The following is a 72,089-nucleotide window of genomic DNA, read 5'->3' as shown; positions in this document are numbered from 1 at the left end:
CTGAACCGCCTGTGACAGAGGTTCTACTGGACTGGCATGCATCAGGCTGTCAATGAGTGGTGTTGGGCCTGTGATGTGTGTTGTGCCAATAAGGGACCCAAGAAACGTGGTTGTGCCCCTCTTCAGCTGTCCCAAGTGGTTGCACCAATGGATAGAGTCACAGTGGACATTGCTGGACATCTGCCATTCACTGAAAGGGGAAACAGGAATATATCCCTTGAATACATATGTGCAAAAATTGTCACACAAATGCATATTGTGGGTGTGTGAAACCCATTTTTTTTAAAATAAAACACTGAACTTGAAATTAAAATATAATACAATGAAAAATATACATACAAAATATAAGCCTTGTACTTGCATTTCCACATAGGGTGAAGGGGTAACATAGGAAAAAAACAAAAATGAGGAAAATGTGCAATGCAACTTTAAAAAAAATCTGAGGTAGGCTTATCACTGCAGCTGCGGACTTCTCCACTTGCACATACACACTCCTGGGTCATGGGCACTGCAGCTCATGGCGCCAAAACTTTTAGTGATTCACATTTGGCTGTAGTGGAGGTCGAGTAAAAAAATGACGTACGAAAAATAGCGATTTATCATGCAATCATATACCCCTGAAATTGAACACTACATGGCATTTGGACCTCCCTGGGGCTAAGCCCAATGATTTATAACCCCATCCTCCTCGTGTTTTTTTTTTTTTTTTTTTTTTTTTTTTTTTGCTGAGGGGTGCGGTAACTATAGTAAAACATATGTTCACCTGTAAATGGACATTAATAATTATATGCTTGAGGTGTGTGCAGTGTTATTATACTACTGATACGACCTGATTGCTAAAAACATTGGTTTTTAACCCAAAATTGTTGTTGTTTGTCACTTCTGTTACATTTTTTGCATGAGGGAAATAATGACTAAGAATTCTATGACATATGACTTGATTGGGGTGGACATGCACCTTTGTTTAGGCTTGTAAGAATGCTCGTCACTGTCAGTGGAATTTTCCTCAGTAGATGAGAATGCGTAGTTTTTACCAGTGTCACTATCATCGGTCCCTACAGTTCACCACTGTCACATTTCTTCATCATCATTAGCCTCTGTTCGTGATCACTTTCACCACCACCAACTACATCAGAAAGGCCTGTGGTATTCATCATATGGTCTAGTTCTTTGTTACTCACAAAATGGTGGGCCATTTTTAAAATTTGTGCACTAAATTGAACCTGTTATAACAAATATTCACTTCCTACAAGGAAAAACACATTACTAAATAAACTATTAATACTTATGGTGTGTGTGACAAACCCATTGTCAAAGATGTACAGCAGTGCATACATCGGGTGTGAGACGCCCAGACCCGTCACTTTGGAAATTTGCTATGGAGAGATCAGCCCAACAGTACCTCTCCCTGCTACAGCAACTCATGGAATGAGGGTATATGGGGCACACAGCAGCCTGGGACAATGACCTACTCATAGGTCTCGTAAACACAAGATTACATAGGGCGTGACATACCCACATATGCACTCTAGGGTTAAGTGTTGCCATGGACTACTTTAAAAAGTGGCCAGAAACCTATGCTATCCCCAATTAAGAGGCTGCGACTGTTGCTCATGTGTTGGTTGACCATTTTTTTCTGTCGTTTTGGGATGCCACAGGAGCTATGTACAGTCAGACCAGGGTAGAAACTTCAAGTCTGCTGTATTCCGTGAATGCTGCAAGTTACTGGGGATAAAGAAGACCAGGACAACCCCACTAATGCCACAGTCAGACGGGACGGTGGAGAAACTCAACTGGATCCTGGGACAAGAAGTGGCCAAGCACTGCATTGTTGGACAAACAGAATGGGACCAGAAATTACCTGCTTTGCTGATGGCATATCGGTCAGCATCCCATGAATCTGCTGGCTACACCCCTGCAAAATTGACGTTGGGCCACGAGTTACGTTTACCCATTGACTTATTAATGGGAAGTCCACCTGGTGAAGAGCTGCCTACAGACACCACCGGCTATGCGAAGCACCTGGAAAGTTTGGCTGATCTACATCATCAAGTGCAAAGAGCCTTAAGCTTCCAGGAGAAGTGATGAAATGCAAGTATGATGCCAAGGCAAGTGAGGTGAGTTTCTTGGATGGTGACCAAGTTGGTTATACAATCTGCAGCGGAAGGAGGGATAGTCATCGATGCTGCAGAGCCCATGGGACGGGCCTAACTCTGTGTTGGGCCACCTACCAGACGTAACACATCGAATTCAGGGAGCAATCAAGTCTCACCTGAAGGTGGTACACGTGAATTGACTGTGGCAGTACCATGGGCCAGGACAGTACAGCTGCAACATCTCCGAGGAATCGTGCTCTCTCACAGCTGAGGATGTTGAGGAGGACAACGGAGCTGAAGTACAAGAGGATGGTGACAGTTTCCCAAGGGAAGAAGTTTATCAGGAAGAGGACCAAGACCTTCCAAGAGGAGTGGACAGTGTGAAGGAGAAAGGACGTCGTCAGAAGTGATATAGAAGAAAACCTGATAAGTTCAATGATTATCTTGTGTATAGTTCGATGTTTCATTAGGATTAAGGTTTATGATTGTATATATTGTGTAGTTTTATCGGGACAACAAAGGACTAGGGGAAGGGGTAGTGTTAAGAAGCAGGATTTGCCAGTTAGGTAGTCCAAAAGTTTCTCACTGATTCTCGATGTTTACCGTGGTTCCGGTACGAGTCAGAGTTGCCAGTTAGCCTGCTATTGTGAGCGTAGACATTGTGTAAGCTGTACATTAATTTTTTATGCACTTTCTCTTTATAATGTTTTGTTTGTGTGATTGCTTGTTAAATTATGGCATTTCATTTAAGTTTGTGTGCTAATTTTCAGTGTTATGTAGTGTGAGAAAGCTCTGGCACGTTTTGGATGTCTTCGAGTTAATGCTGTCTCTCTGGAAAACACTAGAACTGTTGTTCCCGTAGAATGAAGATAATTCTAGAACAATGCGAGCTTATATAAGGATGGGGATGAGGCCACAGGAATTTCAGCCAGTTTTCAGTTCAGTTTGAGTGTAGTTCAGTGTCAGTGCAATGCAGTATATTTTCAGTACTTGTGAAAATAATGAAGTGTTGTTGGCAAACAGTGAACTGTTATTGAAGTTTGTATATTTTTGGTACTTGTGAAAATAGTGAAGTGTTGCTGGCAAACAGTTAAGTGTAACTGCAGTTAATAAAGTTTCTATAGCTCAAGTGCTTGGTTGGAAAGCAGTAATTGTAATTACTTGGAAAATAAAGACAGTGAACTTACGAAGCCAGTGTTTATTATCTCCTGGGCTGATCTTGTTGCACACCGAAAGGCTGCCTCTAGGAAGAACAACTCACTGGGCAACGTCTTCTTATACTGAACTACTGCTCTTGGAACCTGAGCCAGTGTGGGATCGGGACGTAACAATAGATAGACTGACAGGGCATTGTCGGACAGGAGATAAATACAGTATTTTATGGCAGCTCTGCCAGCATTTTGGACGCATAAAGTTTTTCATCATCATCTTCATCACCATCACTATAAGCAACATCTAAATCTCTTTTTCTATGTATATATATATATATATATATATATATATATATATATATATATATATATATATATATATATATATATATATATATATATATATATATATAGAGAGAGAGAGAGAGAGAGAGAGAGAGATAAGTAACATCTAAATCTCTTTTCATATATATATATATATATATATATATATATATATATATATATATATATATATATATATATATATATATATATATATATATATATATATATATATATATATATATATATATATATATATATATATATATATATATATATATATATTCATATATATATTCATATATATATATATATATATATATATATATATATATATGTGTGTGTGTGTGTGTGTGTAATATATTGATGTATGTATAATTGGAAAAAAAATGTCTGCTCAGTTGAAATAGCCTCATTCTCATTCACTCATCATTCAAAATCGCGGAATCCTGACTCCACCTCACAGATATTAACATCCACACTTACGTGCTCTTCCATACGTCCCTCTTCAACCAAGACACAGGCCGCCCCTGATGGCTCAAAAATTTCGAAGTTCGCCAGTTCGTATGGGTCGTCCTCCTAGACTGGCTCCCTTTAACTACAGGCAGCAGTGTAAGTACCATGATACACATCGATAGGTTGTAATCTCATCGTTTAATGTAAATTTGCCATCTAGCCCACTAATTTTTTCACATAGAGGTTCATCATCATATTTTGGAATATGACTCTGGCACTTGGTCCACCAGCTCTTATTTCAGTCAATCAAGCAATCAATTTATTCTTAACATAACTCTGTCAGCTCTTTAGTGCCTGAATGTGCTGGACTTAGTGTTTTGGAGGGATGGTTCTTAGCCTACCATCCTTCGCGTACTGGCTTATAGTCGATAAGGTCATGTCTGCAAACGTGAGTGATCTGCATGTTACTAAGTGACCCTCAAAGAAAGACTTATTTCTTCTTCAGCATTATAGAGTTAACATTAAGATCAATATAACAGCGCCACGTTGACACACGTCTTGATATTAACGGTTTCTGACGTAAGTTATTGTTGCCCCGAGTTCATCTGGTTGGGAACCGGGTGAACTGCAGCCTGAAACTGCATTTCACATGAAGTCCACAATCCTCATTTCGAATGATAGTGAGAAAGCTGGGGATGTTTGTGTAACCTGACAGTGGAGTCACTCAGTCATACAGGTGCCACCGCGCCAAGGCGTCCCTGTGCAGAACCTCAGTATAAATGGAAGAAACTGGACACGTCATTCCTTAGTAATGTATGATATTTTCTAAAAGACTGGATATTATTTCTCCTGTTTTCCTCGAGGATCTGAGGCCAGACTTAAGATGAAAGCTGAATATTTGTTCTCATTGCACAGATCTGTTTTTGCAGGAAAAAATACAGAAATGGGGAGGTTGTGTACCAATATTTTCTTGTCCTTCAGCAAAGAGTAGTTAACAATGGTATTGTTACCCCGTTATTATTCCAGTATATATGCATAGTACATGAATTACCTTTAATTTAGGTTAACGTAAGATGGGGTAGCTAGTTCACTGGTGGGATAATGAACGTGAGTATTAAAATAAGATAATCTGCAAAACCATATTTAAATGAATATATGCTTATATCATACTGTATATTGTATTAGCTGCAACCCCATGCTCATGTGAATGTAAACCTGGTGGACTGTAGGCTAATGTTGTTCTACTGTAGTCTAGCATCTTCCATTTGTAGGACTGAGAGGGAGATGATTGACATTTTTACCGTGTGTGTGTGTGTGTGTGTGTGTGTGTGTGTGTGTGTGTGTGTGTGTGTGTGTGTGTGTGTGTGTTTTCGAATCTCCCACAGGAACCACTTTGTCACGGTGGAGGGGCATCAGTACCCTTAATTTTAGTGGGCTGTACCAATAAGGGGAGATCCCCCCAGCCTCAGCAGGATGGCAGGGTTATCTATGTGGGAGGGGCCATCAGTTATGAGTCAAACTATGTGTTACCAGACACCCTTGGATGGGTCAAGTCTTTGGGAGTAAACTCTGAAAGAAAAATCCATGAGCGAAGTCCTACTGAAGACACCACTTGACAGACAGAGCTCCCAACAGACTCCTGCAACCCTGATCAGTAAATGGTTGTCCTAATTTTTCATGTAACCATCACAGGCTAAGAAGGGTCAAGTAATGTGGTGGTAAGGACTGCACACCCTCACCACCACACCAAATCTATTCATTGTGCAAGCCCACAGCTATATTGGACTTCAATTTCATTTCTCATCAAAACCAAATGACCAATGACAACAGGATAGGGTGACAGTGATAGGTCAAGGATGTGGGTGGAAGTCACTAGTTCGAGTCCTGTACAGTACATTGGTGGCAATTACCCGGTGTTGGCTCGCATGATGGCATTGCAGCAGGTCATGCCTTCAGCAGCATAGAGTTTTTTTTTTTATGTGGGGAAGAAGGAACCAAGGGCCACGAGCCCACAAAATTGCTCCTTCCAAGAGAAAAACAAAATACAAGAGAGAGCCAAATTCAAGATCCGATCATTTCGAGATGCCTGGACACACTGCGTTTGAAAGACGAGATCATAGGAAGCAGGAAATACAGACAGAGGGAGACAGTTCCAGACTTGACCTGTTACATAAATGAAGGACTGGGAGTAACGGTTAACTCTTGCTTTAGAGAGTTGGACAGAAAAGGGATGAGAGGTTGCTGGTAGACGGGTGCTATGCGTCCGTCGTAGAGGTGGAGAAATACATGCCGACAGTTCAGAGGAGAAGTGACCATTGACGTAGCGACAGAAAAGAGATAAAGATGCAACAGTGCGGCGAAGAGACAGAGGTTGAAGGGAGTCGGTAAGAGGAGGTGAGTTAATGAGACAGAAAGCCTTTGACTCCACCCTATTGAGAAGAGCCGTATGTGGGGAGCCTCCCCACACGTGAGAGTTGTACTTAACACAGGGGCGGATAAAACCCCTGTAAAGAGTCAACAATTGTGCATGGGTAAAGAAGGAATGGAGTTGGCTTAGCACACCTAATCACTTGGAAGCAGATTTTACAAATGATGAAATATGATCTTTCCAAGATAAGTCCCGAGTAAATGAAACCCGAAGAATGTTCAAGGATGATGCTGGATTAAGCTGAATATTATTAATCATTAGTGGGTATACCTGTGGAAGATTTTGTCGGGTTGATAGGTGTAAAAACTGAGTCTTTGATGCATTAAAAACAACCACATTATTTTTACCCCAGTCAGAGATACGAGCCGAGACAGACATTAGGTGTGCCAAAGCCTATAGAACGACCAGAAAAGAAGCTAGAGATGAAGGCACAGATAGGATACAAACCATAAGAGGGCAGTTTGGAAATTAAAGATTTATGCCAGACACGATCGAACGCCTTTGAGATGTCAAGTGCAATGGCAAAGCTTTCGCCAAAGTCCCGAAAGGAGGATGACCAGGAGTCTGAAAGGTAGGTGAGAAGATCGCCAGTGGATCGTCCCTGACAGAACCCATACTGACGATCAGAAAGAAAGTTGTGATAGGAAAAATGCTTTAAAATTTTTCTGTTAGGAATTGACTCAAAAACTTTTCAGATACAGGATGTTAAAGCAATTGTACGATAGTTAGAGGCTTGGGAATGGTCACCCTTCTTTGGGACTGACTGAATGAAAGCAAACTTCCAGCAAGAAGGAAAGGTACAAGTTGATAGACAAAAGCGAAAAAGTTTGTCTAGACAGGGTGTAAGCACAGAAGCACAGTTCGTTAGGACAACAGGAGGGACTCCATCAGGCCCATATGCCTTATTAGCAATGAGGCCTGTGATAGCAGAAAATACATCAGCTGAAGACATTTCAATGTCAGCCATGAGGAAGTCAGAGGGGGGATGTGATCGAGGAACAGCACCAGAATCGTCTAAGGTGGAATTGGAGGAGCAAGTCTGAGCGAAGAAATCTGCTTTATCAGTAGAAGAAATTGCTACAGAGCCATCAGAGTAAAAAAGAGGAGGGAAGGATGATGAGGTAAAGTTATTAGAAAGGTTTTTGGCAAGGTGCCAGGAGGAGCGGTAAGAATTCGAGTTAGAGAGTTGAAAGCATTTCGTATGGATGAAATTATTTTTAGCAGAGCGAAGAACAGACTTAGCACGATTCCGGGCATTAACGTACAAAAGATGTGATTCAGAGGAGGGTTGGCTTCGGTACCTTTTATAGGCTCTCTCCTTGTTGTGGACAGCATTAGAACAAGTGTGATTAAACGAAGGCTTTCTTGCATTAGTCAAAGGATATGAGAAAGGAATGTATGCTTCCATACCTGAGAGAATAAGCTCCATAATTCGCAAGGCACACCCAAATGGCTCCCGGCCATGGAAGCAATAATCATTCCAGGGAAAATCAAATAAGTATTGCCTGAGGGCCTTCCAATCCGCAGCTCCAAGTGCCACGAACGACGTTTTTTTGGAGGGTCCGCAGGCCGTACTAGAGCAATAGGACAGGTTAAGGCAATAAGGTTGTGATCAGAGGAGCCCAACAGAGAGTTAAGATTAACAGTGTAAGCAGAAGGATTAGTTGTAAGGAAGAGGTCAAGTATGTTGGAGCTCTCTCCAAGGTGGTCAGGGATACGGGTAGGGTGCTGTACAAGCTGCTCTAGGTCATTAAGGAAAGAAAAGGTGTACAGTAGGCTTGTTCACCAGATGGATCAGTGAAAGGAGAGGAGAGCCAAAGGTGGTGGTGAACATTGAAATTTCCTGGAATGGAGATTTCAGAGATAGGATAAATGGATAGAATGTGTTCCACTGTAGAAGTAAGATAGTCAAAAAAATTTTGATAATCAGTAGAATCAGGAGATAAGTAAACAGCGCAGATATATTTAGTCAGAGAATGACAGGAAAGCTGAAACCAGAGTGTAGAGAATTCAGAAGAATCGAGTTCAGGAACACGAGAGCAAGAAGTTGTTGCGAGTATATACAAAACAGCCACTTTTGGCTTTGAAATGAGTATAGAGAAAGTAGGAGGATACAGAAAAAGGATCTGCTGTCAGCTGCCTCAGAAAGCTGAGTCTCAGTTAGCAAAAGAAGGTGAGGTTTAGAGAAGGAGAGGTGGTGCTCAACAGAGAGCAAATTAGAGGAAAGGCCACAAATGTTGCAGAAATGAAGAAGAAGAGAGTCAGACAGTGGTTCCAGGCACCTCAAGTCATCACCGGGAGAGGGGCGGAAGGTGTGGGCATTTATGGTGCCCCCCCTGGGGACTCCGAGGCCATGTGTTTTGCTGCCATAATTTTTTTTAGTTTTGGAAAAGGAAGTGTGGTGTGTACTGTGCATGTAGTTTGGTGCTGATAGTTAGAGAAACTTGTATTGGAGAGTATGCTGGCCTACTCTCTGTGTTACTGAGACACTGAAAAAGTTCAGCAAAGGGGGATGGTCGGGACCTAGTCCCGAGGGCTGATGAAACGGGAGCTCCAGCTCTCCCTGTCATCAGCTTTCCATCCACCTTGGGAGTACTGCCCTGCTCGACTGGTGCTACAGTCTACTCCTACTAATCAGCTAGAAATGGACACTGAGCTGCTTACTCTGAAGGGGAAGAGTTTTGAAGATAATATAAATATTATGTAAACATTTGCTGCATCACACCTGGGCTGATAACTGTGTCTGTCAAGGTATTCCACAATGTAGTTGAAGAACCTAAAGAATCCTTCTGACTCTTGCTAACTGGAATATATTGTATGAACCTTGCTTAACTCTTCTCAGGTAGATGTTGATCCGTGTTGCATAGCAGGTAGACATGGGTCTCTCAGAGCCCCATATTTAAAATTTGGGGAAAATTTTTATGTTTCCTTTATTCTAATACCGAAAACGGCGTAACATAATTAATGTTTCGGCAACACAAGCATGGAAAAAAATGAACTGTTCTTTTCTTTTTATATTTTATCAAATTTTTGAAAAAAAAAATGTGGAAAAACAGTAAATATATTTTGGCTTTCTATAAGGAAATAAAAAAAATCTGAATGGTTGCTTGAGTGGTCCCAAAGCTTGATATGGAATGGTGCTTCATTATGTGATGAAGGGCTGCCAGACACTGCATTAATATCTGCAATCAGGCAGAATATCTCACACACCTCAGGTAGACGTGGGTCTCACATCCCCATGTTATATTCACATACACTTATACTGCGGAAATGGAGAGAGAGCTTGAAGTAACTCCCTCATCCCTTGCCCGGATACACAAAGTTAGGAAGCTAATGAGAAGAACAGAACTCCTGGGTATTTAGAAGTTAATGAACTAGAGAATGGGATGGGGAGGTGGGTCTCTCAGACCCACCTCTACCAGAGTAGGGTTAATAGCGACCAAGACACACGACCACGTTATAGAACTGCTCTCATTGTCCGTGAGTGGAAAAGATAAACTGACACTGCTGCCTTATCTGAGACTTGCCTCTCACAAGCAGGCAATCTAATAGAAGCAGGAGAAGGATATAAATATCCATGGAGGGGATACCTAGACACCCTACTATAAAAGATCCAGGAATCGCCTGTGGGTGTATCAGAGGTGCTGATGCCCTGGCACATACGTCTCTTAAAAGCCCAATACGCAACACTTATCAGTACTTATGCCCCAGTATTTAATTCTCAGGACACCATAAAAGTTTACTATGATGACTCTCTGGATGTTACCATTTGCCCAATACCACATAATGGCAAACTCATCCTGCCTGGAGATTTAACTGCCATAGTAGGAAAAGATAATCACCTCTGGCAAGGCATTATAGGTTGCAATGGTGTTGCTAACATGAACAACAATGGCCTTAGACGGTTTCCTTATGCACGCAACACAGTCTGGTCAAGAACACCATTTTTCAACTTGGGAGTTAATACATGACCCATGGATGCACCCATAATCTAGACATTGGCACCTAATTGATTGTGTCATTATAAGGCAGTGATATCGAAAACAAGTTCTTATAACCCAAGCCATGAGAGTTGCTGAGCACTGAACAGACTTCAGTCTTATACTCACCAAACTGCAACTAGTCATACGCCCAGATATGCACTGTAGACCATCCTCCAAGAAACATAACTGTAGTATTTTGAAGGATGTAGCAACGTTTAACACCATCCACATGACTATTATAAACTACCTCTCTCAGTGCCCACCACATCACAGACAAGAATGCAACAAGTCTACATGCAGAGTAGCTGAATATTAACCCCTACATGCCGGGGGTTTTCCGATGTTGCTCCTCCCTACAGGGGATATCTGTGACAGAAAAAAAATACCCTTATATTATCACTAATATCTGCCAAACTATAGCAGCTAGAGAAAAAATTGAAGATACATAAGAATCACGATCTCTTCCTCTTTCAAATGAAAGTATCCCCACGTCTCCAGGTGGTCCCCTCGATGAGTAAGGATAAGCTAAAGTTCAAAGGGTGGCGGGAAGACACTTGCAGCTATACACATCAACCAGCATTGCTCCGCGCCCAAAATCGTGACTGCTATACACGTCAGCCGGTGGTTAGCAGTTAAGATACTGCTTCAAAGCACTGCAGAAGAAACATTAGGTTTCTCGACTCTCCGCCATAAAGAGTGGTTTGATGAAAATTCTAAGGGCACACATTACCTTCTTGCAATGAAGAATAGAGCACATAAACAACTGGTTGGCTCAACCTAGCTCCTTATCCTTAAAAACTGAATTCCAGAATCTCAGGAATGAAAACCAGAGGAAACTGCCTGACATGGAGAACAAATGGTGGACTGCCCAAGCAAAAGAGCAGCAAAGATTAGCTGATATTTATAACCAACATGGATTCTACAAGTCAATAAGAACTATCTGTGGGCAAATCAAACACAACATCGCCCATATAAGATCAGCCAAAAGAGAGCTCCTGAAAGACAAGCAAGCAATCTTAGAGAGAAGGACACAACACTTTAAAAACTTACTGAATCAAAGAAACCTGGGGAAGCACAACATCCCTGATAACATCCCAAACGTTTAAGCAGCAGATCTCAATGTCCCACCTAAATTTGCAGAAACTGTTCAGGCCATCTAATCTCTAAAAACGAAAAAGAAAGACCAGGCCCTGACGGCATACCATTTGAACTATTCAAAGAGGGTGGCCAGTTATGCCACCAGTGCCTAGATAATATTGTACTGATTATGTGGACTCAAGAACGAATTCCATCTGAATGGCTTACTTCTGATACTGTAACCATCTAAACCATCCAAAAGAAAGAAGAGGACTGATCAGATTGTGACAACACCAGAGGTGTATTTCTCCTAGTAAATGCTAACAAAGTACAAACCAAGATAAGGTTATCCAGGCTGACAATACATCTCACAGTCAACACTTCCTGAAACATGATGCAGATTTAGGAAAGAAAGAAATACCTGTGATATGATCATAGGATGTTTGTTGCCAGGAAGACACAAGAGAAATGCCAAGAGCAAAACCATGAACAATATATTGCATTAAGTGATCTTGCAAAAGCATTTGACACTGTCAGCTGAGAAATTTTGTGGAATGCTCTTTCAAAATATGGAGTTCCAAAAACAATGTTTACCATCCTAAATAGTCTGTACGACAACATGAATGCTGTGTATCCATAGGTGAGAGCAAATCCAAACCATTCAGCATGGATGTGATGGTAGAGTAGGTATGTGTCCTGGCTCCTGTCATTGTCAACAGCAATCTCAGTGCAGCCACACCATGAAGTCACCAACAAATGAATCCTGATGATGAAATAAAGATCCATTTCCGTCGAGACGGTAACTTATTTTAGCTCAGACTCCTTTAGGCAAAGTCATACACTGAATTGGTTTATATCCTAGAGCTACAATACACTGATAAATGTGCTATCCTTGCACATATCTCAGAAACCCTACAAGAGAGTCTTGCCATCTTTTCTAATATATATCATGCAGTGGGGCTCTAAATAACTGTCTGTGAAACAGAAAAGTATCTCAGAGGGACAACCTAGCAGAGCCTCGTGCATTTCAGGTAGGCCTAAATGGCCAAAATGTAAAATGGGTGGAGATTTTTACTTACCTTGCAAGATTGCTCACAGATAAACATAACATTGGTGCATAAGTCCTTTCACGAAACAACCACGTCTCAGGTTTTTTGGATGTCTCACACCCTGTGTCATTGAAAACACCAACTTGAGAATTGAGACTATAGTAGCAGTATATACAGCTGTATGCCTCTCCACTCTGTTATATGGAGCTGAATACTGGATTACTTACCAACATCATATGAAACAGCTTCAGTTGCTTCATCCGATATTTACAACGCGTTCTAGGACACACATGAGAATATAAAGTCCCTCTCTCACAAGTTCCCCAGTGAGCTAAGTCAACCACCACAGAAACCATGCTGGGGAAAAAAAATCTCAGATTGGTTCTGCATGCCAGTGCACCACCTTCCCACCCAATTTCTGTATGGCCAACTCCCAGGGAGACAGAAGATATAATGATTATATACGGACAACTCTGAACAAATGCACCATCATACCAAAGATCTTGGAACCAATGCCTTAGACAAAGAAAAATGGCAGGACCTTTTCAGCGAAGGAAACTTTCAACTTGAAGAAGCTCGGAACCAGGCCAGAGAAAAGCATAGATAATGTAGACACATCCAAAACAGAGTTCTCCCAGAAAATCCGAATATGACATGCCGACTGTGTGGCTGTTTGAGGACCCAGCATTGGTCCACCCAGTCACTAACGTTGGCACCAAAGACAGTGTGAAACACACCATCCGAGTGAGTATAGGAGGAGTCATTTCGTAATCTGTAGCAGAACAGCTTTGAAGTACATAAACAGATAAGTAAGCAGGTGTGTGTTCTTACCTAATTGTTCTTACCTAATTGTATCTTTACAGGAATGAGTCAAGCTCGTACTGTCCCGTGTCTTAAACCATATTTATCGTATATACCCTTAAATTTATGAATTGTTTTGGCAGACACTATTTCATTCGGTAGTGCATTCCACTGATCAATTGCTCTATTTGGGAAACTAAATTTCCATACGACTTTATCACCTCTCTTTTTATGCAGTCTTTTGCAGTGTCCTCTTGCTGATGTATCCCCACAGGTTATGTAATCTTTTATGTCTATTTTTTCCTTCCCTGATATGCATTTACACATCATAATCATGTCTCCTCTTTTCCTTCTCTCATGTAGTGTAAGCAGATTCAGTTTTGCTACTCTTTCTTCGTAGCTTAGATCCCTTAAGCTTGGTACCCATCTTGTAGCTGCCCTTTGAACTTTTTCAATCTTATCTATTCGTTTTTTGAGATGAGGACTCCAGACTACTGATGCATACTCCAGGGTTGGTCTGATGAATGATGTTATTATCTTTCTTAGCAGGTCTTCATTTATGTATATGAATGCACTTCTCATATTTGCAAGCAATGTATACATGTTCCGTACCTTCTCACTGATGTGGTCAGCCAGAGATAGTCTGTTAATAATAATCACACCTAGGTCCTTCTCTCTTTCTGATGTGTGTAGGGTTTTATTTCCTAACTTATAATCCCAATCAGGTCTTTTTCCACTTTTACCAAACTTGATTACATGACACCTGTCCACATAGAATTCTATTTGCCATGTATTGCTCCATTCATGAAGTTAATTTAATTCTTCTTGTAGCTCTTTACAAGAGTCTGCATTAGTAACTGGCCTTTGTATGTTTACATCATCGGCAAACATATTTAGATAGCTTTCATTTCCAATGTTGCTATCTATATCATTTATATACACTAAAAACATGATTGGTGCCAGCACTGAGCCCTGTGGAACTCTGCTAGTCACTTCTCTCCATGATAAGTAATTTCCCCTAAGTGCTGTTCTCATTTATCTTTTTTTGAGAAAATCTTGCATCCAACAATACAGTTTGCCTCGAATTCCTCCTTGATAGTACAGTTTCCATAAAAGCCTTTGGAGTGGTACTCTGTCAAATGCTTTCTAAAAATCTAAACAGATACTGTCCACCCATCCTTCTCTTTTTCTGTAGTGTTTCTGTTACTCTATCATAGTAGCTTAACAGATTAGTAACACAAGATTTTCCTTTTCTGAAACCAAACTGTCTTTTTGTTAGCATACTGTGTTCTAGGTGATTTACCCAAGCTTTTCTTATCAGCTTTTCTAATACCTTGCTTACAACGCTGCTGGTGATACTGGTCGGTAGTTGAGTGGATTTTGTCTATTTCTTTTCTTGAATAAGGGAACAATGTTTGCTTTCTTTCAAATATCAGGTAGTTTACCATGTCCCAAGGATTCATTGAAAGTTAAAAATAATGGTTTACTTAACTCCTTTGCACATTCATGTAGCACCCAGCATGAAATTTCATCAGGACCATTTGCTTTTCCTTTGTCTAATTTACTTAGCTCCTCCTGTATTTTTTCTCTGTTATTTGTATATCTGGTAATATGTGTGGGCATGCCTGTCCATATCATCCCTTTCAAAATTATTTTCTTCTGTAAAAACTGACTGGAAATTCTTGTTTAGTACTTCACAAATATCTTTCTCTTGTGTATAGGTGATCCCCTTATCCGTAATGGATTGTAGTTTATCTTTTACTTTAGTTTTGCTTCTGATGTAGCTGTAAAATAGCTTCGATTGATCACTACTTTTATTTATGATATCCTCCTCAAACTGTTTTTGGGCTTCCCTCCTTATTCTTGCATAATCGTTTCTTGCCTGTTTATAGTTGTTATATGCCCTCTCACTATTGTGTCTTCTGTATCTATTCCACAACAAATCTCTTTTTTCTTTTGATTTTTTACATTCTGTATTGACCCATTTCTTTATTTTCTTTTCTGCTTCTCTGTGCTGTGGAATATACTTCTGGACTCTTATTTCATAAAGTTCACAAAATCGTTTTATATATAGCATTTAAATCTCGTCCTCTAAGCTCCTTTTCCCAATCAGTTTCTAAGAAGTACTTCTTTAGGTCATGATAGTTTCCCTTTTTTATAGTTTAGGCTCTTTTGTAACTTTCACTGCTGTTAACTATGTCATATGCAATCCTGAAGTTGCAATTTAGTACTGCATGGTCACTTTTGCCAAATGGAGGGTGATACATTAAAGTGTCAATATCGTTTTCTTGCCTAGGTAATATAAGATCTAGCACTGAGGGTGCATCGAGTTCTCTTTTTCTGGTGCTTTCCCTTACATGTTGAGTTAGGAAAAACTCCTGCACGAGATCCAGGAGCTTTTGGTCCCAACAACTTTCTTGGCTTTTTATATCTAGAATATTCCAATTTATATTTGTATTAAAATCTCCAGTTAATATTATTCTTTCCGATTTCTCTTCCATGCTATGTAGTAAGGCTCTTAAACTCTGAATTGTATTCTCTTCCAGATCCTTATATTCACCTCTTTCCCATGTGTTTGATCTGGGTGGCACCGTGGCACGTACAAATTGGCTACAATTACTTTCCCATCAGATGTATTGATCTCTACTGCGATCAGTTGTCCTTGTGAGGCTACATCTAGTTCTATATCTTTGGCTTTAAGATTTTTCTTTGTTAATATTATAATTCCTCCTTCATTATTTAAGTTCCTATCTCTTTTCCATATATTGTATTCATCTAAGATTAGGATGCCATTTGATATCTTTTGTGTTAATTTTGTTTCAGTTAGGCATATTATATGTGGTTCCTTATCTCTGATATAATCATTCATCTCTAATAATTTAGATACGATTGCATCCACATTCCAGTACATCAACTTAATCATCTTATTTACATATTTGTCATGACTTGGTTTTACTACCTTCCTCCTTTTTATTCCCTCCTGTTTATGTACCACTTTCGAACCTGCAATCCTTCCTCTTCTCTTTCAGTAATTCCAGTTCCTCTTGTGTTGGGCATTTTTTTATCCATACATTTTTGAAATCCTCTTTTTCCACGAGTTTCTTTGCATTTTTTAGTATCTCCTCCACAGTGTTTACACTCTGGAAGGTTCCCTTTAGGGGCCTTGACTTATTTCTCTCGTATTTCCCTAATCTTTTATGTTCCTCTATGTATTTATTACAGATTTCCTCTGATACTTCCTTCAATATGCTCATTACATTTTCCATCTCCTTTTTGTCTCTCAAGATATTGTTTCTTATTTCTTCCTCTTCTATACCAGTATTACTATACATTTGTTGATATCTACTGAATCTCTGACCAATTTAGGGTTGTTTTGGATTTTTCTTTTCACTTCCTTTTTAATGTTTTTTTTTTCTTCCACCCTTGTTTCTAAGACTTTCTTTACTATCACCATTTCAGCATAAGTGGTTTCAACATCATTTTTGTAGCTTTGCACCGCTTCATTCACCTGTGTTATCTTCTCCTCAGTATCACTGCTCTGATCTATCAGATTGCTTGCTTGCCTAATTGTCTCTGTATCATTTCGAAACTCTTCCATAATGCTCTCGTGGTTGACTACTGTACCTGCCATTTCACTAATTTTCTTCCTAAGTGAACCCACCTTTACTTTCAGCTCATCTAATGTTTTGTCTTTCTTGTTGATTTCTTTTCCCAATTTTTCTATTTCTTCCTTCTGCCAGTTCAGCTGTTTCTTGATTTCATCAATTTCATTCTGAAAAGCCATCTCTAATCTGCTTACTCGTTCCACCAGTTTATTGTAAGTCTCCATTTCAACCAGTTCTTGGTAGAAATCATCATCCTGCATTCTACCTTTTTCCCCTTTTCTTTTCCAAATTTGCTTTACTGAAGTAGGCCATCATGCAGTACTAAGAGCACAGATTCTACTTACAGTACATTCCCTGGCACAGAGTCGCAGACTAAACAAATGATCACCTGATCTTATGTATTTTTGCACTACTTTGTTTTCTTTACTATCTGAACAACGGTCTTACTTATAACTTCTTTTTATATTAGGACACCATTTAGTCTAACCTGGTACAGAGCTTGACTCATATAAAGATACTAATTTAGGCATAACCACTGGCCAGGTTTTGGCCAGGTACGGAGTGGTGTTGACGTTCGTCCACTCTGCTCGGCACCTGGTGTGTGTGTGTGTGTGTGCGTGTGTGTGTGTGTGTGTGTGTGTGTGAGAGAGAGAGAGAGAGAGAGAGAGAGAGAGAAAGAGAGAGAGAGAGCAAATACACTGTGCTGTTACTCCAGCTTCACAAGATCTTTCAAGAATTTAATCATGGTTTACTTTTGCCTACTTTCCGCATCATACTTTGTCACATAAATAAAGTTGCATGAGTAGTTTGTCTGACATTGTAAATTAAATTAGTAAATCCCTAATCCTGTACCCAACTGTGATGGCAGATCGTTTGCATATTGTGAAGATGTGGCTGGAAGGCGTATCGGTGAGAGGCATTGCTCTGGAGACTGGTGCAAGTGTCTCCACAGTTTACAGATGGATTCACCGCTGGCAGCAGGAGAACAACGTGGATGCCAAAGCTTGTCAGATAATACGTCATCTTGCAACTATATACTGGAGAATAGCGACAGGAGACGACACGCTATCCCAGCAAGCAACGTCAGTTCACTTCGTTGTCCACAGCTTATTTTGCACAATGAAACATCGAGTATTGGAAAGCATATCCTCTTCCTTTTTTGCGCTAAGTTAGTACTGTAGAAGTTGCTATATGATCAATGTGAATCTCAAAGAAAAATACGAAATTCATGGGACATCTCTTGATGTCTCGTGCCTCAATCAATTGCCAGCCAGTCTTGGTTTGTGGTTACAGAAAAGCGCGACAAGACTAAACTGGAGGGGAAAATTAAAGCGCAAGACACTAAAAACTCTTTAAGAATATCAAGAAACCGCTATATTGTGTTTTCAAATTAAATTTGCGTTAATAACAATAAAACATACTTGTGTATTCGATCTTGAGAGTGTAAATGTTGTATTCTTACGTTCATGATATTAGTCTTGCTCTCAGTTAAGAATTATTATTATTTTTTTTTTTCGAATACATATTTTACTGAAGGAGTTTAATTGAGGATGTTTGTGACTCCTTCCTGGCAGGAGAAATTCTTATCAGTAAGTAATAATTTGATTTATGCAGGTATACTCCTTCACACAAGTTGGAGCCACGTAGTTTTCTATAGCTGCCACCTTCTCTGGATCAGTTTGGACACTGCCCTCACCTACAATGTGTTCCAGGTACTTAACTTCTTCTGGAACATGTAGCACTTCTTGGGGTTCAGCATGAATGCGGCTCGGATTCCGTTGAACACCACAGACAGCCTACCCAATTCCTGGTCGAAAGTCCGTCTAAACACAATTACATCGCCCAGATAAATAAGAGCTGTCTACCAGTTCAGGCCGTCAAGTACACGATCCATGAGATGCTTCAAAGTAGCTGGGGCAATGCATAGGCCAAATGGTATCACTTTAAATTGCCATAAGCCCCACCATAAGAAAAGGCTGTTTTACCCTTCTCCTCCTTTGCAACCTTGACCTGGTAATATCCTGCCTTTATGTCAAGGTTGGAGAACCACTTGGCACCTGACAGAGCATCCAGCGAATCACCACTCCTTGGCAAGGGGTATGCATTCTTCATTGTCACTTCATTCAGGGTCTGATAATCCACACAGCAACTTACTGAGCAATCGTTTTTCCATACCAGAACCAATGCTAATTTCCTAGGGCTGCTGGTCTTTTCTATCACTCCTTGACTTTGAAGATTCTCCATCACCTTTTCCATTTTTTGCCGTTGAGCTGGCACCATCTTTCGAGCTGGCTGTTTAATCGGGCGGTGATCTCCAGAGTCGATACAATGCACTACTAGATCTGTGCATCCCAGGTCTAGGTCTCTGGTGGAAAAGACATCAGCAAAGTTCACTGGCAGTTGCCATAACTGCCACACTTGTGAGTCATCCAGGCACGGGCAACTCCTTGAAAACAGGCCTTATAAGTGGTCTGGCAGATACCCATCTTCTTTGACAACGTTCCTTTTACAGGCCTTCCACTGATCCCACTCCTGACACCATTGTTACATCCCTGTCCCACACTGCCACAGGCTCCAACGGAAGTAGTTCAGTACAGGAAGGACGTTGCCCAGTTAGTTTTTCTTCTTGTATCAGCCTTTCAGTGTGCATCAACGAGATCAGCCCAGGCATTGTAAATAAACTCTAGCCTCTTAAATTCGCTGTCTTTACTTTCCAAATATTTACACTTAATGCTTGCCAACTTCACTGTTTTGACACTCAGCTAACACTGAACTAAACTCAAACTGAACTGAGACAAACTGATTCCCCTAGGCTCTTCCACCTTATATAGCCTTCCATACTTCTCCAGAGTTCTAGGACACTCTCGAATGGGGCTACAGTTACCAACTCACAGACATAAAAAATATCCAGAGTTCTCATACACTACATAACACTCTAAATTATTTAGCACACCAACTGAAATAAAATTTAATTTAATGATCACATAAATAAAAATAGTATGGAGAAAAAGGACACAAAACATTATGTACAACTTACAAAATATCTCCACTCACAAATAGCAGGCTAACTGGCAACTCTGACATGTAACCGAAGAATACTAGATGTACTGAGAACCTTCCAGTACTAAGTAACTACTAAATCTCGCTTCTCAACAATACTGTCTAATTCATTCAAAGTAAATTTCATTAAATCAGGCTTTACTGATCTACCAGAAGACCCGCCGACATGTCGTAAAAATACCCCCGCTAATACCAATACACCAGTCCTGTATGAGACAGCCCTAGCATGTATTCAATATGGACGGTGGGTGTTAGCGCCGAAGTGGTGACATGTAGAGGTGTATCGTATGTAGGAGGACTGCTGGGCCTTGATAGCAGGCTGTGAAGCCTATGCCCAGAGTCGGACACATAAAAAAAAAAAAAAAAAAAAAAAAAAAAACTGTCTCATTCAGTATTTCCATGTATTAACATTCATTGCTAGACAGTGCTGAAATGGTGATGAATTTGGTATCACTTTCCCCCGGTCCTTTAAGACGAAAATAGCCAAGCTGTTTAATGCGAAACACTCTGGACTCTTGGCCTACAAAGGATCAAATGAGTTTTAAAAGCCTCTTGTGGAGGGATTTTAAGAAGCAATCTTCATATCCATCAAGGATATTAGGTATTTAAACGAATCTTTGTGAGTATAGCTATAATCCATGTGAATTATCTAGGGGGATATGAACCAATATTACTGATACAATAGCAATACCCTCATAATTATACATTTGGATGCCTCTTTACATGTTTTTTATTGCATTTCCAATTGGATATATTATTTTGTTACATGAACTATAAGTGGCTGGGGAACGACTGGGAGAATGAGGGATGTAAGAAGAGAGGAAGAAATCAATAGGATGGAAGTTGTGGAAGCAATGAAGAGAGTTGAAATTAGGAAAGCCTCAGGAATTGTTGATGTGTGCGGTGAAATGCTGAAGAATGGGGGAGAGATAGTAATAGAATGGATGTGGAAGATGTTCAGATCGGCCTGGGAGGAAGGTAGAGTCCCGGTAGATTGGAAGTTAGGTATAATTATTCCCCTGTACAAAGCAAAAGGAGAAAAAGAAGTGTGTGGTAATCACAGGGGCATTTGTCTTCTTAGTGTGATAGGAAAAGTATATGTAGGATACTTATTGATAGAACTTGGGAAATAACAGAGGAAATAGTTGGAGAAGAACTGGGAGGTTTTAGGAAGGGAAGAGGTTGTGTAGATCAGATATTCAATCTTAGATCCTTAGTGAAAATGTTTCAGGAGAAGGGAAAGAAGCTGTATGCGGCCTTCATGGATTTGGAAAAAGCATATGACAGGGTGAACAGACAAAGATTGTGGAAAGTATTAAAAATATATGGAGTACAGAGTATGGGAAGTTGTTGAAGGCTGTGAAGAGTATGTATGAGGGTGCTAAGACTGCAGTGCATGTGGATAGTGAACTGAGTGAATTTTTCTATCTGAAGGTTGAACTGAAACAAGGATGTGTCATGTCTCCATGGTTGTTCAATCTGTATATAGATGGGGTTATAAGAGAGATACAAGGTAGGGCAGTGGATGTTGGAGCGGCCCTAGTGAGAGAATGCAGTGTTTGGAAACTCCCTGTACTTTTGTTTGCAGATGATATTCGGTTGTTAAGTGAAGACGAAGGGGAGCTGCAAGGGTTGGTGGATGAGTTTAGGAAAGTGTGTAAGAAACGGAATCTAAAGGTAAATGTGGGGAAGAGTAAAGTTATGGTCTTCGAGAGAAGTGAAGTCAAGTGAATGTACAGTGAGGTTGGATGAGGAGGAAATGGAAAATGTGAGTGTCACTTAAGTACTTGGATAGTGTGATGAGTAAGGATGAAAGTTTAGAGGGTGAAGTGCTTGAAAGTGTACAACATGGAAGAAAAGTTGCTGGTTCCTTGAAAGCAGTGATAAGAAACAGGGAAGTGAGCATAGAAGTGAAAAAGATTCTACATGACAGTATTGTGATACCAACTCTAACGTATGGAAGTGAAGCTTGGACCTTGCTGGAGGGACGGAAGTCAAACAGTGGAAGTGAGTTATTTGAGAGGAGCATGTTGAGTCACATGGAAAGACAGACTGACAATTGAGGAAGTGAAGGAGCGATGTGGTATGGATCTGGATATGATAGGAAGCATTAGGAGAAACACATTAAGGTGGTTTGGCCCTGTGGAGAGGATGGAGAGTGGGAGGCTGACGAGGAGAGTGTATGTGAGTAAGGTGGAGGGGGGAGAGGGAGAGGGAGGCCAAGGATGAGATGGAGAGATGGAGCAGAGGGGTGTATGAGAGAGGGGGGGGGTGAGCTGGAAGCAGGGCAATGTAATGGCGGGGAACAGGGCAACATGGAGGCAATTTGTTTGTGGCCACCCCTTACGGGATTAAGGCGTCTGGCAATAGACAGACAGAGATAGAACTATATGGCAGATGGGGGCGACCACCATCCATTTGCTCCAAGTAATGCATCCTTCTGGTGATTCTACCCTGACTGACAAGCCAAATGATTCCTTATGATCCAGGAAAACAGTTACCAAGATGGGGTGGTTACCATATGGCCAAATCGATGCTTTGTGGTCCATTGGGTTTAGGTGCTTTACTGGATGGCAACCATCAATGTTTCCATCAGAGGGTTTTTAGGATCATTGCTAAATCGATGTCACTTGGGCCCACTGGGGCTTGTCACCCTTGCCTTAAATGTCGGTACTTAGTATCCTGGCGCCAGACCCCTATCTTACTGATGAGGAAAGGTGTACTGCATGATATATAGATGAACTTTCTACACTGCTAAACGGCTAATTGCCGTCACAGATACTGGCCCTAAGGATGAGGAAGCATGGTCTGCTGCTGATCATCTTCTTTGCCGCTGTATGTGATGCAAGGAGCTTTCTGCTTACACCTTTTGCAGGTACAGTTGCTTGAAGTACGCACACATATTGAGTGACCTAATCCAGCAATATGCATATACACTCATTCTTCCATGCTTATCAAGTAATTTTCATTCACATACAAGCCTGCCTCATGCTATACCTTCTGGGGATCATCCAACACAAACCTAATTTCCCTTGTGGCCCTGTTTATTGGATCCTCTTCCTGCATGACCCTGCATCCCCGGGACCTATTTTCCCCCATGGGACAGTTTCCTCAGGACGTATTTTCCCCCATGGCTTAATTACCTGCCACTAACCCAGACCTATTGTCTACCACTAACCCGTTCTCTACATAGTACTTATACTTCCCCTTGAAGTTATGCATCCCTTATTCCAATTTTCTCTCTGTACTAATTTTCGTCATGGAATGATATCACTTCATGGGGTGTTTACTACATGGATCTAGTTGTATCTGTGAAGACATTTTCTCAATAGGCATATTTTCCTGCATGAGCTTTTCTTCCTTCATGAATGAAATTCCTCGAGGAACTAAGTGTACACAAAAGACTTAACAGGTATATTCCCATAACACTATTTCCTTCTCATGGAATAATAATAATAATAAATAATAATAATAATAATAATAATAATAATAATAATAATAATAATGATGATGATGATGATAATAATAATAATAACAGTACAATTTTCCAAGGAGAATTTTGATACAGAATAACTTGCCACAGCCAATGACTTGTAGAAGCCGAGCTGTGAAGGGTCTTTGAGGTCAAGGTAACTTATATTGTGCATGTCACCTTTTGTCATCACAGTCTATTAGTCCACCAAGTGTGGTGCCTCTAGCTTTAATCCTTCATGGAATATTAGGTGACATCCAGAATATATGCAAATGTCCCAGTTTTTTACCCCAGGCGATCTCAGAGAAAATCAACCGATTATAAGCATACTCTTTTCTAACTGTGTCTGCCTAAAGGCTATAAATTATTGTAGTTAAATTTCAGTTTCCTAGCTTAAGCAGTTCTTGTGATAATGTGGCTGACACACTTTACTGTGTTCTGGTTAATATCCGGAGATTCGGTTGGCGGATTGCCACCGTATGTGGCCAAATGAATCGGACAGTTGTCCGTCTAAGTTGACAAAATTTGAATGCTCTAGGCTAAATAGCCTTTGAAATATCGCTATTCTAAAAGGGGTTAGGCTAATTATAATATTGTCAAGAATAATAAGATTTTCCAAAGGGATGTGGAGGTTTTAACAAAAGCTGCTTCTCACAGGGATCTGTTTTTCTTTATCATCTTTATTCTTTAATTGACTTGTTCGCATTTGGGCCTAATTAACCTGAGAACCTATTTCTTCATGGGCCTGTTCCTTCAACATATCATTTATCGAACCTATTTCTGACTGGACCAACTTTAACATACAGGGAGCATACTGCAACACCAGTCGAACAGGGCGGTACTTCAATGGTGTATGGAAAGCTGATGACAGGCAGGGCTGGAGATCCCGTTTCATCAGTCCTTCGGAGTAGCTACTGACCATTCCCCCTTTGCTGAACCTTTTTAGTGTTTCAGGAACACAGAGAGTAGACCAGCATGCTCTCCAATACTAGTTCCACTAACTGTCACCACCAAACTACATGCACATTACATATTCACATTTCTTATTCAAATTTTTTTTTTAAATGGTGTCTCAACACAAATCCTTGGAGCCCCTGCATGGGGTAGGGGTCCATAAAAGCCCCTACCATCCGCGTATCTCCCGTTGACGACTAAACGAGATGCCTGGAACCACTGTCTTAATCACTTCTTCCTTTCTGCAAAATTTGCTCCTTTCCTCGAACTTTCTGTTGAACACCATTTTTCCTCCACTAAACCTCACGTTATCTACCTCAGAGAACCTCAACTGTCGAGATGACTGATAGCAAATCCTTCTCTGTATCCTTCGACTTTCTCAATACTCATTTCAAAACCAGAGATAGCTGGTGTGTACATGTATGGAACAACATATCTTCTCGTGTTCCTGAACTTGAATCATCTGAATTCCCTACTCTCTGGATTTGGCTGTCCAATCATTCTCTGACTAAATATATCTGTACTGTTTACTTATCCCCTAAGTCTACTGACTATGGAAAATTCTTCGCCTATCTTATTTCAAAGATGAAAAACATCCTATTAATTTTTCCTTTTTCTGAAATCTCCATCCTGGGCTGTTTCAATATTCACCTCATTTTGGTTCTCCTCTCCTTTCACTGAACCACCAGATGAACAAGCCTATGTCTTTTCTACCCTTGATGACCTAGAGCAGCTTGTAAACTCCCTACCATTTCCCTGACTGCCTAGGAGAGAGGTCCAACTTGATCTCTTCCTTACAAGTAATCCTTGTGCTAACGCTGTTAATCTTTTCTTTCCGTTTGGCTCCTCCGGTCAAAGCCTTATCACCTTAACTTGTTCAATTGCTCCAGTAAAGCCTGTGGACCCTCCAAAGAAGCAGCGACAATGGCAGTTCGCAGCTGCTGATTGGGAAGACCTCAGGCAGTATTTCTTTGATTTCTCTTGAATTATTACTGTTTTCACGGCAGAGAGCCATCAGAGTGTGCCTTGCGCATTACGGAGGTTATTCTCTCAGACATGGAAGTGTACATTCCATTCTCTTTATCTGTGACTAATGCAAAAGAAAAAAAATTGTTTATACACTCTTGTTCTAATACTGTCACAACAAGGAGAGTGCCTAAGAAAGGTATCGGACCCAACCCACCCCTGAATCTCATCTCTTTTATGTTCCTGCCCGGAATCTTGCAAAGTCTGTTCTTCGCTCTGTTGAAAATAATTTCATTCTTACGAATTCCTAGATCTTTAGTGGAAAAGTTTCTAGAGAAGGGAAGGAAGTTGTATGCGGCCTTCATGGATTTGAAGAAAGCATATGACAGGGTGGATAGACAAGGATTGTGGAAAGTATTAAGAATATATGGAGTAGATGGGAAGTTGCTGAGAGCCGTGAAGAGTCTGTATGAGGGTGCTAAGGCTGCTGTGCATGTGGATAGTGAATTGAGTGAATTTTTCTGTTTGGAGGTTGGACTGAAACAAGGATGTGTCATGTCTCCATGGTTGTTCAATCTGTATATGCATTGGGTTGTAGAAGATACAAAGTAGGGCAGTGGATGTTGGAGTGGCCCTGGTGAGAGAGGGCAGTGTTTGGAACCTACCTGTACTGTTGATGCAGATGATACTGTGTTGTTAAGTGAAGACGAAGGGGAGCTGCAAGGCTTGGTGAATGAGTCTGGGAGTGTGTGTACGAAACGGAATCTAAAGGTGAATGTAGGGAAGAGTAAAGTTATGGTCTTCAAGAGAACTGAAGTCAGTGAATGTACAGTGAGGCTGGAAGAGGAGGAAAAGGAAAAGGTGAGTGCATTTAAGGACTTGGGTAGTGTGATAAGGATGGAAGTTTAGAGGGCGAAGTGCTTGAAAGGTGCAACGGGGAAAAACGGTTGCTGGTTCCTTGAAAGCTGTGATTAGAAACAGGGAAGTGGGCATGGAAGTGTAAATGCTACTACATGATAGTATTGTGATACCATCTCTAACGTATGGAAGAGAAGCTTGGACCTTGTTGGAGGGACCAAAGTCAAGAGTGAGAGCAATGGAAATGAGTTATTTGAGAGGAGCATGTAGAGTCACATGGAGAGACAGATTGACAAATGAGGAAGTGAAGGAGCTTTGTGTTGTGGATGTGGATGTGATAGGAAACGTTAGGAGAAACACACTGAGGTGGTTTGGATATGTAGAGAGGATGGAGAGCGAACGACTGACGAGGAGAGTGTATGCGAGTTGGAGGGGGAGAGAGGGACGGGGAGGCCAAGGATGAAATGGAGGGATGAAGTGTAGAGGTATATGAGAGAGGGGGCTGTGAGCTGGTAGCAGGGCAATGAAATGGCGGGGGACAGGGCCACATGGAGGCGATTTGTTTGTGGCCACCCCTTACAGGTTTAAGGCGTCTGGCAATAGACAGACAGAGACGAATTGCTTTAATATCTCCCATTCAAAATTTTTCCTGATTCCTGTAGCACATTCCCAAAACCGGTTAATAACTTTACCTCATATTCCTTCCCTCCTTTTTTCCGTCCTGATGGATCTGTAGTTGCTTTTTCTATTGGTAAAGCAGAAATCTTCGCTCTGACATTCTCTTCAAATTCCATCTTAGACGATTCCGGGGCTGTTCCTCCATCACTTCCCCCCTCTGACTTCCTCATGGCTGACATTAAATGTTCTTCAATTGGCGTATTTTCTTCCATCACTGGCCTCAGTACTAACAAGGCATATGGGCCTGTTGGGGTTCCTCCTGTTGCCCTCAAGAACTATAGTACTTTCTTATACCCCGCCTAGGCAAACTCGTTCAGTTTTTATCTGTCAGCTTGTACCTTTCCTCCTTCCTGGAAGATTGTTCTCATTCAGCCTGTCCCAACCCTTTAACTATTGCCCACTTGCTGTAATATCGTGTATTTCATTTTTTTAAAAACATTCTTAAGCAGAAAATAAATACATTAATAAAACACTTCCAGTCACAACCTTCTCTCTGATTGCCAGTATTGGTTCCGCCAGGGGCGTTCTACTAGTGACCTTCTCACCTAACTTTCAGCTCCTGGTCATCCTCTTTTTCTGGACTTTGGCGAAAGCTTTGCCATTGCACATGACATCTCAAAGGCTTCCGATCGAGTCTGGCATAAATCTTTAATTTCCAAACTGCTTTTTACGTTTTTTATCGTTCTATATGTGCGTTCATCTATAGTTTCCTTTCTGGTCGTTCAATAGCCGCTGTTGTTGACGGTCACCGATCTTCTAGAGCTATCAGTATTGGTGTCCCTCAAGGTTCTGTCCTATCACCAACTCTCTTCCTTCTATTCATCAGTGACTTTCTAAGCTATCCACTCATACACTGATGACTCCATCTTGCACCTTTCCATTCGTTTCCCAGTGTCCATCTCAGCAGTTGCTTTAGTAAACAAGTGATGGGGCTATGGCACACATAAAGTTGGACTTTGCTTACATCTCTGATTGGGGTAAAAATAATCTGGTTGTTTGAAATGCTTCAGTTACTTAGTTCATACATATTTCAACCCATCTGAATCTTCGACAGGAATATCCTCTAACTTTTAACAATATCCAGCTCAATCCTGGATCATCTTTAAACATACTTGGAATTTCATTCTCTCTGGATATATCTTGGAAAGTTCATATTCTCACTCTCGTAGAAATCTGCTGCCAAGGGAATATTTGTGCTAAGCCAGCTTCGTGACCTCTTAACCCCTGGACTGTTGTTGACTTTATGCACAGGTTTTATTCTCCCCAGTTAGAGTAAAACTCTCATGCATCGAGAGACTCCCCACATACAGCTCTTCTCAACAAGGTGCAGTCAAAAACTTTTCTTATCAACTCTCCTCCTCTTACTGCCTCCCTTCAACCCTTGTCTCTTCGCCGCACTGCTGCATGTTTATCTCTTTTTTATCGATAATTCAATGGCCACTGCGTCTCTGAATTGTCTCCACTACAGTTGGGGGCGCTCGTAGCACCCATCTAGCAACAAAGACTCATCCCTTTTCAGTCTAAATCTAATGCAAGATTTAACCAATACTCCCAGTCCTCCGTGTATGCAACAGACATCTCTGTAACTGTATCCCTATGTCTGTATTTCCCACTGCCTATAATCTTCAGTCTTTCAAAAACAGTGTATCCAGGCATCTCAAAATGAACAGAGCTTGAAATTGGCTCTCTGGTATCTTGATTTTATGTTTTTTCTAAGAGGGAACAATCTTACAGGCCTCTGGCCTTTGGTTCCTTCTTCCTTGCGCACACACACACACACACACACACACACACACACACACACACACTCTCTCTCTCTCTCTCTCTCTCCATACTGTATCTAAATATATATCTATATATATATATATATATATATATATATATATATATATATATATATATATATATATATATATATATATATATATATATATATATATTGTTACGGAACAGAGAAAGATGATGTACACTTTAAGTGAGAATACTAAAAATCACTACTGTCCCGTAAAGTTCCAGGTTCAAAACAAAAGAGTTAGGTAAAATTACAAGTTAAAGTTTAATGCTCAAACTAACAACAAAACATTCAGGACTCATAAGGATAATGTAATGGCAAAAAACAGGTTAAATATATGGTTAACTGCAATAGCCTCTATTAACACGAAATTAGCAAGAATAAATTTACCAAAGTCAGCCCTAATAAAATGAAAATACACTGGGTAATGCTCAGTTAATGCAAGATAAATTATTACAGATACAAATTATTATTAATAATGACTGATGTAAAGAACCTTTACATAAATTACAAAAACCTCACTAGGCCTACAAATTAACACCTCATGCTACACAGTACAAGAACAAAATGCAACAACAATCATACTCAAATTACATAGCAGTTAGATGGTTGGAGACTTCCTGAGCACTCACAGTAACAACTGTACAGGGGAGGACAGAGATGTGAACAAAATGAGGAGCAGATCTAAGTGGCAATGATGCAGAGACTGAGCTCATTATATAGGGGCCAGCAGAGCTTGATACAACTTGTAAGAAGGACGCGCAGATGAAGCCATGGGGACAAAGAGCTGAAAATCCCGCACTGAATAACAGAAAGGACGACTTACTCTACTATAACGGTAGAAGGGGGGAACTGAGGCAGAACACGCTCGTGATCAAACAGGCAGCACACTGTACGTTAGAATTACACAAAGGATGATGAAATCATAGGCTATGTAACACCTCCCCACAAAGAAAAAGAAATTTACAAAGGAAATTTCTTATTACTCTAAAACAATCTGTCTAAAGTCTAGATAAGCAATCTGCAATAACATTTTCTTTCCCCTTGACATGTTGTATGTCTAATGAATACTCCTGAAGAAGTAGACTCCATCTTGTCAATCTCTGATTTTTATCTTTAAACTTACTAAGGAATTTCAGTGGGTTATGATCGATATAAATGACTATGGGGTCAAAACCAGAACACAAATAAAATGAAAAATGCTGTAAACCCAAAATCAAGGCCAAAAGCTCTTTCTCAATAGTTGAGTAGTTCTTTTGAGGTGGAGTGAACTTCTTACTATAAGATACAGGGTGTTCAATACCCTGATCATCCTCTTGCAACAAAACAGCCCCAGCTCCTGTATCACTTGCATCAACAGCCATCTTAAAAGGCTTAGCAAAATTTGGAGTAGCAAGCACTGGCTGATTTAATAGGATAGCTTTAAGTTTGCTGAAAGAGGATTCACAGTTATCGGTCCAGACAAATTTAACTCCCTTTTTTAGTAGGTCTGTAAGTGGTGATACAAGAATAGAAAAGTTAAGAACAAATCTCCTGTAATAACCTACCATTCCCAAAAATCTTTGTAGCTCTTTCCTACTTTTAGGTCTGGGAAGATCACTTATAACCTGAACCTTAGCTCCTGGTGGTGCAACATGTCCATCACCAATTACGTACCCAAGGTACTGAACTTTAGCTTGACCAAACTCACACTTTGATAAATTAGCTACAAGATTAGCATGAACCAAACGCTCAAGAAATTTACTGACATGGCATAGGTGATCTTTCCAGTTGTCACTGAAGATTAATACATCATCAATATAAACAACACACCCTGCCAAACCCTCTGTTACAACATTCATGAGCTTCTGAAATGTGGCTGGTGCATTCTTCATGCCATATGGCATTACAGAACATGCAAAAGTCTTTCCTAGTGTTACAAAACATGAGATCTCCCTAGCACGTTCAGTCATAGGTACTTGCCAGTATCCCTTTAACAAATCAAACTTACTTATGTACCTAGCCTTTCCGATCTTGTCTATGCAATCTTCCACGCGAGGGAGAGGGTAAGTGTCTGTTTTGGTTATCTGATTAACACGTCTGTAGTCAATGCAAAGCCGCTGTGACCCACCTGGCTTAGGAACTAAAGTGACAGGAGAACTCCACTCGCTCTGACAGGGCTCAATCATCTTGTGGTCCAACAGGTAGCCAAGCTCCTTCTGGATAAGAGGAACTTTCACTGGGTTCACACGGTAAGGAGGCAATTTAATTGGCTTTGCGTCTCCAACATCGACATCATGCATCAACACAGTAGTTCTTCCTGGAGTGGCACGGAACACTTGCGGGTACTCCTGCAGTAAGGCTGAAAACTCTTGCCTTTCCTCGGGAGGTAGATGAGAAAGCTTAGTCTGGAGATCATTCATGATATCAGGATTCTTCTCCAAACTATCACTCAGGCTCATGCTGCATGGGAGAGCTTCACTTGCAGACTCAGGTGGAACAGCTACAGTGCAGACTGGATTATTTTCGTCCCGCCTGTGATATAACTTTAGCATGTTGATGTGACATAGTTGCTTGCTCTTTCTACGATCTGGTGTGGCGATGACATAGTTGACATCACTGAGTTTCTTCTCCACGAAATAAGGACCATTAAACTTGGCTTGAAGAGGTTGCCCATGAACTGGTAGCAGAATCAAAACCTGATCTCCTGGCTGAAAGTGGCGTAACCTGGACTTCTTATCATACCAAGTCTTCATCTTCTCCTGAGCAGCTCCTAAATTCTCTCTCGCCAGCTGTAAAGCAGTGGACAGCCGTTCTTTGAACTTCATCACATACTCCAGCAGGTTGATGTCATCTTCCTCCGACAGCCAGCATTCCTTGAGTAGCTTAAGGGTCCTCTTACTTCATGGCCAAACAGTAGTTCAAAAGGTGAGAAGCCCAGTGATTCATTTGGAGATTCTCTTGCAGCAAATACAACGAATGGAAGACCTTTATCCCAGTCTTTCTGATGTTCCAAACAGTATTTCTTGAGCATCGATTTGAGTGTTTGATGATATCTCTCCACGCTCCTTGGGTCTGGGGATGGTAAGCTGAAGACGTGATCTGGGTGATGCCCAACTCTTTCAGAGACTGCTTGAAAACGTTTGACATGAAATTACTTCCCCGGTCTGACTGTACCTCCTTGGGCAGACCAAACTTTGTGAAGAACCCTAGCATTTCCTTAACCACGTTCTTTGCTGAGATATTTCTAAGTGGAATGGCTTCAGGATAACGAGTAGCCATATCAATCAGGGTCAACACATAAGAAAATCCTGAGGAAGTCTTAGGAAGAGGGCCCACAATATCCACCAACACACGGGTGAAAGGCGCCTCAAAAGGAGGAATGGGAACTAGAGGTGCAACCTTTTCGGTCTGATTACACTTCCCCACAACTTGACAGGTGTGACAAGACTTACAATACCAGGAAACATCCCTGAAGATACCTGGCCAGTAGAAGTGTTTCAAAATGCGTGCCGCAGTCTTCCTCACTCCAAGGTGTCCTGCAAAACTGGAATCATGAGCCACTCTAATGATATCCTGCCTACAAACACGAGGGATGACAACTTGATGTACAACCTTCCATTCACAGTCGGCTGATACTGTTGGGGGTCTCCACTTCCTCATAAGTACTCCTGACTTTATATAATAACAAGTAGAAGCACCAGTTGACTCTTCCTCACTGCAAGCAGAGTTAGCAAGACCTTTCAACTCAGGGTCAGCAACCTGCAACTCAACCAACTCTTGACGAGACAAATTATCAACACTACGGGGTACTGCCTCATCTGGTGAGTGGTCCAAATTAGCAAGAAAAGTGTCAGCTAGGATAACATCATCATCATCATTATCCTCTAAATCACCAGTAACTTTAGACTTAGCCCTAGTGACAGCACATGCAGGGAACACATCAGGGACATCACAATCCTGGGATGCAGCCACTGGCTCACTAGACAACTGAGGAGCTGGACACACTTGACTTCCACCAATATCATTTCCAAGTAAGAAAGTTACACCTGACATTGGGAGTGTCTCAACCAACCCAACCATAACGGAACCATTAACAAAACCAGACTCTAAATTCACTCTGCACAGAGGGACAGAGAAGTAATTATTCCCTACACCTTGTAAGATTACAGTTTCATCAGAGGAATTAACATTAGAGCCTAGAACACGGGTCAGCATAAGGGATTGGCAAGCACCTGTGTCACGATATATTTTAACTGATTTCCTGTCATTACTGTCCAGAGGACTGACAAAACCATCAGACAGGAAATTAGCACATGAACTCTTGAGAGTGTCACCCACGTTACTGCTCAAAAGAGAAGCTCCATCATGAGAATTTAAGTTACCCCTCAAAGCAGGTTCAGTTAACTCAGTTAAAGAATTCTGGGAACTCTCAAGAGTGGACACTAGACCAATTGACTGAATATTTAAAGACTCCTTTTTGTTCACATCACGCTGTCTCCTGAAACATCTCTCCGTAGTATGACCAAGCTTACTACAATAAGTACATTTACTTTTCTGAAATCTAGAGGTGAAGCTGGTATTTACTTCCTGAGAAACATCATCTTTATTCTCTTTCCTGTTACCTGTACTCTGAGTAGAGGCAACGTACTTACTCTCAGCTTTCCCTTTTTCTTTAGAATATCTCTTGTGAGTGAGAACATATTCATCAGCTAAAACTGCAGCATCAGATAAATTATCTATTCTTTTCTCATCAAGATATAGGCTTACATCTTTATAAATACACCTCTTGAAATCCTCCAGCAAAATCATCTGCTTAAATTTACCAATATCAGAATCCACATTCTTAGAATTTAACCACTGCTCTAACAGATCTTCTTTGATTTTTGCATACTCAACATGGGATTGCTTATCTTGCTTGTAAGTTGTCCTAAATTTTACTCTATAGGCTTTAGGAACAAGCTCATAGGCCTTAAGAATCAAGCTCTTAACTACATCATAATTATCAGATTGATCCTGAGGCAAAGATGCGTAAGTTACTTGAGCTTTACCGGTGAGAACAGTTTGAAGGAGTACTGGCCAATACTCCTTGGGCCAACTAAAACCTGTAGCTACCCTCTCAAACAACTGAAAATACTTTGTTAAATCAGATTCATTAAAAGGAGGGACAAGTTTAACATTTTTAGCCACATCAAAATCATCAGAGCTAGATGATCCAGTTCCACCTTGTTTCATGCGATACTCATGGTCTGCCTGAATCCTGGCAAGTTCAATTTGTGCCTGAGCCTGTACCTGTGCCTCTTAAATACGAGCATTTGCCTCATTAACACGAGCCTCCTGCAGGGCTAGCTGTAACTTAGCTAATTCAATCTGCGTTTGCTCATTTGGAGGAGTTACATTAAACAAGCTTTCATTAATCATATCAACAATTTGATCTTTAGAATGATGAGAGCGAACAGCAATTCCCAATTGTTGAGCAACAAGCTTAAGTTCATTCTTTGTTCTGTTTTCTACATCACACACTGTTTGCACATTTGACAAAAAATCTTTGGCTTCAAGTGTAGTAATAGTAGACATCATGAATAAATCACAGTCACAAAATATCAAGCAATATCCTTATGATAATATCCTGAATATCCTGATAAGAGGTCGCCAAATTTATGTTACGGAACAGAGAAAGATGATGTACACTTTAAGTGAGAATACTAAAAATCACTACTGTCCCGTAAAGTTCCAGGTTCAAAACAAAAGAGTTAGGTAAAAATACAAGTTAAAGTTTAATGCTCAAACTAACAACAAAACATTCAGGACTCATAAGGATAATGTAATGGCAAAAAACAGGTTAAATATATGGTTAACTGCAATAGCCTCTATTAACACGAAATTAGCAAGAGTAAATTTACCAAAGTCAGCCCTAATAAAATGAAAATACACTGGGTAATGCTCAGTTAATGCAAGATAAATTATTACAGATACAAAATATTATTAATAATGACTGATGTAAAGAACCTTTACATAAATTACAAAAACCTCACTAGGCCTACAAATTAACACTGCAACAACAATCATACTCAAATTACACAGCAGTTAGATGGCTGGAGACTTCCTGAGCACTCACAGTAACAACTGTACAGGGGAGGACAGAGATGTGAACAAAATGAGGAGCAGATCTAAGTGGCAATGATGCAGAGACTGAGCTCATTATATAGGGGCCAGCAGAGCTTGATACAACTTGTAAGAAGGACGCGCAAATGAAGCCATGGGGACAAAGAGCTGAAAATCCCGCACTGAATAACAGAAAGGACGACTTACTCTACTATAACGGTAGAAGGGGGGAACTGAGCCAGAACACGCTCGTGATCAAACAGGCAGCACACTGTACGTTAGAATTACACAAAGGATGATGAAATCATAGGCTATGTAACAATATATATATATATATATATATATATATATATATATATATATATATATATATATATATATATATATGTATATATATATATATATATATATATATATATATATATATATATATATATATATATATATACCTAGGCTGCTTCCCCCGAGGAAGGGGAGGTAGCCGAGACAGGACGATACACTCCCCATATACTCATCCATTCAAACACATTCATTCGCATCTTATCCCAAAAGGGGAGAAGGGACAGATCCTCACCGCATCACGCCACACAAGGGTCAACTGCGCAGTGCAATCAGTGACATCCACAGCAGGGCCCAACAGCAGAGCTGGTTTACCTCTGCCACATCATAATAGACCCATCCCCTTACACTCACCTGACCTGACTAGCTGATCAGATGTCATATGAGGTGTCATATGGGAGGTGTAAGGAAAAGAGGACTTGGCCGAGAAGGGCTGTACGTGATGCTAAAGTGGCAGCAGATGAAAGGTGGGGTAGGCGATTGAGTGAGAATTTTCAACAGAATAAGAAAATGTTCTGGAAGGAGGTGAAAAGGGTGCAAAAGGGAGAGTCTGGGAAGGAAGAGCGAGTAAAAGCAGAGGATGGAAGGATGTTAACTGAGATGGATGCAGTAAGGAAGAGATGGGCAGAGTATTTTGAAAGATTGTTAAATGTAGAGGAGGAAAGGGTGGCTGAGATTGTGGCGGATGGAAGGGTGCAAGGAATAAATGTGTTGGGAGAGTTGAATGATTCTTTGATCACGAAGGAGGAAGTGGAGAAGGCAATAAAGGAGATGAAAACAGGGAAAACTGCAGGTATGGATGGATGTGCTGTGGAATGCCTGAAGGTTGGTGGAGTGACTATTGTTGACTGGTTAGTAAGATCATTGAATGTGTGCATTGTGAAAGGTATGGTGCCAATTGACTGGGCAAGTGCTTGTGTGGTCCCGTTGTATAAAGGCAAGGGTGATAAGTATGAATGTACTAGCTTTAGGGGTATAAGTCTGTTGAATGTTGTAGGTAAGGTGTATGGCAGAGTGTTAATTATGAGAGTTAGAGAGGGTACAGAGGGAGTGATTGGTGATGAGCAGTGTGGCTTTAGGAGAGGGAGGAGATGCGTGGATAAGGCATTCGCTGTGAGACAAGTGTGTGAAAAGTATTTAGCAAAAGGCAAGGATGTGTTTTGGGCATTTATGGATTTAGAGAAAGCGTATGATAGAATTTATAGGGAGGCTTTGTGGAATGTTTTAAGATTGTATGGACTTGATGGTAGGTTACTAAAAGGGGTGAAAAGTTTTTATGTAAATAGTACAGCATGTGTAAGAGTGGGAAATGCTGTGAGTGATTGGTTTCCCGTGAGATTGGGGCTGCGATAGGGATGCGTGGTGTCACCTTGGTTGTTTAATATTTATATGGATGGTATTGTAAGGGAGGTGAATGCAAGAGTTTTAGGTGGAGGTCTGAGTCTGATGAATGTTGATCGTGGAGAGTGGAATCTGAAGCAGCTGCTGTTTGCAGATAATACTGCACTGGTGGGTGATTCAGAGGAGAGATTGAGACAGTTGGCAGAGGAGTTTGGAAGGGTGTGTGAAAGGAGGAAATAGAAAGTATATGAGAAAAAGAGTAAAGTGATGAAGTGTACGAGGATGGTAGATGGTAGGGGGATGAATATAGTTTTGAATGGTGAGTTGCTTGAGGAGGTAGAGTGTTTTAAGTATTTAGGGTCACATGTTGCTGTGGATGGAAGAATAGATGCAGAATTGAAGTTTAGAATGAATGAAGTAGGTAAGGTGCTGGAAGGAATGAAACAAGTGTTTAGATGTCGTTCACTTAGAATGGATGTAAAGAGAAGGCTGTATGAGGGTGTTGTGGTACCGACTGCGATATATGGGGCTGAAACATGGAATATGGGTGTAGCAGAGAGGAGAAGTTTGAATGTAATGGAGATGAGGTGTCTGAGGAGTATGTGTGGAATGACGCGTATGGATCGAGTGCGAAATGAAGAAATGCGAAGGAGAACTGGAGTTGTTCGGGAGATGGCTGGTAGAGTTGAGCAGAGGGTGTTGCGATGGTTTGGGCATATGGAGAGAATGGAAAATGAGCAATTGGTGAAAAAGATAACTAGATCTGATGTGAGAGGTGTAAGGCTGAGAGGTAGACCAAGAATAGGATGGATGGACAGTGGGAAGAGAGCGCTGGATGCGAGAGAGATGTCTGTTGAGCAAAGAAGAGTGGCTGTGGGTGACAGAAATAAATGGAGATAAAATTGTGAATGAATAAATGAAGATGCAGTCTGATATATATATATATATATATATATATATATATATATATATATATATATATATATATATACCGTAAGATGGGGCAAGTGCGCACCCAACGAGGTAAGTGCGCAATTAAGTAAGTTATTTCTTAAAATGGTCAAAAACAGTTTTGATTTTTGATTTTCTTAATTTTTCAAAGTTTGAATACGAAGCAGAGTCATTAGTTCAACTTTAACAAGTGTTACCCAACCATTTTATCAAGAACAGTGACCACCACGGCTTTATACAGGGAGGACGGAGCATTGACAGAAATATTGGACGAAGCACTACATTGGAACACAAAGGGTAAGTTACCTAACAATAAATATTCCTAGGATACTCTATTTAGGCTCATTAATTGTGCATATCCTAATGTAGGTTATGCTATAATTATAAGTTGCTAGGTCTAAGCATTAGTGAGTACTGAGTCATGAATGAATGGTGGGGTAACTGCGCAAATTTTCATGGGGTAAACGCGCACATGCTGGTATTGCCTACAAATTGCTATCTAAATGAATTGGTTCATGCCTTATAGCCTACATTTTCAATCTTTAGAGCATAACAAAACAGAAGCAATCCAAATACTATTATACCTATCTGTCAGGCAATTTATTTCTCATGTTTTTACAGATGGTGCGACCATACGTGAAAAAAACAGACCCTAAGCAGGAGCGCCGTTACTCCCCCGAGGACCTGTTTGAGCCTATCAGGCGTGTAAAAGCAGGAGAACCCGTCAAGAGGGTTTCACGATTTCTACACATCCCTGCATATTGGTGCAGGTCCCTCTGGGCAGCAAACCAAGAAAACTGGTGCCAAAAAGAAGCTGAGAGTATCTGAAGCCGACGTGGACAGTATCCCGGAAGAGAAGATTTCATCAAGTGATGTGGACATGCCAGAGATTCTTCTAGAGTATAATGATGAGGAAAGTTCAGGGAAGGACTCAGAGGCAGAAGAAAGAGAAGAGGAGGATCGAGAAGAGGAAGGAAAAGAGAAGGAGGGAAGAGAAGCGAGAGGAGTTGAGAAAGTGAGCAAGACCAAGGAAATAAAGGAGGGGTTGTATGTTACTGTGAAGTTTACTGGCAAAAAACTAATTCAGACTATCATTTTGTTGGAAAAGTGCTAGGGGAGGAAGGAAGTGGAGAAGTGTCAGCGAAGTATTTCAAACGTAATTACAACTTGTCAGGAGGTAAATTTTCATACTTTATAGAGCCACAAAATCAGGACATTTGGTCTACTGATATAACTCCTATTGTTAAGCGTTTGCCTGAGCCATCCTTTATGAAAGACAAACTTTGCTTTAAGGTTTCAGAAATGACTAGCATGGTCATGCCTTAATAAATGCATTATGTTTTCTTCTGTTTTCTTTCTTTTCATCATTATTTGCTTGTGTGTGTACTTTTTCACATCTGTATGGCCAGAGAGGTGGCACATAATACACATACAATACAAATAATGCATTTAAGGTATGAATAGGATTGTTCAAATATGCTTAAGTGTGCTTAAATTTGAAGAAAAAAACATGCTGCGCACTTACCCCCAACCGTGGGGTAAATGCGCAACCATATATTTTTTTTCACTACCTACCACATGAATAATTTCAGAAACATTTCACTATGTGCCAAAGGTTGCTCTATTAATAAACAATAAAAACATGTCTCACTTTTTTCAGTTTCCTCCTATAACTCTTCCCATAGGTAAAAAAAAAAAAAAAAAAAAAAAAAGGTGCGCACTTTCCCCACTTTACGGTATATATATATATATAAATATATATATATATATATATATATATATATATATATATATATATATATATATATATATATATACTGTATATATATATATATATATATATATATATATATATATATATATATATATAAAGATATATATATCTATATATATGTGTGTGTGTGTGTGTGTGTGTGTGTAAGCAAACTTCCGATGAATATTCTCTTTGGCAATGGAAATACCAAAGAACCGTTTCCTTCGCTATTTAATTTCCAGCTCACAAGTTCATATGCTCCTGTATGGCTTTTATACTGCTTTACCTTCAGTACAGTTTGTATCATGCAAGAGTATGTAGACAATGAGTATTAATCTAATACATAGAGAGGAGGTTTCTGACAATTTCTCCATGAAATAACAATATTATTTGTCGAATGATGTGTTGTATGTGGAAGCCTTATAAAAAATGCCTTGAAAATGTGTTGATCACTGAGTCTCACGGATGTAATGAATATTATCAATTTCAACTTCAGAACTTTTTTTTTTTTTTTTTTTCAAGAAGCAGGTATAGAAAAAATACTACAATACAGAGTAATGTATTAGTCAACGAAATTCCATTCACTGGATAACGTTTACTATTCAACTTACTGACCTTACTTCAGATATATATATATATATATATATATATATATATATATATATATATATATATATATATATATATATATATATATATATATATTGCAGATACCAGAGATTATCTGTCGGAATCGGTACAGATGGTTGGTTCGGTGTTGAAAACTTGGCTACAAGGCAGCTGTTTTCCGATGCTGCTCACAGACAACTTAGTAGAAAATAACACCACAATAAAGGTAATAGCAAAGAGTAAGTTCATGGAAGCTAAATACGGCCCCATAACTGGATGAGATCGTTACCTTTAAAGCTAAGTTCATTACCACAACGATGGTCTCATAGATAGAAATAAGTTCCAACATTGAAAGAATCCTTTACTACTCGTTAATACTCAGAAAACAATTTATGCTTTAACAAAGGCATTACTTTACTGTAATAAATATCTTCATAATGGCGAAGAAAACTTAAAGTAGTATTACACTTTCCTTGCTAGCATCTTAACCCAATGAAAACTAATTTACTCTGCATAATATTACCCTGGTTCCCATTAGAGTATTGGTGATGTTGGAGCGGCATGGGGTGTGGGTGTGTTCGAGGTGGGTGTGGAGGGCAAGGACGCTAACGTGACGCAGGCACAGCTCTCTTGGGTGGTCAGCCAGGCTCGTCGGGTAGGTCACTCTCTTTTATGCTGTGGCGGGTAGGTCACTAATATTCCTGTTGCAGCGGGTACATCACTCTCATACTACTGTTGAGGTGGGGACATCACTCTCAAGTTACTCCTTAGGCGATTAGTTTGCTTTCACATTACTTATGAGGCGGCTGGGTCACTCTCACATCACCGTTGAAGTGGGTAGGTCACTCTCACATTACTGCTGAGGCAAGTAGGTCACCCTTACATCACTGCTGAGGTGGATAGGTCACTCTTACATTATTGCTAAGGTGGGTAGGTCACTTTGATATCACTGCAGGGATGGGTGTCACTCACATTATTGGTGAGGCAGGTAGATCCAAAGCTAACCTGTACTATGGTGACGTCAGCAGCTGCGGCAGGTGTCGTGGTGCGTGATGGTGGTGGTGGTGAGTGACGACTCAGCCTTCCTCACTACCTTCGCCGAGTGGTCCCTCAAGAACCGCCTCCTGGTGTGGTCGACGAGGCTGCTGGTGGTCACTCGCCTGCCCAGGGAAGACCTCAGAGCTTTACTTGCTTCCCACTGGACATTTTCCATGATGAACACCATGGCGATCAATGCTGAAACCTCAGCATCTAACAAACGGCAAGTTATTCAGCAACCAAGAACATTCCTTTAATACAGAAAAATGTATTTGTATCAGTCTTGCAGGACACCAAGTATTTGAAAGTTAAAGCCCAGTTTATATATTAATCCTTCCTCTCTCCATTGTGAGTGTCCCTAGGTCTGTGGGTGGATACATCGCAGAAGTAGGAGATGATGAATGGAGGCAATTTGGGGAGTCACGTAAAGCTGTGTTCCTACATGGACGAGTCAGTAGTTACAGCTCACAGCCCTCGCGCCAGCCTAGGACATAGAAGGATTCCCTATTCACGTATGCTCATGCTCACCCTTCCCCCACTTGACCTTGAATTTTCTCTCCACTGCCCCCGGCCATGATCTAAGTAGGAGAGGTCAGCCAGACAGTGGGGAATCCCCGCCTGCATGACGTCACACGCACCCCAATGCCTTCCCAATCCTTGTGTTCAAGGCTGGCTGGCTGGCGTCGGCCTGGACGCGCTACCTAAGATTCGACCACACTGCTTCGTTCAAAGTTTCATCTCTCCTACAGTATGTTTTATGTCTTTATAACCATTTACCATAACCATAGGCAATACGTCAATTAATCACACTATCGTCCGCCTGTAACATTCCACAGCAGGACTTAATCTATGTTTCTCCTATTTATTTATCAATATTTTTTGTTTTATACTTAATTGTACCTTCCCACGAAGGTGGCGTAGCGATACGACTAAGGAAAATAAAATAAAATAACAGAAACCTCCTCACACAAATACACTTTCTATCACGTTCAGTCATCTATCTCTCTCTCTCTCTCTCTCTCTCTCTCTCTCTCTCTCTCTCTCTAATAATGCGAGCAACGTTTATGATAGCTCTTAGATGGATAAATAAAGAGATCAATGTAATTTCCATCAATTGTAAGTGTGAAATAAAACAACCATCATTATTCATGTATATAATATTCATTCTCTCTCTCTCTCTCTCTCTCTCTCTCTCTCTCTCTCTCTCTCTGTTACCATGTTCAATTTCATTTTCTTCCTAGTTGCTGACCTTCTTTGTTTGGTTTTCCGTTCATGGCTTGAACAGCCATTAATTGCACAGTTGCTTGGTACTGTGGGCTCAAAGACGTTTTGTTTCCTCTGAACGTCTCGTTACCCATCTTGTGGTGCAGCGACCAGAATGCTAACTGGCAATAGGAAGGAGAGAGTGCGGAATGGGACATGCTGAATCCACTCGCCAGAGGGGTGATGTGACATCAAGCGGGCTCATGCAGTGCACTGTCTGACTGACCTCCCCTTCTTAGATCATGCCCCTGGTCAACGCCGTATGAATGAGTTATCACCCCTTGTGCGTGGGGCTAACTCAGTTTTCTGGCGAAAATTTTCCAGCCATTCCAAAATGACACTGCATTTTAGTGTGCTTAATGGGAGAGAGAAAAGAAGTTGCAAGGTTTGTTGTGCATGACTTGTTGGATACAGTTACTTTTAAATTCTCTACTAGTACGTTCTTTGTGCTGCATGAGATAATTTGAGTTGTCTGTGTGGTCATTTTCAGTTCTCATGTGTAGTGTTTTTTATTCATTTTCTAACGCACTTAATTAAGTTCTTACTGTACCACAGGAACTGCACAAAATAAATACTAGTTTACAATCATGACAAACCCACTTTCCATTTATATTGCACTAAATTACCACAATTCTTTTTCTTACGCATGTAGGTAGGAACCAAAGGCCAGAAGCTCGAAAACTGTTCCCTCCAAGAAAAAATAAAAACAAGTTAACAGATAGCTAAATTCGAGATCTGTTCATTTCAAGATGCCTGGACACTGCATTTAAAAGACTGGAAGTCATAGGCAGTTGGAAATACAGACAAACGAAGACAGTTCCAGAGCTGACCGGTTGCTGACATGAAGGACTGGGATTAACAGTTAACTCTTGTATTAGGGAGTTGAACAGAAAACAGATGAGAGTTTTTTGGCAGACCAGTGCTATGCGCCCTCAATGGTGGTGGAGGGATGAAAGCAGATGGTATGGAGGAGCAGTGACCATTGGATTACTAGAAGATAAGAGATAAAGCTGCAACAGTGCAGCAAAGAGATAGAGGTTGAAGGGAGCTAGTAAGAGGAGGAGAGAAATGAGACAAAATCATTTGACCCAACCTAGTTGAGAATGGCTGTATGTGGGGAACCTTCCCACACATGAGAGTTGCTCTCTACACTGGGGTGAATAAAGCCCCTGTTTAAGTCAACAACTGTGCAGGGGTGAAGAAGGGAAGGAGTAGGCAAAGCACATTTAATCTCTTGGAAACATTGTTTACAAGAGGCGTTATGAGTTTTCCAAGATAAATCCCGAGAGACTGAAACCTCAAGTAGGTTGAAAGATGATGCAGAATTGAGTTGGATAATGTTAAAAATCAGGAGATATTTCTTTGGTAGATTTTGACGGGTCGAAAGATGTAAGAACTTAGTTTTTGATGCATAAAAATCAACAAAATACCTTTTAGTCCAGTCAGAGATATGAGTCATGTTATATATTAGCATGCCATAGCCTCGTCTTTTGTTTGATGGTGTACCTGCTGAGATGCATGCTGTGGGAAGTGACTGGATAGGTGAAGGGTGGAGTCATCAGTGTATGATTCACTTGGGTTAGATGTACAGCTTTGAAGGTCACTGACAAATATAAGAAAGGGAGCTTATGATTCGGCAGAGCCCTGAGGGACACCACTACTGATAGCTCAGTTAGAAGAGCAATGGCCATCTACAACAGCAGTTCCAGATTGTCTAGAGATGAAGACACAGATAGAGGGATAGAAACCGTAAGAAAGCAGTTTGGAAAATAAAGATTTATGTCAGACTTACGCAAAAGCCTTTGAAATGACAAGTACAGTGCCAAAGCTTTCACCAAAGTCCCAACAGGAGGACAGGAGGATGACAGAAGTTAGAAAGGATGGCGGGAAGATCGCCAGTGGATAAACCCATACTGACAAACGGAAAGAAGGTTATGATAGGGAAGGTGCTGTAATGATTTTTTGTTAAGGTTAGATTGAAAAACTTTAGAAATACAGCATATTAATGCCACTAGGCGATAGTTAGAGGGGTGGGAAGGGTCACTCTTCTTTGGGAGCAAACTTCCAGCAAGAAGTAAATGTACAATTTGACTGACAAATGTTAAAGAATTTACCTAGGCTGGGTGTAAGCACAGAAGCAAAGTTCTTGAGGACTATTGGTAGGACCCCATCAGGCCCATTTATCTTGCTAGTATTGAGGCCAGTGATGGCAAGAAACACATCAGTAGGAGAAATTTTCATGTCAGCCATGAGGAAGTGAAAGAGGGGAAGTGATGGACTTTTTTTATGCAAGAAAGAAGGAACCAAAGGCCGGAGCCCACAAACCTTTCCTTCTAAGAAAAAAAACAAAAACAATACAAACGAGAGCCAAATTCAAGATCCGTTCATTTCGAAATGCCTGGACACACTGCGTTTGAAAGACTGAGGTCATAGGAAGTAGGAAGTACAGACAGAGGGAGACAGTTCCAGAGTTGACCTGTTGTATAAATGAAGGACTAGGAGTAACGGTTAACTCTTGCATTAGAAAGATGGACAGAAAAGGGATGAGAGATTGTTGCTAGACGGGTGCAACACGTTCGTCATAGAGGTGGACGGATGCAAGAAGACAGTTCAGAGGAGCAGTGACCATTGAAGCAGCGACAGAAAAGAGATAAAGATGCAACAGTGCAGCAAAGAGACAGAGGTTGAAGGGAGCCAGAAAGAGGAGGAGAGTTGATGAGACAAAAAGCCTTTGACTCCACCCTATTGAGAAGAGCTATATGTGGGGAGCCTCCCCACCCATGAGAATTGTACTCTAAACAGGGGCGAATAAAACCCGTGTAAAAAGTCAACAACTTTGCAGGGGTAAAGAAGGTATGGAGACGGCTTAGCACACCTGATCTCTTGAAAGCAGATTTTACAAGAGATGTAATATGATCTTTCCAAGATAAGTCCCGAGAGAATGAAACCCCAAGCAGGTTCAAAGATGATGCAGATTAAGCTGGATATTAATAAACATTAGTGGGTACTCCTGTGGAGGAATGTGTCGGGTTGATAGGTGTAAAAACTGAGTTTTTGATGCATTAAAAACAAGATTATTTTTACTCCAGTCAGAGGTACAAGACAAGTCAGACATTAGGTGTGCCATAGCCTCATCCCTTGTTTGTTGAAGTCACTGCTGAAATGAACGTTGCGGGAACCGAATGGAAAGGTGAAAGGTGGAATCATCAGCATACGAGTGGATAGGGTTAGATGTACAGCTTAGAAGGTCATTGATGAATAAAAGAGAGTTGGTGATAGGACAGAACCCTTAGGAACACCGCTGTTCATAGATCTAGATTCTAGTTCTTCTTCTAGAAGAACGATGGCTATCTACAACAGCAGCTATAGAACGACCAAAAAGGAACATAAACATGAAGGCAAATATATAAGGATAGAAACCGTAAGAGGGCAGTTTGGAAATTAAAGATTTATGCCAGACTCAATCGAAAACCATTGAGATGTCAAGTGCAATGGCCAAGCTTTCGCCAAAGTCCCGAAAGAAGGATGACCAGGAGTCTGAAAGGTAGGTGAGAAGATCGCCAGTGGAGCGTCCATGATGGAACCCATACTGACGATCAAATAGAAGGTTGTGATAGGAAAAGTGCTTTAAAATTATTCTGTTAAGAATTGACTCGAAAACTTTTGAGACACAGGATGTTAAAGCAATTGGACGATAGTTAAAGGGTTGGGAATGATTACCCTTCTTTGGGACTGACTGAATGAGAGCAAACTTCCAGCAAGAAGCAAAGGTACAAGTTGATGGACATAGGTGAAAGAGTTTACCTAGGAAGGGTGTAAGTACTGAAGCACAGTTCTTGAGGACAACAGAAGGGGTTCCATCAGGCCCATATGCTTTGTTAGTATTGAGGCCAGTGATGGCAGAAAATACATCAGCTGAAGACATTTTAATGTCAGCCATGAGGAAGTCAGAAGGGGGGAAGAGATGGAGGAACAGCACCAGAATCGTCTAAGGTGGAATTGGAGGAGCAAGTCTGAGCAAAGAGATCTGCTTTATCAGTAGAAGAAATTGCTTAAGAACCATCAGAACAGAAAAGAGGAGGGAAGGATGATGAGGTAAAGTTGTTAGAAAGGTTTTTGGCAAGATGCCAGAAATAGCGGGAAGAATTCGAGTTTGAGAGTTCAGAGCATTTAGAATGTATGAAATTATTTTTAACAGAGCGAAGAACAGACTTAGCAAAATTCCGGGCAGAAACATAAACAGGATGTGATTCAGGGGTGGGATGGCTCTGGTACCTTTTATAGGCCCTCTCCTTGTTGCAGACAGCATTACAACTAGCATGATTAAACCAAGGCTTTCTTGCATTAGTCAGAGAATATGAGAAGGGAATGTATACTTCCATGAACAGGAGAATAACTTCTGTAATGCGCAAGGCACACTCAGATGGCTCCTGGCCATGAAAACAAAAATTATTCCGTGGAAAATCAAAGAAGTACTGCCTGAGGACCTCACAATCTGCAGCTCCAATGTGCCACAGACGATGTTTCTTTGCGGGGTCCACAGGCCATACCGGTGTGATAGGACAGGTTAAGGTAATAGGGTTGTAATCAGAGGAGCCCAATGGAGAGGAAAGATTAACTGTGTAAGCAGTAGGATTAGTTGTAAGGAAGAGGTCAAGTATATTGGAGCTCTCTCCAAGGCAGTCTGGGATATGGGTAGGGTGCTGTACAAGCTGCTCTAGGTCATTAAGGATAGAAAAGTTCTAGGCTTGTTCACAAGGTGGATCAGTGAAAGAATAGGAGAGCCAAAGGTGGTGGTGAACATTGAAATCTCCTAGAATGGAGATTTCTGAGAAAGGAGAAATGGATAGAATGTGTACTGGATAAATGCCCGTCATCCCCAGTAGAAAACAAGTGACTCATCTACTGCCAGTTTCTGGAAAGACAAAAAATATATATATATATATATATATATATATATATATATATATATATATATATACATATATATATATATATATATATATATATATATATATATATATATATATATATATATATATATATATATATTGCCAGACGCCTCAATCACGTTTGGGGTTACAAACAAATCGCCTCCAAGTCGCCCTGTCCCCCGCCATTTCACTGCCCTGCTCCCAACTCACACCTCCCTCTCTCATATACCTCTCCACCCCATCCCTCCATCTCATCCTCGGCCTCCCCCTCCGTCTTCCCCCCTCCACTTCACTCACATACACTTTCTTCGTCAGTCTTTCACCCTCCATCCTCTCCACATGGCCAAACCACCTCAGTGTGTTCCTCATAACGCTTCCTATCACATCCAAATCAACACCACAACGCTCCTTTATATCCTCATTCGTCAGCCTGTCTCTCCATGTGACTCCACAGGCTCCTCTTAAATAACTCATTTCCACTGCTCTCACTCTTGACTTGTGTCCTTCCAACAACGTCCAAGCTTCACTTCCGTACGTTAGAGTTGGTATCACAATCCTGTCATGTAGTAACTTTTTCACTTCCATGCTCACTTCCCTGTTTCTTATCACTGCTTTCAAAGAACCAGCAACCTTCCCTGCTGTACCCTTTCAAGCACTTCACCCTCCAAACCTCCATCCTTACTCATCACACTACCCAAGTACTTAAACGTACTCACATTTTCCAATTCCTCACCATCCCACCTCGCTGTACATTCACTGACTTCACCTCTCTCAAAGACCATCACTTTACTCTTCCCTACATTCACCTTTAGATTCCGTTTCTTACACACTCTCCCAAACTCATCCACTGCTCCACTTGACTTGCGACAACAGTGTCCTTCCATCATCCACTCACTCAAGGTAGAGTGATGCCATTTGAGCTCTACACCGAGTGATAAGCCAAATGGTTTCCTGTACCCAGGAAACCATTTACTACGCTGCGTGGTAACTACATAACCAGGGTTTCTGGAAGGATTAAGTGTCCCCCAGTTTCCTCTATCCAAAATCACTTAATCATGGCAGTCATTTCAGAGAGCCTCGGAGGATCCAATACCTGCCCAGGGCCCCAACCAAACGGGCAGACTCGTGTTGCCATGTGGAATGTGAGAGGTGTGAATGAGGAGAGCAAGGGGGTGGAAGTGGTGAATGTGTTCAAGAGTGCAAGATATGCTGTGAAGGCATTGTGTGAAATTAAGATGAAAGGGTGCGAAGTGAAGGAGTGGGAGAGTGTGAAATGTGTAAGAATGAATGAGGTTTGGCAGATTGGAATGAGAGACTACAAATGTCAGCTCCAGGTGTATGTATGTCAAGTTAAAGTTTGAGAAGGTTAAAGAGGCAGTGATATTAGCGTTGGCACCGTGTGAGGACAGTAGTGAGAGAAAGACAGGTTTTGGGATGAGCTGGGTGAAGTAGTGGGAAAAATGCCCAAGAGCTATAAAGTGATCATGATGGAGGGTATGAACGGAGGAGTAGGCACTGGTCCAGAGGACGACATAATGGGTTGCTATGGAGTACCAGGAGAAAATGATAATGGGAATCGACTAAAAGATATGTGTCAGGAGAGGAGGTTGTGCATTTGTAATTCGTATTTCAAACACAAAAATACACATAAATATACATGGTATATAGGAAACGGGGATCGTGTTGAAAGAAGCCTGATTGATTACGTGCTCGTAGAGAGGTCGATGATGGGAATGGTTGCTGATACGAGGGCTGTGAGAGGACGATGTGGAGGTCTGTCAGATCATATGATTGTGGTATGCAAGATCAAGCTGGAGGAGTGAGGTGGATCAAGAGAGAGAACAGCAGTCAGGGTGAAAGATTGAAAGTTGAGAAGCTGAGGATCAAAGAAGTGGCAGATGATTACAGTACCAAAGTAGAGGACGAGTTAGATTCAGTTAACTGGAATGAATTGGATCTGGTAAGCCTGTGGAATGCATATAGGGATTGCTTAGTAAGGAATGCAAAAGAGGTGTGTGGTGTGGCAAGAGTATCAACAAAAAAGAAGGGTACGGCATGGTGGGATGATAAGGTTAAAAGAGCGGTGGAGGAAAAGAGGAAGAAGTGGCTAAAGTGGTTACAGGATAGGGGTTCAGTTGAAATAAGAACTGAGCATATCGTGAACAAGAAGCACGTAAAAAGACTAGTGAAGAGGAAAAAGAAGGAGGTAAATGATGATCTGGGAAGAAAAATGAATGCGAACTACTCTGAAAATAGGAAGTTATTCTGGAAAGAGGTGCGGAAAGGTAGAAGTGAAAGCGGAAAGAAATATGATAGTGTGAAGGATGTAGGTGGTAGGTTACTAACCCATGGAGATGAAGTAAGGACCAGATGGAAAGAATATTTTGAAAGTATGATGAATGGGAATAGAGAGAGCAGAGCGGCTGTAAACATGATTGGTTTTGGGGGTGTGCAAGGAAGGAATGCATTTCCAGGAGACGTGACACTCGCACAGGTGAAGAGCGCTGTGGAACGGCTGAAAAATGGGAAAGCAGCTGGGGTTGATGAGGTGTATGCAGAGACGCTCAAGTGTAGTGGACAGAGTGGAGTTAAGTTCTTGTTGGAGATATGTAAGAAGGCATGGATGAGTGAAACTGTGCCTGCAAAGTGGAAAAAGGCTGTGATTGTACCCCTGTACAAAAATAAAGTTGAGTGAAGTGAGTGCAAGAATTATCGTGACATAAGTTTATTGAGTGTGGTAGGGAAGGTATATGGAAGAATTATTATAGAGAAAGTAAAAGAGATATCAGAAGTCCCAGTGAGTGATGAACAGGGTGGTTTTAGGAGTGGCAGAGGATGTGTTGATCAAGTATTTCCAATGAGACAGATAGCAGAGAAGGCTTATGAGAAGGACCATAAGGTGTTTATGGCATTCATGGATCTGGAGAAAGCATACGACAAAGTAGTCAGAGAGGGATTGTGGAAAGTTTTGAGCGTGTATGGTGTAGATGGTAAGCTGTTAGGTGCTGTTAAGAGTTTTAATGATGATAGCGAAGCATGTGTAAGGGCTAATGGGCTTCTATGTGAATGGTTCAGAATCGGTGTGGGCGTGCGACAAGGTTGTGTGATGTCCCCATGGTTGTTCAATATATATATATATATATATATATATATATATATATATATATATATATATATATATATATATATATATATATATATATATGGATGGGGTGATGAGAGAAGTGAAAATACAAGTAATGGAGAGAGGGATGGCTTTGGTAATGAATGGTGATGGATGAAATATCTCAAATTTGTTGTATGCTGATGATGCAGTACTGCTTGCAAGTACCGAGCAGGAACTTGGTAGGATAGTGCAGAGTTTTGTTGATGTCTGTGAGCATCGTGCCTTGAGAGTAAATGTAGAGAAGAGTAAAGTGATGGTTACTGAGAGAGAAGGTGACTCCCAGTGTGATGTCACAGTGAATGGAGAGAGACTGGAATTGGTGAGAGAGTTCAAATACTCGGGAACATTGACAGAAAAGAGAGGAAAATGTGCAAAAGAAGTTGCAAGCAGAGTGACACAAGGAAGAAAAGTAGCTGGTGCAATGAGGGCCTGATAAGAAACAGAGGGTTGAGTGTTGCAGCTGCACGAGGCTTACATGAGGGAGTGTTAGTGCCAACTCTAACATATGGATGAGACTATGGTGTGACATGAAAATTAAGTCAAGAGTAAGAGCAGTGGAGATGGGACTGTTGAGGAATGTATGTAGAGTACAGAGGGTGGATAGGATACGAAATAGTGTGATTCGTGAAAGCTGTGGAGTGAGGAAGCCGGTGGACACCAGAATCGAAGAGAGTGTCCTGAGATGGTATGGTCATGTGGAAAGAATGGTTAATAACAGAGTGGTGAAAAAGGTACACCTGAGTGAATTTGAAGAAGAGAGGAGGCGAGATAGGCCAAGGAGGAGGTGGAAAGATATGGTGGATGAGTGTTTGAGGAAAAGAGGTTTGGAAGTTGGTGAGGCTAGGGAATTGACAAGAAATCGAGCTGGCTGGATGAGTACTGTGAGGAGAAATGCATGATCAAGGATTTTGGCACCCCTTTGTGAGCTTGGCAGCGTCCAAATTGACTCAACCGGATACGTTTGTGTGAAGCTGCAGAATGTGGTGAATGTTTTTTGGCGTATCCGGTGGAGCCAGGATTCCGGTGGCTTGAATGATGAGTGAATAGAAGTGTGGTCATGTTTGTACTGTCTGGACATTGCTACTCCTCACCCTGCCCTTGGATGGGAAAGGAGGTCCGGATGATGATGATGATGATGATGATGATGATGATATATATATATATATATATATATATATATATATAGGTAGATAGATAGATATAGATATAGATAGATAGATACATATGGTGGACAGTACTATTAGCATGGTCAGAACTGGGCTAATTATCCACACCCTGTCATTGGGTAAGGGTCCCTGGTTGGGGGATAAGTGCAGGAACTGCAGTATCGCAAGGTACGAGTACTATAAAGTGCCATGTACTTCCCAAAGACTAGTGTGGCTGTGAGGTCGTATATGAGCCAACAGTCCTGTATGTTATGCATTTTTAATTGTACCATCAATATGGTCAGAGCTGGCCACACATATGACTCACCGATTTCAAGATGATAGCATTCAGTCAAGTTGACTCCTGCCACGGGAAGGGAGGTTAAGCCAGTGTAGGGAGATATCCTGGTGATAGTGATCTTGTGCCCCAGATATTCCATCACGGACAATGAAAAAATGCCGTGAAAAAACCCTGATGCACGAGTTGGCTGTCCTCTGGAAATCTGCACAAATACCTACCTGAGAATCATCAATAGCAGCCGTTGTAGGCTGAAGCACTTCCCCATCCTCTCACACAAAAGTTTCGACTGCCCCCACACCTGGCTTGTTGGAACTGGGTCAGTGGGCACGTGCACCGTGTAGACCGCGGTCATTGACATCCAGAAATCTCTTTATTTTATTTAGGAGTCCATATTATCTTTTGTAATTTATGTATTGTCATTTGCGTCGTATCCCCGGTGCCTTAAGATAGTCAGAAGATCCTCACTCGTTATTGAATTTGCATGGGACACCATCTTATGCTCTTCTGAGTCTTTTAAACGACAACGACGTATACATGATCATAGACAACATGTTTACACCCTCGAAACCAAAACATCTCATAAATTTTAATCAAGAGTAAGACCAAACATATTAAATTAAACTTTGCAAGGAGTTTTCATTGTGAAGGATTTGTTGTGGGCCATATTTCACCCCTACAGGAAAAGAAAATCTCCAAAGTTGAACAGGTTCATCTAGCGTGAAAGAATCCTCCCAACCCTCCTATTTTTCCCCATGAGTAGCCTACAAAGAAATCGTAGCCAGAGTTCCACACTGAATAAAAGCCCACTGTCCAGTGTTGAGTTGGTAGTTTAGACGTTTATTGGACTGCACAAGGAACAACGCTCAATGATGCCATTACTTGTGCAGTCTACATTTATACCATATTTCATTCATTTTTACTAGTACCAGATTTTTTTCCCTTTTGTATCGTATTTCACATAGATCAGTGGCAGAATAACAATGCTGTGGTTATACATCCTTTTTATGGCACTTCATGACTAGCAATATATTATAGTGTTGATATCTAGTTACAGCTTAGCATACAAGATGGAGAGATCGTAATTTAAGGTCAAGTGAGGAGACTAGCGTAACTGGTCTTTTTACCATGAGCAAACCTGGCTACGACTTCGTTTCGGCGAGAGGAAAACAGTGGAGACTACGCAGAACATGTGGCTTACTAGTCTACCGTAGGTGGCATGAAACTGAAAAAAAGATTATTAGAAAACATCCAAGGAATCGAGAAGGTGGCCCTATGTGATGAACAGACAAAAAGTGGAAATAACTTCGTACATTTTACGGCCAAAAAAACTACACTTCAAATTTACCACCAGAAAATTTCAATTAGGTGATACTTTTCAGACTGAGCGGTTAGTTATAGCTTTCCTTAGTGAAAGAGTTAAAATATAGCCTCTACTAGATACAACTTTCACTACAAGAGTTCTCCTGATGATACGTCAAACTGTCCATGCATTAGCTACAAGAAATATGAAATTACAACCTTGTAGTGTTGAGGGAATAAATATAATACATTCTGTCTGAAAACTATAAATGTATTGTGCAGGTACAGCATGTTGGTTCACTTGCCGTACAGCCCTGACGGTGCCCGGGTGGAGCAAATGGCCTCAGGGACCCCAACCACAGGTCTACGCTATCTCACACCTCTCACCCTTTTCCCTGAGAAATACACCAAGTAATATGTACAGATTACTGGACATTTCAGAAATGGAGTATCTTATGTAGTCTGTCGGAATTACTGGACATTAACAAACTTTAATAATACAAGTAATGTATCCAAATTACTGACTAGAATAGACTGGGCTATACTCGTTTTATCCTTACTTTGCCTAAAATTGTTATCATCTTGAATGCTAAGGTGTAACAAGAGATTAATGCAAGAGATTAATGGAATATGGTGCTAGTCATGAGGAAATGACATAGAAGTGCATTACTGTGTGAAATATGCAGCAAAATGCTGAAAATCTAGGGCAAGTTAGTGTAAAAGGGGTATAACCTGTAGCTTGCAGTATACATGTCATAAAAAACGTAATCGAAGAGAATACCCACCAAACAATTATTTGACCGAATAAAAAATCAACTAATTAACAAAAATATTAAAATGTCATACTTTCCTTTACTTGCATTGAATAATACGCAATTGCCTTTATTCCTATAGGACAATCATAGAAGGAATAAAAAGCCACTCCCACCCTAAATATTGCACTGCAGTTCCCTTACATTCAGAGAGTTACATCCTCTTGTTTTCAGTTTCCATGGCGCGACGATTAATGTGACGGCATTACCATATGAACCCTACTGGCAAGAGTCCATGGATGGCAACACCACCAGGTACTCAGGCATTGATTATAAACAACTGGCTACTGTTGGGCAAGCTTTAAATTTTACTTTCCGTGTCCTTCCATCACGGAGCTGGAGTGAGGTGAGAAATTCCTGCATTTATTCAAACGTTTGTTGACCTCAGGGTTCAGTTTCTTTATTAGAGAAATTACTTCCAGTATTACATCCGAATATCAGTATCGTTTTGCAATACTTAGTAACCAACTGAATATCTTGTGATATTTTAATTGTTATTTACAAAGCGTTCCCTGGAAACTACTTTTTTCACAAAATCCATATTCAGAGTGTTCACAGCATGAGTTAGGAAGTGTTCACTTTTTCGCGTCTGCTACAGTCAGAAACTTTGCTTCAAAAAGGATTTTATCTCTTAATGTGTTATTCAGACCCATTCAGCTCCTGTATATCAGTGTTCTACAATACCATCCTAGAGTAAACGAGTATTATTGTTGAAATAGCGCTTTAACCTCTTCACCGCCGTCAATGTTGATCGATGTCGATCAGTGAAACGCAGGAACTGTACCTGGCATCGGTCTTATCAGTGCCATCTAAAATTGCATGATAAATCCCAGGGAAATCTGTCCTATTTGGTGTCTTTTATGATCCCCCAGTATGTACATAGAAAATTTCAACCATAGTACACTAAAGTTTACGACAATGACGTGGCGTTTTTCCTGATCTGATAAGCACAGATATATTTCTTTCGACTATGTCTTTTAATACATGTCTTATTATATACATGATATCATTAAATTTTTCTCCAAACAGTTTGGTACAGAAAGCAAGTTTACGTATAATGCTGACTAATTAATCCCTACCTGGTAAAATTTGAAAATTAAAGGATAATTGCCTTAGCTGTTTCTTTATCCCTCTGCATTATCCTGGCTTTGTCCAGGGGATATTTTCGACCCTGTAAGTAGTTCTGTGTGTGTGTGTGTGTGTGTGTGTGTGTGTGTGTGTGTGTGTGTGTGTGTGTGATTTTAAACACGGTGCGGGTAAAGGAATAACTTCTCTCCATCTCCCCTCTTCTTTGTGACTTCCTACATCTCGTACTTGACTCCAGCGTTGGATCTCTTATGTTATTGACATTTGACTCTTGTGAACTGAATTTTTTTGTTACTCCCCATCGACGGAAAACTTACAGCATCCACCAAGTAGTAAACTCTAGTCCCCTTTCATGTCCAACACATTCCTGTAAGAGTTTTCTGGTATTCTCAGTCATCATATATACAACTGATCTGCTACAGAACTGTCGTCATCATTCTATATTTCCCTCTGCCTTTAACCTCCACATTTAAACTCAGTGTGTCCACTATCCCAGCATCTCGAAATGAACGTGACGATTATTATGTCATTTCTTACAAAGAAGGACAACACATTATTATCTATCTATCTATCTATCTATAGCCCGACGCCCTACTCCCGCAAAGGGTGGCCGCAGACAAAACGCCTCCAAGTCACTCTGTCACCCACCATTTGACTCCCCTCCCCCCAACTCACCCCCCCCTCCCTCATATACCTCTCAACTCCATCCCTCCACCTCATCCTCGGTCTACCCCTCCCTCTCCCTCCCTCCACCTCACCTACATACACCCTCTTAGTCAGTCTTTCATTCTCCATTCTCTCCACATGTCCAAACCACCTCAGTGTATTTCTCCTAATCTTTTCAACCACATCCACATCTACCCCACAACGTTCCTTCACTTCTTCATTCGTCAACCTGTCCCTCCACGTCACTCCACATGCTCCTCTCAAGTAACTCATTTCCACTGCTCTCACTCTTGACTTGTTCCCCTCTTGCAAGGTCCACGCCTCGCTTCCATACGTCAGGGTAGGGATCACAATACCATCATGCAGTGCCTTCTTAACTTCCATACTCACCTCCCTATTTCTCATCACTGCTTTCAGTGTACCAACAACCTTTCTTCCCTGCTGTACCCTTTCACGTACTTCATCCCCCAAAGTTCCATCCTTACTCATCACACTACCCAAGTACTTGAATGCACTCACATTCTCCATATCCTCACCATCCAACCTCACTGCACACTCTGTGACTTCATTCCTCTCAAACACCATAACTTCACTTTTGTTTACATTAACTTTCAGCTTCCTCGTCCTACACACTGTCCCAAATTCATTCACCAAACCTTGCAACTCCCATTCATCTTCACTCAACAATACTGTATCATCAGCAAACAGCAACACCGGAAGCTTCCAAATCTCACCCTCATTCATTAGGTCCACCCCCACATCCACTGCCCTACCCTGCACCTCCTTTACAACCCCATCCATATATATATTAAACAGCCATGGAGACATCACACACCCCTGTTTCAGTCCCACATTGAGATCAAAGAACTCACTCAGCTCACCATCCACTCGCACCGTAACCCTAGCTCCCTCGTACATACTCTTCACAGCACTCAACAATTTCCCCTCCACCCCATATATTCTTAATACCTTCCACATACCTTGCCTATCTATTCTGTCATAAGCTTTCTCCAAGTCCATGAAGGCAGCATACACTTTCCTTCCCTTCTCTAGATACTTCTCCACTAAACATCTTAGAACAAATATCTGATCTACACACCCTTTTCCCTTCCTAAATCCCCCTTGTTCTTCTCCAACTAGCTCCTCTGTCATATGCCTAACCCTATCAATGAGTATTCTACCATATATTTTACCAGTCACACTAAGAAGGCAAATACCCCTATGGTTACCACATACTTCTCTCTCCCCTTTTCCTTTGTACAGAGGAAAAATTATACCTGATTTCCAGTCCTCTGGAACATTATTATACTTTGCGTTTTTGTCTCGTACTTCATTTTGCATTGAAGTAATTTCAAGATAGGAAGATTTAATGAATGGTATAACTTTTTCTTCGAAACGGTTCGCTGAAAGGGTTTATGGCAGCAATGGCACATAAAATTGATCAATTAGGACTTACAGTTCATTATTTTGATGTTATATTTACTTGTAGGTGACAGATCAGGTGGAGATTCGTAAATCGTTCATGGCAACAGTGTTACGTGGTATTTTTCCAGAACGACTTGAGAGGTGAGATACTAAGCTAAAGTTAACTTTTGCACTACGATACTCACTGTTACTGTCAATCATCCAGTTTAACTGCAGGTAGTTTCATGCAGCAAAGAAAAGTTGCACATTGTCAAAAGATAGAGCAATAATATCTGATTTGAAATTGCCTGATGTCTTTTTAATGGTAAAGTAAGTGATGAAAGTAATTTATACTTTTATTTTTGTTTTACTTGTTAAACTTGAGTAAGTACATAATGAAATTGTCAGTCCACGAATGTCTAGAGCAGTGGTTCTTAACCTTTTTTGAGTCACGGACCCCTTCGAGAATCTGGTGAACACTATGAACCCCTTCCCTACAAAAATGCACAAAAGCAGCATTTTGCATGCAACGAATATACATTATTTTATTGAAAACTACCGCACGCAGTGTATCACAAAGTATAAAACAGTCTTTACAAAGAATTATGTTTCTCACTCTTTTTCATGCAAAAACTAATGGCCACTCGAAATTATGAAATGCATCAAACTTGAGCAAATTAAACAATACAAAACTTTAAGTCTGATCAAAAGTTCATTTCAGTGAGAGAGTTGTTGTTGCTGTTTGGCTTGAATAAGATGAAATTGTGGAGTGGTCTTTGACAAGGCAACATGCATGTCATCGTTGACATCCAGTTGATTTCGACTTTTTATTTTGATAGAAACAAACGCTGAAATCCCTGACTCACAAAGGTATGTAGCTGCAAAAGGAATCAGAACACCGATAGCTCACTTTGCCAGACAAAGGTAGGCTTGGTCAACGAACACCAGAATTCTTCAAGACATCGATTTTTTTTTTTTTTTTTTAAGTTAATGATGCCAAACGGCATCACGCAATCTTGCTAAATTGTTCTCAATTATTCTGACCTTCACAGACCCCCTGTATCCCATCCATGGACCCCTTAGGGGTTATGGACCCCAGGTTAAGAACCCCTGGTCTAGAGCATTCTTCTACGGACTGCATACAAATGTGAAAATGCATTCTGTACATATTACCTCCTTTTGCTTGTTCACAGTAATGACATTTCTTTTGGTTTACTTATGTTACTAAGCAATATCAGTAAGCGTTAGAATGTCCATCCCATAGTGAAGGGGTTAGAAATAGGCTTAGGTACCACTACTGCTAAAAGTGATCTCTTTATAGCGGAGAAAAAATCCTGTATCACTAGCAGCGTGTTATAAGTCTGGCAGTGCTTCCAACAAATACTGTGTATTCATCAACGAGAGAAATATATTTTCTTCGCATAAATCCTGGTTATATTCGTCTTCCCAACGTAGAAACCAGGACTGGGGAGGATAAATAGATGGGACGATGATGATGGAGTTATAAATAATATAGCCTCATGTAGTCTGACATTGTTCGATGGGAGAAGAAATGCTCTGGAAGGATGCATGGAGTTATGCGAGGATGATGAAGCTGTACACGTACAGAATCTCTAATATTCTGAAACTGTTTCCAGATGGGACTTCACTTTCAGCTGTGATATCATCATCATCATCATCATCCTTTCCCATCCTAGGGCAGGGTGAGCAGTATCAACGTTCGGACAGCCAAGTCTGCCCATTTCAATGGGCCACATTTCCATTTGCTCATCAATCAGTCAGTAATAATAATAATAATAATAATAATAATATATAATTATTATTATTATTATTATTATTGGAGATCAAATTCTTTCCAAGGGCTGGATGGAATAGATGACTGTAATATCTATAAATGTAGCCTCTTTAATTCTAACAATGTTTCCAGATGGGATTATACTTTCGCCTTTGAACAAACTCCTGCTACATTCATCATGGCCACGCCGGTCATAACACCCAGTTGGCTGAGCTTCTACTATCCTTTGAGTGGCCAGGTGTGGATCGGTGTTTTGACTTGTACGCTGACTGTTTGCTCCACACTCGTCAAGGTAAACATGCAAGTGGTCAGGCACAGGTGCAGCCAGTATTAGCCCTTATGTTACCATTCGATGCAGGCTGCATCCTACCACGAGCAAGTACTCGGGAGGCGGACCGTGGCGTCCAAGGCCAAAAATAGAGGTCCCCCCCTCTGTCACCGCGCTATTCCTGCTCAAGCGATAAACAATTTATCCACACACTCTTATTTATGCTTTTATAATCGTTTTTTTTTTCACCGTAATCCTGAATAAATGTGCTTGCTGATGGTAGTGTAAAAAAGATCAGCCGAATGTAAAATATGCCTTGATTTATTTTTTTACCTCAGTTTTTTTTAAGTTTTTCTCATAGTAATATAATTTCTATGGTAAATGTTACTTTGAAAAAGTTATAGGGAATTTATTTGGCTACAGTGTGATTTATAAAGAATGACTGTATGTGAAATATGGCCAATTTTATGGAACGCGAAATGAAATTATCTTGTACTCGAGTAAGGCTCATACCACACCAGCTGGAGCAGTGGGACGATGCTGGGTGTGGAGTGAGTTGAGCACGATATAGGGATACATGAGGATGCAATTAGTGCTTTGTTAAAAAAAAAAAGGGCCATTTCGTTCGACGCAACCATTGTCAAAGTGTGCAGATTCAGCCTACGTCAAATGGTAACAAGTGCATTAAATTTGCACTGTACCCATACACACCAAAGGGTTAGTAATAACAGGCAGCAGACACGGGGCCGTAGTTATTTATTTATTACCTCGCTTGGACGGAATCTCGGGAGGTTTTGTTTTTGGTCGAGTTTCATGCTTTGTTTTTTTTCTGTTTCAGTGTTAGCAACATTACGAGAAAACGGCTGAATGAAATTACATGAAACGTTCATGATACGTTGGCGCTGGTCTCAAAAGTAAGTGATTTAATTTTAGAGGTAACCACTTGATCATGAAAGGTAAAAATCAAAATCGCGGATTTTCAGAGGGCTACAACTTGAAAACGATTGCGGACAGGAATATATACTGTTATGAGCGCAGAAAAACTCGTAATATGGGCCTTCATTTGGCACCATGACCTTTGACCTTGAGTGACCTTGAAAGATCAAACTCTGTCACAGATATTCAGGGGGCTAAAACTCAAAACTGGTTGAAAGTAGATATTTACTATTATCAACATATAGGAAATCTCATAGGTTTTCAGTTGGTAATTTAACCTTTGACTGTATGTGATCTTGAAAGGTCAGACTCAAGATCATAGATATTCAGCAGGCTATAACTTGAAACTCGTTGAAGATAGAGATATTTACTATTATCAAGATACAGGAAGTCTCAAATGGGCTTTCATTTGGTAGCATGACCTTTGACCTTGAGTGACCTTGATAGGTCAGATGCAGGATCACAGATTTTCAGAGGATGTTAACTTGAAACCATTTGCGCCGTTACTTTAGACTTTAATTGTGCACTGATACTAAATGGCAGATACGAGTCAGTATTTAAAAGCAATAAAATAATTTCTGTCAGGCGAAGTTTGTTGTGCCTGGCACCACTTGTTTTATTATTATTATTTTTTGTCGTTGGTTGGGGCGTTCACCATCCACTCACTCGGTGTAGTGCTGGTCTCGTGTGTCTGCCCTTTACTCTCCTCCATCCTTCTTTCCTTCCATCCTCTTCTGTCTTTCTTTCCTTCAGTCTTTCCTCGTCCTTCTGCCTACGGGTGACTTTACAGTACACTCCCTCTTCTGTCTTTCTTTCATTGATTTTGACTGTGGGTGACTCTACACTGAGTGACAAGCCAAATAGTTTCCTGTACACCAGGAAACCATTTACTACGCTGGGTGGTAACCATATAACCAAATTATGGCGCCTGGTGGTTTAGTGGGTAATTATTGCGCTCCAGTCGGATTGAGCCAGTGAAGGTTTATATACAAGGGTCGTTGGGGTTTATTGCTCGCGTAATGCCATCTGGGATGAGTGAGGCTGGTCACTCTCATCTTAAATGTCAGGACCAACTGCCTAGCCCCGGGCTCCTTAGCACCTCATGGGGCAACGTAGGACTGGATGATGGAATGGTTATTATTATTATTATCATTATTATTATTACTACTATTACTACTACTACTACCATCATCATCATAATTAAGACATGCTACATTCTCTAGCAGCAGCCCAGGGTCGTATTCCACTGTTAGTCACACAAATAAGAATCTTTTCCAAAGGTGGGTACTTCTGCGTAGGTCCTTATGGGTTTTACACAAATGTGATTTACCCCAGCAAAGCACAATATGGTCCTTCAGTTTAACGAAGTCCTGTATGGCATCACTTCTATCTATTGCTATTGTTCTTTATTTCTTTAAGCTCACCGAGGACAGTGATGCATTTAACCCTCTCATGGTCACGGCTTCTTGTTCTTGTCTTGTATATAACATGAGCCAACAGTATATGATTTTTATTCAGGTGAGTGAGTCAGTGGAGGCAAGTGTTCATTCTGGTACCAAACCCCCTCTTGGTCAGGTAAGCTGTATGTGACTATTCCATGCCATTTTCACTGTTTCAGAGCGTACAGTGTGTAGCCAAAAAAAAATAATTAGGGAACGCAGAAAAAGAAAAAAATACCTTAGGAGGGTAGACATATCAAGCAGCTCCGATAAAAGAAAGAGTACGAATGACCTCATAAGGATTATGTTGTCTTAATGGTAGGCTTTCTGATGCACGGAGGTGTACTTTTTATTGTATGACTGGTATTTTCTAAACCATTCCACTGAGCAAATATCCCTACTCGCCCCTACAACACAATAAAGAAACAGTTACTTGCTCACTCATATCAGTTTACATATAGGAATGTGTTTATGAATGTTTTACAGATCACGAGAAGAAATGTGTGGCAAACGCAGCATGGAGTGCTGAATACTGGGTCGGTGGTACTGGAGTCTGTGGGCACCCTGTTGGGTCAAGGACTGTACGGCCGCCTATCAACCAGCCAGTCCAACCACATCCTTTTCGGCACCTGGTTGTTCTTCGGTGTGGTGGTGGGCACAGCATATCGCAGCAGCCTCATCGCCTCCCTCACCCTCCCCAGGCTGCCACCCAGACCCGAGACAATTGAGGAGCTGGTCAAAGTAGTTGACAAGTGAGATATCGACGAACAAAAGTTTGAACGCAAAGATGTTGGATGAAACTGAAATTTAAGTTAATGCTGGGTCCTTTTTACTTTAATCTCACAGCTCTGTCACTGCATCCAAGTTCTTAAACTCTCTCATGATTTTTTAAATTTAAATTCAGTGAACCAACATATCACACTGAGTTACTTTTCTCCCAGCAACTGGTGGTTTATTCATATCCAGCGATACATTACTTTCAGACTTGACGGTTCACAAGCAGGACAACTCTGAAGAAATCTACAAATGGTGTTCTCAAGTATCATGTAATACATCATCCACATAGACCATACTTGAAATATTCCATCCCTCAGTATATATCCCCAACTTTTTTTTTTTCTTACTTTTGTACTGACCGCTCTTGTAACCTTATTCACTCCTACATGCATTATTCTTCAGAGACATCACTGCCATACAGTCCTTCACTTACGCTTTCTTCACTGTCTGTCTTAATACATGGACTGGATCCGTACATTCTTTAGCACTGTGGAAATAATCTTGTTCATTGCTTATCAAATATTCAGACAGCTGTTTAATTTTATCAATATTATTCTGCATACTAGAATATGATAAATGCAAGGAATGTGCAGTAATTGGACGGTATAGAGAAATCGGTATAGAGAAATGCCAGCAAAAAGCAATATAGTTCTTTCATTATAACTTGATCCAAAATTTTTTCCATTTATAGCTTTTTTCACCAAATTCAGTGGCGGAATGAGACAAGACAACGTCTCGCCTCCTTTCCATAGCACTTCATCGTGACTATCATGACATGCTGGATTTAATTTATTGTTACAACTTAACATTCGAGATGCAAAGATGACAGTATTAGTCCAAGGCATAGTAAACAAAAGTTAATTCTACTTGTATCTTGACACAAAGTTTTAGTGCTGCATTATTCTAGGGGCGTCAGTTGTATTACTAACTGAATAATTCGTAATTGTCCTTTTTTTCAGAGCAACAATGGAATCCTTTGGTCCTTCAGTTAAGGTGTTCTTTTTAAACTCTGAATCAAGTGCCTTTAGAGAACTTGGGAACTTAATGGTCGTGGGAGTAGATATTTTGGACGGACTCAACGCAGCTCTGAAGATGAAGTGAGTTCGTTTAACTTACATTGATATATGTATAACTCATTGCATAATTTATTAGTATTTCGGAGATACGTTGACGGATATAAATTAAAGCTATTGGGCTACTTGAATGTATAAATCTGAATATGTTATATATGTATAACTTTTGTCACATACATTTGCAGTTGAAAAATAACTCTTATACTGTATAATGGAAAAATGGAAAAGAAGAAAGAAAAAGTCTATTGGCATTTTCAGTTATTTATGAGTGTTCTACTTTCATACCGTATATTGTACATCGTCGTACGTTACTGATTAAACTATGAAAAAATAATATATTTTTTTGTGACCAACTCTACGTTCAAGAACCAGATCCCATTCCCTAAGGCCCAGCAGTCCCCCTATGCACTGTACCATACACCACCACATGTCACCACTTTGGCACTAACATCAGCCGCCCTTTCTGAAAACATGCTGTCTCATACAGGATTGCTATATTGGTATCAGCGAGGATGTTTTGACATGTCAGCAGGTCTTAAGGTAGATCAGTAAAGTCTGCCTTTTTCAAAACTCAGAACCATAAACAGTTCCCCTGCCCCGGCAGGGATTTGAATCTGCATCCATGGGAATACTAGAATGCCTTCTATCGACTCGGCCACCGATAGATAACGATAAGTACTGCACACGTTCCGTTTCTTAAGCCACATTTATTCATGCATCCTCCAGACGACACTGTTCGGTTTTAAGGAGATATCTTGTCCTGAAGGGGTAAATGGATGCCCGATCTGTCATCGCGTGAGTCAAAAATCTTTCCAGACCTGAATGACATTGCTTGGAGATGGTAAGAGTATAATGTCATGTGTCACCGATCTGATGGTAACTGTAGAACGTACTGGTCTCGCTAGTGCTATTATCAATTGCTTTTGTTCTCGAACATATACAGTATAGGAATGACTTCCATGTGGTGTAATTACTTAAAGCAGTTGCTTATTGTCTGGAGGAGACACGACGTTTTTCTGTGTAGTGAAAATTTCTCCAGTATTCATGACCTCGCAAAGACCCCTGACAATAGGTTGAGAGCATAATTATAAAACTAACGGAATGTAAATTTATAAATATATTCGTGAACAAAACTTAAGTTTATTTCGTTTTTTCACTACTCTTGTAATTTTTCAACCATCCATCCATCCATCATCCAATTCTACGTTGCCCCTTGGAAGCATAAAAACCCGGGGCTAGGCAATTTGGTCCTAACATTTAAGATGAGAGTGACCAGCCTCACTTATCCCTGAGTGGCATTACGTGAGCAATAACCCCAACCATCCCTTGGATATAAACCTTCACCGGGTCAATCCGACTGGAGTGCTGTTATTACCCACTAAACCACCAGGCGTCGTAATTTGGTTATATGGTTAACACCCAGCGTACTGAATGGTTTCCTGGTGTACAGGAAACCGTTAGGCTTGTCACTCAGTGTAGAGTCACCCGTAGGCAGAAGGAGGAGGAAAGAATGAAGGAAAGAAAGACAGAAGAGGAATGGAGGAATAGAGGGAGGAGAGGAAAGGGCAGACACCCGAGAGCAGCACTACATCAAGTAAGTGGATGGTGAGCACCCCCACTATTTTTCCATAGTAAATTATATATACATTTTTGCCTTTGGCTGTGAAACTCAGAAACTTTAATATACTTTTCCGAGAGTTGTTGTTCCGATAGTTACAAGAAAAAAAAATGCAGGGAAACCATGCTATGACTTTCCGGAAGAGCGAAAAAGTACTTGTTTTAGGTATACTCTGTTCCCCCAAAGCAATGCAATCTCTTCTAGACACAGGCCTGCATTCTCGTTGGTTATGGATGGCTCCTTAGCACCTGTTCCATAGTGATATATTTTTTAATGTGGCTTGTTAATATCCCTTTGTACGTTATCTATGCAGAGTAAGGCGAGGTTTAAAGGATTTACATAAGACAGAGTATGACAGTAGGGTGGAACAAGCATAACAAATCAATAAAAAAAAGTGTTAAGGAGCTTTCTTCGACGACGAGAATACAGGCCGCAATGGCTCTTTGAACCGTGACCCTGTTATATGAACTGTGTTACACGTCATTCTGAGTGAACTTAAAGTACTGTCAGGCAATACAGAGGGCAAATACAACGTGTTTACAATGGATTTTTCCCTTTTCACTAAAGTATTCGGTGGTATAGTGACAGAAATTTCTAAACTAAGAAACCATGGATTAAATGGCCACAGTTCGACTTAGTTTTCATACATCTATTCACTATACTGTATATCTTACGTTATCATCTTACTTTCCCCACACGATTGCTTTCAAAATTTTTTAAGCATGAAAATCCAGATATAGTTTTTAATAATTCCTCCTTATTAGGCTGAATACAATGACCAATTATCTGACTTTAGGAAGAACTAAATACGAAATGTGTCCTCCAGGTAAAGGAATTAAGAGAGACTTTGAAAGGGAAAGGCTTGATAAGAAAAAAAGTGAGATGTTGTCCAGACGTGATTTATTCCTCTTATCGTCCATATTTCTCTCAGTTGAATTAATATTCCTTGGTATCAGCTTAAATGAATATTATTTATGTTCTTACCCACAAGAGTGACCCATGTGAAGGATATAAAGCTGTTTATTTATATTTTTGTATGATTAATTATTATACTAATAGTCAGTGGAATAGGAATTTGGCAGCTGAATTTGAAGGAGCAAAAGCGTGTAGGTGGTTTGGGGTGTGACGAGGCATATGGATTCCAGGGGACTGTATGATGTTCGAAAGATTATGCGGCCCTTTGTACTGGGCGTGCTATTCATAAGTTTTCTACTACAGTATATTCTGTCCTTATATACTCTGCCTAGTGCTATTTCCAGGTTTGAGAAGCGTTTGTATGAAATTTTACTTTTTACTACTTCTGTTTTTCTTTCAGGAGTGCTCACATTGGTACTCCCATGAACCTGCAGCTGATGACATCCCGTAACTTTGCTAAACTAGACGGCTCTTCCCCCTTTTATCTGGGCAAAGAAAACCTGCTACAGGCTTCGATGGCCTGGCCAGTGCCTCATGATGCCCCATACACACCTCAGATTGATAAATGTCTGGGGATTATATCACAGGTGGGTAAGATATTTCAGTCCTTTAACTTAAAATGTTTTTTATACGGAATCACTCATTACCTTAGTAACAATGACATCAGAGAGAAATATTATTAAAGTTCTCATTGTAGTAAAGAAGTTATTTATTTAAATTGGATGATGTCTTCCATATTTTATTTTTGCAGTCTCCAAACAGTTTTACCCAGCTGGCGATAAAGCCCTAATGATGACTGGGTTAATGAAGGTTATCACTAATTAATTCCAAGCCTTCTAAGAGTTACATTCTGAGATGTTTAAGAATTATCTGAAGATGGTAAGATAATTGAACTGAATTATTAGGTAATATTGTGGTGCTTCAACAACTCGGCCATATGACACCAAATAAACATTAAAACCTGTATACTAAAACATAATCGATATCTCTATCAAGGGGAAAAATGGCAACAAAATAAGTACATTATCAATAAACTGTAAGCAGTGTAAGTAGCTCTCCTTAAGAAAAAGAAAAATATCAATCATACAGCCAGAGTCTCTTCCATCACGAAGAAGAGAGTAGGCACCATTCGTCCCCCTATGCCTGTAGAGAAGCCTCCAACGCAGGTTCCCCAGACTCGGACACACGACCAGCAAGTGACAGACGGTAGCCTAAGAGGTACCAGGCAGTCATCACAATACGAGTGAGTCCCACAACACATCAGGAAACTATGAGTAAGCCATGAGTACCCAATGTGAAGCCGGGCAACAGCCACCTCCAACCGCCGAGGCACTACCATCCACATCCGATCGAAGAGGCACTACCACCCACTGAAAAACATCCCTTAGTTTAATATTAACAGCAGCATCCCGTGGGGTCTGCCAAGAAGTTCGAATCACATACTTTAAGTAAGGTGTCATATCGGAAGGAGGAAGGGGATAGATGGCAGGGCTCGGTGATACAAAGCGGCTTTTTCTCATGCATTTGCCCTCTCATTGCTATCCACACCAACATGTGCATGAACCCAACAAAATCGAACTACTCTGCTTCTTCTCAGAATCGGAAGAGCCACTCGAGAAAGGCAAGGAACAGGGGATGACCTCAAGTTAAAGAATCAGTGGTCAAAAAGCGCTTTGAGAATCACCAGAATCTATAAAACAATCCTCCTTATCTGTTAAAATCATCTGCAGTCAATTCTGAAGGAAAGAGAGGAATTTAGAAGATGAATTCATCCCCTTACAGCATCTTGGATATTCGCCCCAGACCCGACACCAGTGTCTGACTCTGAACCATCTGTATATACAAGGGTGGTTCCTCTGTGAACGGACTAATGTTACAAAAATAGCTGAAGGAGAGCCAGAGAAGAGGCAAAAGTCTTCATAACCTCAAAACTCCCGCGCACCTGCACATCTGGAAGGCACCATGGAGTGATTTCGGTGAGCCGGACAGGGCAGACACACTCTGCAGAGAATCCTAATTCTCCCATAATCTGCCTGACCCTCTACCCAAAAGAATGTGGAGTGTGATGCTGAGAAACAATAAGTGTGTGTCTCTGAACCATCTTTATATACAGGGACAGTGCCTCTGTGAATGGACTTATGTTACAATAATAGCTGACGACTGATGAAACGCCAGAGTAGATAAAGAAGATTTAGTAACCTCTAAACCCCAGCACACCTGCACCTCTGGAAGGTACCACGGTGCAGGTTTTGGTAGCCATATGGGGCAGACAGACTATGCAGGGAGACCTATATCTCCTACAACCTGCCTGACCCTGTACCCAAAGGAATGTGGAGTGCGAGAATAAGGAACATTTTATCGAAAAAATTGCCTGCTCTGATACACACACAGTGGTGTATGAGCCTGGAATATGTCCCACATGATTCCAGCAATAATTAGTGTCTTGCATTGTAGATAAAAGGAACGAACACCAGCCACCACAAGCTAGGAATTGGGTAGGAGTGGAAAGCACCAGTAACAAGACGCAAAACAGCATGATGAACAGGTTAAGAACACTAAGCCGCAGTACAATAGAGGAGACGTACACTTCGCAGCCATAGGCAAACTTAGATACTACTAATGCTTGATAGAGGTGTAGAAGTGTCCTCTGATCAGCAACCCACGAGGTGTGAAGTAATGAGACAGTAACCTTCAACAATTTCATTGCTTGCATACAAGACACTTGTAGAAGTTTCAAATATGAAACCCAAATAACCTAACAGTCAAACGTTATGCCGAGGAACTTGGTCTTCTCAATGCACTGTAGCAGGCGCCAGAACTTTAATCTAAGGAAGTGCATATCTACACTCTTGCTTGAAGAAAAATGGAAACATCTCCAGTATAGCCAACCAGTGACCCTTTCCAGGCCCAGCTTCATCCTCCTCTCAGCAGCACACATCCGGGAGCCAGCAAACAATATCACTAGGTCATCCACTTAAAGGGAAGAAGACACCCTCTGTGGCAGGGAATCAAATATGCCATTGATGGCAACAGGAAGCAGTGGAACACTTTGCACACTCCTCTGTGGAACACCTTTCCCCCTTAACTCGAAGTACAGTGTGAGGAGAGAACACTGACCTGAAACCTATGGTTCAACAAGAAATTGCTAAGGAACAACGGCAGGTGGCCGTGCAGCCCCAAACCATGAAGTTGATTCAGAATGCCATGGTGCTATGGCATATCGTATGTCTTTTCCAGATCAAAGAACAAAGCTACAAGATTTTCCCAAGATGGAAAAGCCTCACAGACTGTCGACTCAAGTCAGTTGAGGTAGTCTGATATACATCTCATCCTATGAAACCCACCTTGTGACGTACAGAAGAAACCTCTGCTCTAGATACTGAACTAGCCTCATACTAACGATCTTCTCAAATAGTCTGGATACACATGATGTCAATCAAATGGGACCAAAGTTAGAAACATTGGAATAATTTGTACGTGGTTTAGAAAATGGAAGAACTCTATCCGTGTCCCAATTAGCGGATACTTTACCTTCATCCCTTATCTAATAATAAATTTCTAATAAAAACAAGAGAGAATCGTACGGCAATTGACAAATCATAGCATAAGGAATGTCATTAAGCACAGGACCCGAGTCATTTCAATACTGGAGAGCAGCCTGCAGTTCACAGACATCAAAGAAAGCACAAGGTTCCCTTTCAGTATATAGAAAGGAAATACCAAACCTTTCCTGTTGACACCAGAAAAAGTTATATAGTTTGGAGGGATCTGAACAAAAAACACAGTAAAAGTGCTCTGCCTGGTCAGAAGCTATTTCAAAGGAGTTGGATACAGAAGATCCCCGAATCCTAAGTACCTGGAAAGGAGAAGGTGAATATTCACCACCCTCTTCCAGACCAACTATTAAGGAGTGGATGGGGTGACAGACAAGACATAGGTTCTCTACAAGGAATGATGTGAGCTCTTTATAACCTACTGATAACAGGCACGAACTTTCTTAGAATGAATTTTTAAAAAGACATCTTTAATCCTAAATTTCATACAAGCTGCTTTGTAGACACACCTGTCTAAAGGAGACTCCTCATACCACCATGGCACAGGTCTCCTGTAAAATTTTCCAGACGTTCGTGGAATAAAAGGTTGACCAGCCTGATATATAGTAAGCCTGAATTACTGTTCTGCATTATCAACACGCTCAAATTCGGGAACACAACAGTCAAGACTACAATATTATGCAAACTCTCCCCAGTCAACTGTACCCAAACACCAGCAAGGGATGCACTTCACTGGCACAGAGTTGTATGCTTTAATCACAGTTCGGTAATGATCAGTACCCAGCAAATCAGACAAAATCTCACATAAAAAATTTAATGAAGACTCACAGGAGACAAATGGAAGATGAATAACAGATAGAATACCATTTTGTGCATAAAATGTGTCAGGTCTCCCTTGCTCAGAAGAACCTCAGAAGAACCAGATCCGAATCCTCAACCAAAGATGCCAGATCATCAAAGTTGTTACATACAGTTTCACCCCAGAAAGCATGATGGGCATTTACGTCACCTACAAGAACAAATGGCCTAGGGAGCTCACGAATAAGGTGGTCAAGGGGCAGAGAGGAGGGAGTGGTTAAATAAAGCCAACAGAATATGTAACTCCTCTTCAGGTGTAAATGAACAGCCATAGCCTGAAGGGAAGACTGGACAGGAAAAGAAGTAAATGGAACATCAGTACGGCACAGAATAGCACAGCCTCCACGAGAACCACAATCCATAGGAGCTGGCGAATGGACAGCCGTATATCCTTTTGGAGCAGGGAAAGTCTTGTCTCCAATCATAGTCTCCTGAAGTCAAACACAGAGGGTGTGAAACTCAAACAGGAACAATTGAAGTTCCTCGCAGTTTGCTCAAACACCTAAATAATTCCCCTGCAGAGATACAGTTACTGGACCAGGTATGGTTGATTATCTTCACGCAAGGGGTGAGAGAATTTTACTGCAGCTTCTAAAGAATGCCATAAAAGCTGGGTTACATACTCAGTCGCTACACTGAACTCTCGAAAACCCGAGTTGCTACACGTGGGATTTTGTGGGGAACGTTCTTAGTGTACAATAGTTCGTTTATCAGGTTATGGTCCCAAAGGTTATGCAACTCAAGCCGGGGATCCCTCTTTTTTTATGTTTTGAAAATGCTCCGAATCGTCACGCCTGGGTGACAATGGTCTTTATAGGGTTATTCTAAGAAAAACCTAATTGCGATGTCTGTTCAAACACTTTGTAAAATGAAAAAGAAAAGCATTAGGGGGCTGAATGCTAACCAACGCCAAGATATCTAGGCTAGGGTTCAAGATACCTACAAACTAAATGTGAAGAACAAATCTATCCATTGCTGAGATGTTGTCCAAAATGCAGTTTGATATATGGCGGCTGGCATTTGGTCGTCTTTGATCAAATCTTATCCACAGGTTATTCACCTTTGCCCATTTACATAGTCAGTATTTCCTGAATGTTTGGTGAAAATTCTTCCACAATTTTTCGGGATATTTTGGGAACACACACACACACACACACACACACACACACACACACACACACACACACACACACACACACACACACACACACACACACACACACACACACACACATAAACACAAACAAACTCAACCATAGAAACACACAAACATAAACACATACAACCACAGAAACATACAAACATACAACACAGAGACACCCAAACACACAAACATGCAACACACACACACACACACACACACACACACACACACACACACACACACACACACACACACACAAACTAAGGGCAAGTACAAATTCATCACTCTGCTGTAGCATCCCAGCTCTGTTTATGGATCTGGTAATTCTGTGCATTATAAGTAAGTATGAATACCAAACTCTAATACCAGAACTTTGTCAGACAAGAAGCAGTGCCTAAGCACAGCAAACCCTTCCCCGCCAGTCATTTTAATGCTGACTTATAAACACAACAGCATAATTCAAAGATGTCCCATATCAAATTTGGGGTAAGTCGGGTGAAAAGTGACGATTTTATGCCAGTTTAAAATTATAGGCCCAACTCACATGACATAGACCCCCTTACAGCTAACTGAGGGGGTGACCCCTCTGATTGAATTAGGCATGTTATAGGATGCAGATTTGTAAGGTGCACTGTCTTTAGGGTTTGGTTTCATGTCGATATGGCGGATTTGAAAGGAGTTACGGAGTAAATACGACTTTTACATCTCCCCGCTTTTTTTTTTTCTTACATTTTTGGGGCCTACAGCCTGGGCCTGAGCCTAACTTGGCCC

The sequence above is a fragment of the Coenobita brevimanus genome, chromosome 40 (genome assembly GCF_032717465.1).
Source record: "Coenobita brevimanus isolate Jiangsu-jjx chromosome 40, ASM3271746v2, whole genome shotgun sequence".
Lineage (NCBI taxonomy): Eukaryota > Metazoa > Arthropoda > Malacostraca > Decapoda > Coenobitidae > Coenobita > Coenobita brevimanus.
Note: the sequence above shows the minus strand (reverse complement) of the source record.